Source organism: the organism of the source record quoted next, unplaced genomic scaffold, assembly GCF_019419815.1.
Source record: "Pyrus x bretschneideri cultivar Hongxiangsu unplaced genomic scaffold, Pyrus_bretschneideri_v1 Contig20, whole genome shotgun sequence".
Lineage (NCBI taxonomy): Eukaryota > Viridiplantae > Streptophyta > Magnoliopsida > Rosales > Rosaceae > Pyrus > Pyrus x bretschneideri.
The window spans coordinates 3,149,047-3,220,024 of NW_025999502.1; the positions used below are offsets into that span (position 1 = coordinate 3,149,047).

At 37.2% G+C, this 70,978-nt stretch overlaps 7 protein-coding genes, 1 long non-coding RNA gene and 1 pseudogene across 15 annotated transcripts; 3 read left to right on the plus strand and 6 right to left on the minus strand.

The window, feature by feature from the left end:
- Positions 1 to 15,551: 15,551 nt before the first annotated feature.
- On the plus strand, positions 15,552 to 18,514 carry LOC103952639 (zinc finger CCCH domain-containing protein 28-like). Its single transcript, XM_009364278.3, has 2 exons — positions 15,552 to 16,591; positions 17,948 to 18,514. The coding sequence occupies exons 1-2, from the start codon at positions 16,042 to 16,044 to the stop codon at positions 18,208 to 18,210; spliced, it is 813 nt and encodes a 270-aa protein (XP_009362553.2). The 5' UTR covers positions 15,552 to 16,041; the 3' UTR covers positions 18,211 to 18,514.
- Positions 18,515 to 18,722: 208 nt separating this feature from the next.
- On the minus strand, positions 18,723 to 22,334 carry LOC103940695 (probable disease resistance protein At5g63020). Of its 5 annotated transcripts, none has more exons than XM_048583988.1 (2): positions 19,393 to 22,330; positions 18,723 to 19,135 (listed from the first exon to the last, which is right to left on the minus strand). In XM_048583988.1, exon 1 carries the CDS (start codon positions 22,180 to 22,182, stop codon positions 19,447 to 19,449), a length of 2,736 nt encoding a protein of 911 aa, XP_048439945.1. In that variant the 5' UTR covers positions 22,183 to 22,330; the 3' UTR covers positions 18,723 to 19,135; positions 19,393 to 19,446. The 5 variants fall into 5 exon arrangements, with proteins under 5 accessions (XP_048439945.1, XP_048439946.1, XP_048439944.1 ...); XM_048583989.1 differs by having other exon boundaries at positions 18,723 to 19,141; XM_048583987.1 differs by having other exon boundaries at positions 18,723 to 19,198.
- Positions 22,335 to 25,817: 3,483 nt separating this feature from the next.
- LOC103940281 lies at positions 25,818 to 27,710 on the minus strand. The gene is made up of 2 exons (XM_048583991.1): positions 26,961 to 27,710; positions 25,818 to 26,111 (listed from the first exon to the last, which is right to left on the minus strand). Exons 1-2 carry the CDS (start codon positions 27,672 to 27,674, stop codon positions 25,833 to 25,835), a joined length of 993 nt encoding a protein of 330 aa, XP_048439948.1. The 5' UTR covers positions 27,675 to 27,710; the 3' UTR covers positions 25,818 to 25,832.
- Positions 27,711 to 30,039: 2,329 nt separating this feature from the next.
- Positions 30,040 to 32,229, plus strand: LOC125477118 (annotated as a pseudogene).
- Positions 32,230 to 32,357: 128 nt separating this feature from the next.
- LOC125477121 lies at positions 32,358 to 33,182 on the minus strand. The gene is made up of 2 exons (XR_007258313.1): positions 33,118 to 33,182; positions 32,358 to 32,962 (listed from the first exon to the last, which is right to left on the minus strand). It is a non-coding gene; the product is annotated as an uncharacterized LOC125477121 (long non-coding RNA).
- A 900-nt stretch (positions 33,183 to 34,082) lies between these two features.
- LOC125477119 (probable disease resistance protein At5g63020) lies at positions 34,083 to 35,722 on the minus strand. The gene is given in 2 exon segments (XM_048583992.1): positions 34,083 to 34,513; positions 34,516 to 35,722. Coding segments are annotated over 2 exon segments (1,143 nt in total). The 5' UTR covers positions 35,302 to 35,722; the 3' UTR covers positions 34,083 to 34,156.
- A 514-nt stretch (positions 35,723 to 36,236) lies between these two features.
- Positions 36,237 to 41,659, minus strand: LOC103952637 (broad specificity amino-acid racemase RacX). 3 transcript variants are annotated; one of them, XM_048583923.1, is made up of 9 exons: positions 41,257 to 41,659; positions 41,070 to 41,177; positions 40,899 to 40,968; positions 39,439 to 39,508; positions 38,214 to 39,063; positions 37,766 to 38,036; positions 36,936 to 37,039; positions 36,760 to 36,838; positions 36,237 to 36,660 (listed from the first exon to the last, which is right to left on the minus strand). In XM_048583923.1, the coding sequence occupies exons 5-9, from the start codon at positions 38,925 to 38,927 to the stop codon at positions 36,545 to 36,547; spliced, it is 1,284 nt and encodes a 427-aa protein (XP_048439880.1). In that variant the 5' UTR covers positions 38,928 to 39,063; positions 39,439 to 39,508; positions 40,899 to 40,968; positions 41,070 to 41,177; positions 41,257 to 41,659; the 3' UTR covers positions 36,237 to 36,544. The 3 variants fall into 3 exon arrangements, with proteins under 3 accessions (XP_048439880.1, XP_048439881.1, XP_009362551.2); XM_048583924.1 differs by lacking the exon at positions 40,899 to 40,968; XM_009364276.3 differs by lacking the exons at positions 39,439 to 39,508; positions 40,899 to 40,968; positions 41,070 to 41,177; positions 41,257 to 41,659 and having other exon boundaries at positions 36,931 to 37,039; positions 38,214 to 39,272.
- Positions 41,660 to 42,833: 1,174 nt separating this feature from the next.
- LOC103952692 lies at positions 42,834 to 44,886 on the minus strand. Of its 2 annotated transcripts, none has more exons than XM_009364348.3 (3): positions 44,702 to 44,886; positions 43,758 to 43,986; positions 42,834 to 43,197 (listed from the first exon to the last, which is right to left on the minus strand). In XM_009364348.3, exons 1-3 carry the CDS (start codon positions 44,791 to 44,793, stop codon positions 42,931 to 42,933), a joined length of 588 nt encoding a protein of 195 aa, XP_009362623.3. In that variant the 5' UTR covers positions 44,794 to 44,886; the 3' UTR covers positions 42,834 to 42,930. The 2 variants fall into 2 exon arrangements, with proteins under 2 accessions (XP_009362623.3, XP_048439882.1); XM_048583925.1 differs by lacking the exon at positions 44,702 to 44,886 and adding an exon at positions 44,282 to 44,694.
- Positions 44,887 to 49,291: 4,405 nt separating this feature from the next.
- Positions 49,292 to 50,660, plus strand: LOC103952636. Its single transcript, XM_009364273.3, has one exon. The coding sequence runs from the start codon at positions 49,467 to 49,469 to the stop codon at positions 50,634 to 50,636; it is 1,170 nt and encodes a 389-aa protein (XP_009362548.2). The 5' UTR covers positions 49,292 to 49,466; the 3' UTR covers positions 50,637 to 50,660.
- The last annotated feature ends 20,318 nt before the right edge of the window (positions 50,661 to 70,978 follow it).

A 70,978-nucleotide genomic window follows, 5' to 3' on the forward strand; every position in this document is an offset into this window, starting at 1 on the left:
CTATCCTTTAGCTCGACTGGTTCAGCCCGAAACTTCGTCTAGTGAAAATACTGGGCCGTTGTCTCATTCGGCCAAAAATTCGACGAAGTTTACGCCCGAATTTGGTTGCTTGGAAATAGCATGCCAATAGGCCAACAGTCGTTCCATAGTAGATGAAATCGCGGCCCGGCGTCTCTCCTAGCTATTTTAAAACATCAATGTCTACGATCAGATTGGCCAACCTAAGTCTCGCCGAATCCTGATGAACAGTCTCAGTGCCTACCTCGATTTCTTTCTATACTAAATATCGAGTCGACCGTTATTCCTCGTTCAAACCCTATAAAGTAATATAGTCGACGTGATCATCGTAATACAGTACCTAAATCATATTGGCTTTAAACGGCTGATTATTGGCTAGATGAACCACTACTGATTTGTCGTCCCAAATGATGAGAACTTGATATAATGAAGAAGGAATGTAATTTGTTTGATGGATCCAATCCTAACCATGCAATGCATTATACTCGATCTTGGAGTCAACGATAACAAATACGGTCATGTGATTGTGACCTCCAACGCTTACCTCCAAAAGAAGCACTCCTTTGGTCTGGGACTTGTCGCTAACGAAGCTGCTCATGGTTATTCCTGATGGAATGAGTTCATCGTTAGATCCTCATAGTGCCTTCGTGACGAATACGGGCATGATATTAACCGTAGCTTCACAATCGACAAAGATTTTAGAGATTGGATAACCTTCAATGTAAGCCGTGATATACAACGGCTTCATTGAAGATTAACTAAATAAGAGTGAGAAACAGCATGGCCAGAGTTGCTTTAAGTTTGTCATCTTCACTGGCTTGTCCATCTTCTTCGGTGGCGATGAAATTAACTTGTGTTGCTTCTTCGGCAACCACGTCCCCAAGAAATTTGGTTGGTGTGTGGTTGGTTGAAATTCAGCAGGTAAGACATGGACCATGCTGATTTCCATATTTTCAAGGACTGAAGTGCTCATCGGGTCTTGGTTGTCGTCCTTTGAGTTATCAAGTGAGGTATCATGTTTTGGAGTATCCTTGATATGATCATCTTTCACCTCATCGGGTACCTGTTCCCGCGGTATGTTAACTGAACCTATTTCATTCTGGTGGTCGTCTTAGAGCTTGTTCATTGATGGACTTTGATTTTGTCCCTACAGTGCTTTACGAGTTCGTTCTTCATAAGCGATTCAGGTGTTCCTTGTGTCTAAGTAAGCATCCAAACACACCACACAATCCTTCTCATGCTTGTAAGGCCAAAGAAAGATATGGCTAAAAAGACTTCGAAATGATGTCGTAAATACTGAAGGTCTTCAAGAGAAAAAGGGAGCTCAACGGTGTCTATGTCTATGTACGGGTCAACCTCAAAGCCGAGGACCCGAGCTTCAAGTATGTACTGGAACCTGGCCTTCTTTGTTGGATCAATGGTTTTCTAGATAATCTGTTTAAGATCAAGGCAAGTTAGGGCCAGGTCGAGGGCTTCTTGACACGCTTTAGGTAGGCCGTATAAGTGATTGGCAGAATGTTTCTTGTGCAATTCTTGCATGTACTCCAAGGATTATCCAAGAAATGGAGGATGCAGATTCTGTCGAACTCTTATTAATGGCTCTTGCGGGGGTAGTAAGGGAAGCTTGGTTTCGGCTTCTTTTTTGAAATGCTTGAAACAGGCTTTCATCTCCCCGGGCCAAATGAGGAGTTTGATGCACTTCTCGAACTCTTCAATGGTGGTTTCAAAGTCGCAATCAATTACCTTTTTCCCTTGAAGTGATTCGGCCATGATTCCTGAGGGTTATTGGCCGTCTCCACATCTTGCGGCTTCTTTTTGCCATCATTTGGTAGCCGAAGTAGCCCGTATTGCCTGTCGTCGAGCCATGCAATTTATCCACTGGCGTCGACATTTCTGAGATTTGGATAATGCAATATACATGCCTGTAAGGGAATTGTAACTATACCAACGTTGGTCTCGTGGCTCAGGTGGTTTGAAGGTTTTTTTATTCGCCAATGAACTCGAGCCGCTGGAGTTATGCAATTAATAATCCTCATTATAAAGTGGTGCATCGAAATCAAGATGTCTTATGGCTGAAGTTGGGTAGCCTGTTCGTATTTGAGGGCCGAGCCTATCGAACACCTCCTGGCGCTGGCCTGCGCCGAGTACCTTTGGAGGTGTTTCCGCGGCCGTGGATGGTTATCGTGGTGTTGGAACCTGAGTTAGTTTTTCCTTTGGTTTGGTTAGGAAAACACATGCTTTACAATGGCTGCACAAAACCATCAGTCCATCAGTTTTTTCTGCACTGGAGTTTGACATAAGTTCGACTATGGCTAATCTCGACAACTCTGTAGCTGGTTTGTTTGAAAATAGATTAAGCTTGAGTCGAGGCCTAGAATTCTTTTTTGGGACATGTTGTATTGGAACGAACTCGACTTTCCCCTTTCCTTTGCTCTTGGGCAAATAAGCATCTACCATGCTAACTGTCGCTGAAGGGAAGGGATCAACATCGATAGTCATCTGTTTTTCAGGAAATTTTAGCTTGCCTTTATCAATCCAGCTTTGAATAGCATCACGGAATACAACATAGTTGTTTGTGGTATACTTATTAGAGTTATGGTACTTACAATAGGTTTTGCCTTTCAGCTCTTCGACCTTTGGTATGTTATGTCCTGGCCGAAGTTGGATGATCTTTGCCAGTAATAACTGGTCTAAAATTGCATCAGCCTTGGTGATATCAAAGGTGTAAACTTTTGATGTTTTCATCATCTCTTCAGAGGCCGAGTGGGTTTCGGCCTCCTTAGAATTGATTTGAGCAAAGCCTTACATACTTATGGTTTATCTATCATTATCTCGACCGCGTCCACACTAGCATATTGGGAATCCTTGCCTTCGGCTGATGCGTAGTTAACCGTTGGATTCTTGTAAATCGTTCCCTGGGATGAGGACTTCGAGATCTTTTCTTCTTGAAGCAAATAATCAGATTGCTCGACATGCTGGGCCGTTCAAGGCGATTCTGTCGAATTTAACTTCCGGGAGAGGTACTCGGCACCAATTTTTGGCTGACTTGAACCTTGTTAAGTATTCCATTCGCGACTTGCCAGATGTTTAAGCCATTCTAGCCAGTGATGAAACTGACATTTCTATCCCCGGCCAATATAATTGTTCATGGAATGTTTCGACCAGTAACTCCCAACTTTGGATGGAATTGGGTGGGAGGTTGATGTACCAAGCAAATGTCGAACCTGTTAGCAAGAAGTTGAATAATCACAATTTATGGTACATCTTCGCATTATGCAGTGAACCGAGCCACATGCTTTAATGAAGACAGGGATGATTCGCCAGCAAAAAGATTGAAGTCTGGGATTTTGAAACCCTTAGGATATTCGAACTTCTTTACATAAGCTGGGTATGGACGGATGAACCTTGGGAACTTTGGCCCCTTTTTCAAGGCCGAATCGATCATTCTTTGAACCTCGATCATATTGACGGATGTTGTTTCTTCTCTCTAATCGGATCTGTCTGATCTACTGGTTGATCTTCCTTTTTTTTCCAAATCGATCATTTTAAGCTGAGCAGATCCTGTTTCGGCCTGTAGCATTGATACTGGATTACCCTTAGGTGGAAGTTGCTGGGAACAATCTGTGGTCTGCCATCGTAACTTTACTAACCAATAGTTCGAGCATTTTGTTATGTGCCTAACCATTACTGCATATTACTTCAAGTATGCTTCTTACTTCTCGACTGAAAATCTGAGATTGCACTTCGAGTCTTCTCCGACGAAAAGATCTTGTCAGCAGATCAAAACCTTCACCAACATCCTCATCGTAATCTTCGATTATTCCTTCGACAAAAATTGCTTTTGTCACTCTGGTGGTGATCTCCGCATCACGAGCCTGTCCACCGAGACTAACTTCCTTTTCTCGACATGTCACACTCGTGGCTTCAGGTGTGATGGCAGCAGGAAGATTCTATGCTTATGACAGGCTATCATGATCTGGGTTTTGGACCATAGGTAGAAGGTTAGTCGTTATTTTCTTTTTTACCGACCGTGTCTCAATGGTTATGAACTTCATAGCTTCAGCAATGGGTCCCACTGGGCGTGCCAAAATGTTGACCCTAAAAACTACTAAGCCTACGTGGCGCGCAGGACGAATAATTAATAAGCTAACTACATCCTTTGGTTGATACGGGTCGTGCCAACTCTACGGTCGAGCTCGGCCGGGGAGTAAAATGTGATGATGTTGCGTTGAACGCGCTGCTGACTTCTTGATCTCGCGATTATAGCCGAGGAAGGAACACGTCTCGGCCTTAGGTTCTAGAGCTTGAAGAAAAGGCTGCTAGTCTTGCGAAGTTCATGGATCGTCGATGCCAGGTTCGGTTGTGGTGATTATATTCGTAAGAGTATAAACACGCAGAACCGACACCAAACTGTACGGACACAAGTACTCAAAAAAGATGTATGTCTTGATGGTGAATGTCGTTCGGCTGTCAGAATGCCGAACTCTAAAACTTATGTGTGAATATCCAATCATAAATAACTCGGCATTCAATGTGCCGAGCCTGATAATTTGTAACATCTCACTTCACTGAGAAGGCTAATAAGATGACCTCTGCCAAAAAGAACTCGAAAATCCCTCTTGGCCGAGACTTAGATAGGTAACCAATCGGCCTCGATGCAGTGTTGTTTATCCAAATTGAAGGTGCTCCGGGGTCAGCTGATTCTACGACAACAGTGATGTTTATCCAAACTGAAGATGTCGCCGATTACCTTCATAGTGCTGTTTATCCAAACTGAAGATATGTTGGCAAAAAAGAAAATAAAAATCTCAAGATGTTTGAGAGGTTTCGCGTAGAGCGAGGATTTGCACAGGGCAGTTTGTGTGTTGAATTTGGGGGCTTTGAATGATGTGATCCTTCTTCTATTTATAGTAGTGAACTTGCTCTTGGCCGAGTTAGAACGATACCCAGACTCAAACTCCTTATCCTGATCTAACTAGGACTCGACTAGTCCTAATTCAATTGGGACTATGAACCCACCTCCATAATGAACCAGACTCATTCCTTGATTCTCAGTGCCTTCAGCTTTTAACACCCCTGGTGGTACAAGGATTCAATCTTCGCCCTTATCCGAATCAATTCTTCTCGTAAAAAGACTCGATTGAAAAATCGACTAAACAACTCTTGGAACCTAGCCAGCCCATGATAGCCTCGGAAGACCGTTGGAGCAAGAGTCTCAGCCCATTTTGTTACTTTGGGCCCGAACAGGAGGTCATTAGGATACTACGAGAGGATGGTGGCAAGTTTGTATACACTTCAGTTCTTTTCATGCCGGATTTTGTTGATGCTATTGGTATCACATTATCATGTAATCGTCTCTTTTTCTTCACAGATCCCGTTGGATATGGTGATGCTCTCGTTGCAGTTCTCCCCTCATTTCCTGAGATTAAGAAAATTCAATAGACAGATTGGTTGAATACCAGTGTACTGAAAAATAAAGTAGATTTGTTCTAATTTTCTTTCTTTTTTTTTTGGTAAAATTCTGATTTCTTTTATTGTTCCCTTTTTTACCTTCAATTTTACATCTGGCAGTTAATTTATAGAATGGTTGTTACAGAGTTAGCCTTTTGTAGCTTATTTAACCAAACTATAATGAAACAATCTGCTTAGTATTTTTAACATGCTACTGATTCGTGTCGTACGCCCCAAATAAGGACTTGGGTTTTGGTTAGTTGCTTAGAGGGGAGGAGGTATCAAGGTAATCAATCCACATTCAATTTCAACGACTACTGGGTTGAAGTTCATTTTTATCATGAACGGTCCTGAAATTGGTACAATTTTTTATTTTGTTCCTGAAGTTAAAATCGAACAATTTAAATTAGTTGTCGCAAATCAATTTGGTTATTCTCATTAGTTTTCGTCCATTTTAGCGTTAAAAGTGATCATGTGACCACTCTATTCTTTTCCTACCTTTTAACCACAAGTTAATAACTATTTTTTATATAAAAAAAAAAAGCTAAAAACTTTAAAGAAAAATTGAAAGTGAAAAAATATAAACTAAAAGAGTAATTTTTGTTGCAGTCCTATTAGATTATAAATGTCATTGTGTAAATCCTAGTGTAACTGGGGATATCTTTTATATTCCCTTTAGTAGTCTAATTCCTTTTAAAGTTGTAATCTTAAAAGGGTTAGGATTTTACCTATCCTACTACTATAAATAAAGGCACAATGGGGTGGAATCGAACACACCCACAATTACAATCTCTCTCTTCTCTCTCTATGCCACACCGTCTCTCTCTTTCTGGCCTCCATAATTGTTCAATAAATTATGCCCATAACACGTTATTAGCACGCTCTTGACGCTACGTTAAAAAGAGTTTGATCTTCAATCAGGAGAGTATTATATTTTAATCATTAATTTACTATTTTATTGAATTGATCTACATGTTATTGATCCAATTTAATTTTTCAGTGTTGAACGTGATACAACGCATTGAAGATGCAATTCCGGCTTTCCAAGATAGATCTTTTACAAATTCAAAGGCTTTTGTTGTTTTCTGTCAATCAGGTACGCTTAAAATAAAGTAAGATATTTGAAACGACCATGAAGCATAAAAACATTTCCCATGATGCATGAACCCCCTATATTTATATTTACCTTCCGATATATATATATATATATTGTATATGTTCCATATATTTGTCCATATATATTATATGTGTTTCATGAATTATGCAATTAAATTGATATGTGGAATTTGTGAGTCAAAGTATATACATACATTAGAAGTAATTTAGTGTTTCCTAAACCTTAGGGATGTCGAAAAACTTTAAACAGTGCGGCACAACAGCTGCACCACCACCTTGGACCTTCACGCTAGCCTGAAGTCCAACCGCGTCGTCGAGCCAGATGCCAGGATGATGTGACATCTGCCCATGATTGCAGCCCGTTGGGCAAGCAACGAGCAAGGACAACCCAGCCTCTTCGGCCTGGTTTGGTTAGATTTTGGGCCTGCGATCCCAGACCATCCACCAGCACGGCCCGCAATCGTTTGATAGGCTCTCCCCTCACACCCATAGCCCAATCACCAGCAACCCATATGTTGCTGGGCCTGATTCCCCGCAATTGGCATGCCTACAGCAAGCCGGCGCTGCTTGCTGGGTCATGCCCAAGTATCAGCCCACTTCCTGCTGCAATTGCAGCTTGCCTTCTTGCATGGGCTGCCCCCCGTGCAGCCTAACTCGAGCCCAGAGGCCTGCAATTTTTTCAAGGCCGTGTATTACAGCCAACCAAAGTGTGTTGGACTGTATTCTTTTTCGATCAAATGCTGTTTTTGGCATTTTAAATAATTTTAACCCGAATGTTAGTATTAATTTTGCTTCTAAGATCGACCCCGTTTGGTCTCAGTCTATTGAATTAATTAAAAGTGACTTGTAGTCCATTAATTTGATAATGAATCTAAAATTATTGACCTGAAGATCACTTTTGGACATTAACGATTCAATAATTTATTTTTATACTTTGAACCATTGACGTACTTTCGTAGTAACGAAGCTCCCACACTTGAGTTCCCGAATAACCTTAAATCCACTATACTTAAATCAACATATTGCATTCTGTGTTCTTGCATGAACCCCTTTTTTATGACCTAAACTTTCATAAACTAAATTGAACCTGTAGTTTCAAATTTAGTGCCTTTGAAACTCAAAGTTTTCATAGAACAATACACCCATGAAAACCCGACATTCTTCATGAAAACCATGTCTTAGAACTCGAATGTTCTAACTTTGATGCTTATGGATGATTCATTCCCATAGTACCAATCACAATCTTGTTCCCTCCAATTCAGTGGATTGTCGAACCGTCACAAGTTTGATTTTCCCTGATTTGGATGTTTATAATAAAAACCACTTCATGTAGGGTACAAGACGTGAATCTCCACTTGAGTATCAAGTAGCTGAGAAACCATTAAAGCCAACAATGGCAAAGAAGAGCTGAATAAGCCTCCATCATGATCTTTATTCGAAGACTTATGCCCGAAGCGTTACAGATGGAAATACCTCCCGAACAAGGATTCCATGGCTCTTTAGCTCACTCCTATGGACTATCTAATCATGAAAGACATTGCCTGAAGCACACCATGATTACGTCCATGAATGAGTACAATTCTGAAGTTTATAAATCCAATTGAATTTTGACTGGAGAATACTTTTCTCGTCCTTCCATGTTTCTAACTCGCTCCTAAAGCAGAAACGTAAAAAGTGGAAGTTCACCAAATTCTTGGATCTGACTACTACGACAAACATGAGAGAAAGGTATAAACCCAGTTCGGCTGAAGTTTACCTAATGGCTTAACCCAATTCGGTCAAAGCTTACTGAATAGTGATGCCCTGCTTCGACAGGGATGCACCAAACAGTATTGCTCTGCTTCGGTAGAAGCCTACTGAATAGACCCCTCCAACTTTGGCTAGAGCCTGCCAAACCCAATTCGGGTCTGTCTCTTTCACAATCCAAGTTCGAGTTTCTTATTACAACATATGGTAGAATCAGGGCCTTCCAAGGTGCAGCATCATGCCCGAAGCATGATCCTTGGCACCTAAGACCTAAAACTTTAAGAATAAAGGATAATATTCCTGAACATTAACCCTGTAGAATCTACTTCTGTCTTGAAGGAATAGATCATTAATTATGCACATGTTCGTGCCCCAACCAATGTTAAGGAGTACCATTCTAGTAATCAAAATGTGAGACTAATTTGTTCCACCAAACATCGTTGGAAAAACAGTATTTTGACATGGATGGCTTTGTTGGCCGAATCCACCCTAGTAACTTTGGTTTACTTTGTGAACATTTTTCCATGTTCTTGGATTCACGTTTGGTGTTTGTTGCACTTACGGATAATCTTATTGATATAGTCCTTGAATACGAGTTAATTGAATCATGTTTCTTGTCTACATGTGACCAAATTCAATTAAACACATGATTAGTAGGAATGTGGGAAAGTTAGTTGTCTGGATGAATACGATACTACACACATTAACTTTACACCTAAATCACATCTCTAATAACAACTTCAGGTTTATCCAACCTGATTAAGAGCATTGGCACACTCCTCGTTGTATGAATGGTACTGCATCACCATTTAAGAGACCTTAAATTCTCCTTGTTGTTGAGTTTTTTAAAGGATATTTGAGATGATAATGATCATGAATGAAACCATTGAAGAAAATAGAGTGAAATATATTTGCACCACCTCCAAAAATAAGCCTAAAGCTTTGATTTGGGGCCAATAGGCTATCTCCCAATTGGGGCACATGCCACATGTAGCTGGCCTGGAGCTGGCCTGAAGCTGGATGATTGAGCAGTTTACTTGCTTTGGCATGACCATTTGGGATACTTAGGTCGAACAATGATGCTACGACATATCTCTTTACCCAAAGTAAGGATCTTGTGCCTAAAAGCATACTTTGCCAAGCCTGCTCATTAGGGAAATTGATTTTCTATATCATTTCTCGCAAAGATGCGAAATCACCCTTTTTCATAGTGGATTCAAGGGAATATATGTGGACTAATCTAACCAAAATGCAGATCATATAAATACTTATGGTTTTGGTTGATGAATCGACAAACTAGTCACATGTTTGTCCACTCACATTGCTGCTAAACCTTCTGGCCAATTAAGGGTTCACCACCCTATTATCCCTTAAGGTTCGAGAAACTGGATAATGCCGGAGAGTTTATATCAACAGTTTTCGATAAAGTATTTCATGTATTTTGGGTACAATTTTCGTATTTACACATTTGGGTGTGCATTCCATGTGCCAAGTTGCACCGCTGCAACGTACCAATATTGGTCCACAACGAAGGATGTGAATCTTTGTCGATTATGATTTTCCATCACACTAGCTCTCTTCGAGCCCTTGCACGTGATCTCTTTACCGCTCATTTGTGACTTGTCAATTTAATGAAACAATTTTTCCGCCGTTAGGGAGAGATAAGAACGTCAACGTTCTTGGAGAACAACATAAATTTGCGTGGACGTTGCCCACTATGTCTCAACTCGATCCTCATACCGCACAAGTGTGATAAGCAAGTATGATGAATTATAGCTTTCAGAATGTTGCTTCAGACGTATTCCTTTGATCTAGCTACGAGATCATATATCAGCTGCAAACATGCCTGCAAGGATAGACATACTTAACGGACGTCAAGTCAACATCCCTGGAGGGTGTGCCGCCCTTGTTGAACGGTTTGGACGCCCTTGTTGGACAGTTTGGTACACTGGCGGATAGCCAATCAATCTTTCTTGGCTTGGAGCACGACAGATCACTCGATTCGTAGGATTCACTTCCATAGAAAAAGAAGACACGGCACAACAATGAATCCATACTTGATCGCTGTCTCAAATCATTTCCATCTCATGAATCCGGATTACTCCCGAGACTTGAAGTTCTTGGTCTAGTATACTAGTTTGGACGAGCTAAATGGAATTGAAATAAGATTACCATTAATGATGTTTTCACTTATATGGTAGTTACCGACATAAATAAAAAGTGACGATATTGAACTGTGTTCCATTGATTAAGTGACAACGTATAACTGATTGGACAACTGAAATTACAATCCTCCTTACCAAAGTGTGTATTGGACCTGTTGTTCCTACACTGTCCAAGGCAACCCTGTTGTGTTTCAAGTGGGAGATGAAGCGTTATGAGAGGAATGAAACAATGCGATCTGATGCACCCTTACAGCACAAGGTTTCTCGCAAAACGTCCTGTGATTGATAGCAGCATGATGAAATGTGGTTAGTGTTTTCTCTTTGGCAATATAGATACGAAGCTTTACATGTAAGTTCCCGAAAAATTACATGGTCTAGTTCAAATAGTTCCAAACCACAAAACACCCTCTTAACTTGTTTGAGGCGTTCACTTACAATCTGACGGATGTGGTATACCATTCTAAGTGATTATTTGATCAGTCAGGGATGAATTATGCCCTTGCGTGTTAAACTATGAAGTCTTATTCTGAATTGCTAGAGTTAGAGTTTATGTAGTTGACATGAATCTCACTAAGACTCCAGAAGAGCTTGAGAAAACTACCTCGCACCTGAAGATGAAATTTGAGATGAAGGATCTGAAGAAAACTCGTTTATGCCTTGACCTGAAGTTGAAGCATTGGTTTGACAGTATTTTGGTCTACAGTCGAACTACACCCTAAAGGTGTCACCTTTGAGTATACCCATGATCGTCTATACGTTATATGCAAATGAGACCCTTGAAGAGGTTATGGAATCCGAAATTCCATATCTAAGTTCAACTTTGCACTTCGTTGTACTTAACTCATTGTAATAGACAAGGCATCTCCTTCGCTGTTGATCTATTGATAAAGATGCAACACCACGCCTACACGCAACTGATAGGATTAAAGCACACCACAAAGTAGCACACAAATGTCCTATTGATTTTCCTTATTAACACTAAGATTTGTCAATTGTAGCATATGAAAATAAGGGTATTCCCCGCAGAAGATTGTTTTATCTAACTACTTAAAATGTCACAAACACTGGGCTGTTGTCCCTACTGACCAGCCACTGAAAAATAATTATTAGACCGACTTACACTTATCTAAAGTGTACGAAATTTTATATGAAAATACTAAACACACAGAGCTACATTCACACAAATATTTGGGATTTTTAAAGTTGATTTGCTATTTAAATTCAATCAAACAAAAACAGGACAAAAAAAGATTTTTAAGTAGTTTACAAATTAAGAAAAACGAGTTAGGAGAATTGCTATCCACCACTAAAAAATCATGCAAACATGTTATGTTTCATTCAAATTCCTTCTATTTCCGGATGAAGATGCTTAAGTTGGCTCAATGTTAGAACTCAACCTATTACTCTTTCTTATGTGGTATGTTAAGAGAATGGCGTTTTCAACTTAACTCAGTCCCTAACATGCAATCTAGAATGGCATGTTCATAGATTTAACAAGTAGAAATCATTAAGAACGAAAAGAGTTTGAGTCATCACAAGGCATCTTAAGTACTAGCATTGTCTTACTTATCCTAGAAATTGATTCACATGTTAATCACAAAAAACAAGTACTACTTTAGAACATATGTAGGTCCACACACATATTCATAGCATTAGAATCCTAGATATGCTTACTAAGTATGCATCCGTAAAGAATACATCAATGAGACAAGTAGTGAACCAACTTTCATCCATTCATAAAAGTAATTCAAGCAAAATGTCATAACAAACTTGCAATCATATTCAGGGCTTCAAAACAGCCCCTAACTACTAAAAATTTAGTTACACAATCCTTAAATTAAAACAAAAGATAGACATGAGTTTGAGAAAATAGAACCAAAAGAAATCGACTGAGGCTTTCTCTTTCCTTCCTTCCCCAACGCTACTTTTAAACCAATTCTTGCTGCATCATTTTCTTCTCTTTAACTAACCCACTAATAGCCATTTAGTGATGACAATAAGTGAGAGGAAATGGTAAAACAATTGTAACTCCTTGGGTAGCCTTTATGCCAATAACTCCCTCATAATCCTCATCTTTAATTCCATTTCCTCTGATATTTGAATAGGTGTCAGCTGGTTTGTTCTTGGCTGCATCAGTTTTGGCTGCTAGATTTATTGGGTTTATTGCCTTCAATGCTTTCTTGTCAATTACAAACTGCTCAGCCTCTTGGGAACCTTTTAGTGTTAAAACAGCCATAACTTATTCTAGAAAAAAGATATTAACAATCCGTGAAATACTCCAGAAAATAGACATCCGTAGCTTTCCAAGAATATAAGGCTCGTTCTCTAATTCATTCTGAGTTGTCCGCAACTTGTTTCCAAAGTCAGCTGATCTGCACTGGCAGTTTCGACGAATTTGTTACTTAAAATCCAACTTGTGCTATTTTTCTTTTCTTTGCTTGACAAATCCTACAAAATACAAAAACAAAGTAAATAACTCAGAAATATAAGGAACTAACTAAGAAAAGACAAGTGAATTTTATATAAAGTATATAAAAATATGAGCTTACCAGCAACCACTAAATTGGTATTAAAGACGTACTCTGAAGGTACTACAAGGGCAAATCCCATCGCATCTCGAGCGGATCCAACCCCCTGATCCTCAGAATGATGCTTGCCTTGTTTGTTGTGCTGACGCAGGTTACTTATCAAACTCTCACAAGGCAAAATCCTCAAATGGTTATGTCTTTACCATTTAGGGATATCACAATATCTTGAGGGTCCACGATATGACCTTAGTTGCGAAATTTTCGAATCATTCCAAGACTCACCTCACTTCACTACGCCATAAGTGAGGCATGGTTAGGAGTTCTTATTGAGCATATTTGAAGGACTTGCTGTGTTTTCATCCATCGTTGAGTCCCAAAGACAATCCATGAAGACTATGTTGCATGTATCCACCCAACTAAGACATGATACATCAACAAAGTCAACGCCAAGACATATTGCGTCTACATATACATCATCAAAGCATTAGGATATTGAAGTCATGCAAGCCGACCTCTATATGATGTCAATGTCGAAGTCAACCTTCCAAAAGCTTGTCTAAGGAAATGGTATGCCTAACTATCATATACAATGCTTATAGTTCTCATTCGGAAGTTATGTCAAACTCAGGGGGAGTACCCAGAAGTATACTCACTTGATCTTAATGTACTCTTTTTCCCTAAGATTATGAGCATTTTTCCCACTGGGTTTTTGCTACCTAACTAGGTTTTAACAAGGCAACCATCCTGAACTGATCATAACCTTGTGAGCTCTTCTACTTGCGTCCAAAAGATGTATAGTTTTGACTTGATGCAACTTCTCACTTTTCTCCTTAGTCTATGGGTTTTCTTCCACCTTGGGTTTTACCATAGCTAGGTTTTGTGAGTTTTACTTTTTATGCATTTTTCCGTTGATTTGAGACTCACATTCACTCATTGTGCCGAAAACTTCATCCAATGTACTTACTTCATCGCTAAAGACCTGATGCGCCATTCACTTGAGTATTTACACACTCAAGGGGGTGTGTTGCAGTCCTATTAGATTAAAAATGTGATTGTGTAAATCCTAGTGTATCTAGGGATATCTTTTATATTCCCTTTAGTAGTCTACTTCCTATTAAAGTTGTAATCCTAAAAGGATAAGGATTTTACCTATCCTACTACTATAAATAAAGGCACAATAGGGTGGAATAGAACACACCCACAATTACACATCTCTCTCTTCTCTCTCTATGCTACACCTTCTCTCTCTTTCTAGCCTCATAATTGTTCAGTAAATTATGCCTACAACAATTTTCATTTTACTCATTTTACTATCTTCAAGTTTTGTAGAAATCACACTTTTCTATAGTTACTTTTTTGTCTCACTTTCATAACTGAAGTTTGATTTTTCGATCACTTTCACACTTTTGTTAGTTTTTTTGTCAAGTATTCCACTAATTGATAACATGGTATAGCTTTACCTACCATTTTTTCCACCGTGGCTAATCAGGTTCCCTCTCTGCTAGAATTTTCTCAAGTCACTCGTGTGCCCTTTCTTCTCTTCCTAATGAAGCAGATCACCTACATACAGAGAAAGAGAACTAAAATATCCTCCTGACTTTCTTTCATAACATATTTTTAGTTGGTGTAATTCATTGGTGCTCTTTTCCCATCTCAAAGTCAAGGATATTTTTCTAATGTTTTGAATTCATATTTCTTTGAATTTTAAAGTTATCAAAGACTTATTGTGAATTGCACTTCTTTTCTTCTACTAGATTTTGGCTTAGAATCTCTTGGTAGAGTAATATAAGTGAGTTTATATTACCAGGCTTAGTATGGGTGGACTACTAGGTTAGAGTTTGAGTGACGAACACTTGAAGGAACCAAAATTGCAACAGAATATTTTTTTGGCAATTAGTTGGAATAATCTACATGTGGTTGCAGAAATGATAAAGTTTTAATAACGACGACATATTGATTATCTATCGACAACATAACAATGACATAACAATACCTTTTTATTGCTCTATCCAAATGTCAAAAAATGATTATTAAGAAAACCTAGGCTACGCACGATAACTTTATACATGGCTCTATCTCCTTAATATTACTTACTTGAGCGTCACAATGTCTTTAACTAGGATCGCACTGGTGCCCATCATCCTCAAGACTTGCCCATCTTGCATGTTGTGTTAGTAAATTTCAAAAAGCGGAAAGATCGTGCTTGAACACATTTTTCAAACCATTAAGTCATGAAATGAAACACAACAATCTTATAGTCGTTGAACAAACTTATCAATTATTTCTTATCATATTATCTTATTGGATCTAAATGTCAATATGATAATGCATTAAATACATGTAAATTTTGTAGCTAGTTCTTATTTTATGGAATTTGGCTACAATCATCAGTTTAGCGATATGAACTATTTATTTGCTTAACCATCTTAACCATTCAAAACTCGTACGAAGCCATAACAAAACCACTATAAAGTCTCCAACCTTCTAATCATATCAAGCACCAAATATAAACACTGAAATTAGTGGGAATTAAAAATATTCTCATTCATTACAACAAGTAAAGTAAAGAAGGCTTAATTAATGGTAGCTCACTTGAAGAAAAAAAATCTCTTTAATGCTCACCATAGTAACGTAGAAACTGTAACCAGACCACTCACTCTTCAGAATGTAGAAACTAACCGAGCTGATGAGCATAATGTTTCTCACTGTAATCATAATCCGAGATTTTGCTTAAAATCTTCACTCTGGGACCTCCCCATCTCACTAAATTCTCAAATTTACATCTGGGTTTTCTTGTTCGTCTGGATTCTGATGCATTCATTGCAATTTTTTTTCAATGTTCAAGCACAATGTGTCTCATTCCTTCACTGACACCCACTGATTTCTTCTGATACAGCATCTGGGTTTTTCTTCAGCTTCAGCTCCAACCATTTCCCGGAAATAATTTTCTTCTTCTGGGTTCTTTGGCATTTCGTCAAACAGTTGGAGTGCAACTGGGTCGCAAGTTACATACCAACATGAGTACTCCATTACCTACTCACCAATTTTTTGCTCGATATCTTGAATCCGTTGACAACGGGCGTCAGATAAAACATCAAATTCCTACTGAGGAGAAAGAAATCAAAGCTCAATCTGACATCAAGTCCCAAGCTTTCAAGAAACCCAGAACTTCTGAAGCCGTATCGAACTCGAATGCGGCCTCAGGACAGAACAAAATGTTGCCTAGCTATTACAAGACCAAACTGTGCCGCAAATTCCAAATGGGTTGTTGCTCTTCTGGGCAGAGATGTTCCTTTGCTCATGGCACCAGTGATCTCCGCAGGACTTTGCGTGATGCGCAAGGAATGGAAACTGAGAACGGAAACTTGGCCAGGAGGACTTGGAATGGTGATCATGGAAGTTCTAATGGAGTGAGAATATGCAGGTCGTTCTTTAGATGGGGAACATGCAGTTACGGAGACAAATGCCGCTTTCGTCATGTCAATCCTGAAAATATCAGAGATAGTTTGTTCATAAGCATTTCAACAGCTGGTGGTTCTGCTCAATTTGACTGCAAGAAGTCTCTGGGTATGGATTTTGACACTACTAAGTTTTATATGTTCAGAGGATGATTTTTTTCGGGTTCAATGTAAATTACAATTTTGGATAGGATACCTGCATTGCACAGCTTGGCTAGTTTTTCCTTCTGCGTGTATGTGTGTGTGATGATCGTATGAATGTTTAGATGGTCTACTCTTTGTTAGAATATCGGTTGATTTCTCATGTGCTCTAGATTCGTTTAACTTGCACTACAAGAAAAGTTGTCAAAAGTAAAACCCAATTGGTTCAGTATCAGAAAATTCAGAAACCACACTCGACCTTTGGAGCTTTTTCTGTTAAGAAGGTATTGAATCATGCCAATAGGTTGGACTGGTGAAGGACTTGAACGTTAGAAGAGGCACCCGGGACATTCATCTAATGAACTAGGTATTTAGATTGCATAATGCTGAATCACTGATTGCAATTTCCTCAGTTCTTATTTCGAAAGTGGCCAGGCTTCTCCAAGTATGAAAGAAAGAAAAAAGTCCAGACCTTTCCCAATTTGATTAATTCAAATTGATATTCAATGTGTATGATTTCATAGTGGCATCAGACTTTTTTTTTCGTCTTGCTGCAGACTGGGTATATAGGTTTATATTGAGATTGTTTCTTTCTGTCTCTGGTTGTCTTGGCTTGTAATTAAAATGGTGCAACTTTTTCATATGCTTTTATAAAAGTTGTGCATTAGTCGTTCATACAATTTAACCACCACCTTTTTTTATTTAGAGCTTTTTTCTGTTAAGAAGGTATCAAATCACGCCAATAGGTTGGACTGCTGAAGGACTTGAACTTTAGAAGAGGCACCCGGGACATTCATCTAATGAACTAGGTATTTAGATTGCATAATGCTGAATCACTGATTGCAATTTCCTCAGTTCTTATTTCGAAAGGGGCTAGGCTTCTCCAAGTATGAAAGAAAGCAAAAAAGACCAGACCTTTTCCACTTTGATTAATTCAAATTGATATTCGATGTGTATGACTTAATAGTGGCATCAGACTTTCTTTTTCGTCTTGCTGAAGATTGGGTATATAGGTTTATACTGAGATTGTTTCTTTCTGTGTCTGGTTGTCTTGGCTTGTAATTAAAGTGGGGCACTTTTTCATATGCTTTTATAAAAGTTGTGCATTAGTCGTTCATACAATTTAACCACCACCTTTTTTTATTTAGTTTTACCTGGCATTTCAAAGTGTGGCACAAATTCATCTGTAGCCATCTCCAATGATAAATGAGAGGAGTCGATGACCCTGTAGAACCGATCATGATTCAAGAATTGCTGACTATTGACGGATGTGCAATGATTTTAAAAGAACAAATTTTGAGATGCATTGTTGTTAATTTTGCAGAACTAAGGAAGCTTTGTGGCTCTACTACACCAGAATGTGGAAGTGTGCAGGCCAACAGTTTAATGACTTATACGAGGGGCAACAATGCGTCAAATCGTAGGATGGGGGTTGCGACTGCTTATAAACATGGTCAGAGTACGCAGTGCAACTTAGAGTGGAACGAACTTGAGAAATTGAGTCGCATCTATGCTGATTGGATTGAAGATATGCCTCTTCTACGTGGCTCATCAAGCAAAGTGGAGTGTTACTCGAGTTTAGTGTGACATGTGTAAGGAAGTAGATTAGTTCTCTATAGATATAAGAAGCTTGTTGTAATTTCCTCTAACACCTTCGTTTTGTCGAGTGAGTGGGGATTGACTTCGATTGTGACCCGTAGTCTGGTAAACACAGGAGATGCTTCATACCTAAGAGCCTACAAAGCCAGATTTTAAATATCTTGATTTTCCGTATCTCTGTTGTCTAGGGATTTTAGCCGTTATCTTCCGAATTTTATGCACATTGTTATTGTAAAGACGTATTTTCAGTTTACAAGATATGGTGTGGCACTGTCACATGAATGTAGCCAAGAAAATTCTCCTTTGGCTATTTCTGTTCTTGGTTCTCACATGTGTGCATCTGTTTACGTGCATGAATTTGCAGTCTTCTTGCAAACTAAAACTATGGTGGGACGGCAGGGACTTAAACCCGTCATGTTTGGGATTAGGATGGCCCCTTCTGGATATCTTTGGTTTCAGATATTGTAACAAGAGGTCTTAATCTTCACATGCAGAAACAGTAAAAGAAACACAGACTTTGAGATTTAATGAACACCAGAATATACATCGGTAGGCCAGCAGCCATGTTATTTGTAATAGGTATTCCATGTTCGTCTCTTTGGAACTGGTGCTGGTACAGCTCCAGACGAATTTCTGTCTTTACACTTTTGATGACCTGCACTCGAACTCTACACCACTAGGATGGAAAGAATCACTCAGATGTTGTAGATATATCATCTCTGAAGAATATGAAACATGTTCATATCCTTCACATTGTGGAATATCCTAATTTGGACTACTTGAAATTTATTGTGCAGAACGAGCACATAAGGATCCTCGGATGTCAATGGTGACGAATCACGTGTGCTTCCTTGGCCTTCAGTTTGTACAAGATGCCGAAATCTTGGGAGAAGAATGTCCAGCGCTGAAGAAGCTGCCACTTAAAAGAGGACAGAAGCATTCTACGTCACTTGGCCGACAATGGTGGCTGGAGAGTCTGCTGTTAATTGTATAAAAGTAGTAGAATGCATGATTTTCTTAGAACCCAACGTGAGGTTCAACAATAACAATATACACAAAGCTTAGAATATATATGAGCGTAGATTGAATGAAAAGAATCACAGAATATGGAATTTCGAGGTTTTGAATATCCAAACAACAGCACAATATTGAATATATTATGGTATGCACCTGTATACAAGCAGAATCATCCTCCTTGTTCTTACGTAAGGCCCTCTTGCTGCCTCACTTAGTTGTCGTGTTTTGGAAGCAGGGAAGAAAAACTTTTCGAGTATCTTCGTCCTCCCACTCCAAGAAAGACCACCAGTACTCATGTCCTCTGATTACAATATTGCTCCCCTCAGCACTTGTGGAGTTGAGTGGAAGCTTTCTCAGCGCTGTGCATGCAAGTACCTTGATTTCTTTCAGGTACGGAAAGGGCAGGGCTCTATCATGTATGCTATTCAGCCGTGGAAGCGAACTCAAACTCAGAACGGTAAGTTTTCCAAAAGGGTTCAGTTCTTGTACCACATTTCCAACTCCACCCAGTCTTTCCAGATCGATTATTTTCTCAATATCATTGCAGGCATCTACACGTAAATGGCTGAGATTTGGAGAAAAAATGAGCCAAGTCATGTCTTTGAGATCTGGGCATCGTGATACTTCTATGAACTGAAGGCAAAGGAAGCAATTTTGTTTTATCATCATTAAATCCCGGGGATCATTGGGTGCTCGTCCTGCCCAATAAACTTCCAATTGTTTCCAATTAGGAGTTTCCCGAATATAAAGGGTATCAAGATGTTTCATATCCACCAAAGATGAAATGTCTAGAAAGCTTGCTTGGTTCTTGCCATCCGAGAGCTGTAGAGTCCGAATGCGGGTCACCAATTTGTGGTAGCTGAACAATTTTTGGAAACAAGAGCTACTTCGTACGCTTAACGTCAAGACTTCAAGGTATTCCAAACCCTGAATTTCCTCTATCAGGGCACCCTCACCATCAAAAAAAATTCTATCTGAAGAACCGCATGCTAAAGTTCTCAAAACTTTTAGCACTGGAAAACTTGATATTAGATTCGGTGGAACAAAATCAAGCTTATCCATATGCTCCAAGTCCAAATACTTTAGCCTTACGCATGCCTTTAACTGAACCGGCAACTTTCTTAAACCAGTTCTTGACAAATTGAGATGTTGTAACGAAATCAGTTTGGAAACGCCAGATGGCAATTTGGTTATGTTCAGATTTTCAGACAAATCCAAAACTCGCAGAGTAGGCATATGATCGAAAAAGCCATCAGCAATCATATTCAAAGGACCTCCTCCACCTCTAAGTAATAGGGTCAACAGATTTGGAGATTTTGGTGTTTCAACCAGACTTTTAAAATGACTACCAACCAATGATACCCTTTTTGTGTTCTTCCATTTCTCCACATTTGGCGTTCTCGGGAGACCTGTGTGCACGAGGATACTCTCGTTTTCTTTCCCACAGTCACAAGCCAACCACAATGCCATGTCACGAATTACGTCATGCATTTTTACAAAATTTCCTTCCTCTTCCAACAAACATGCAGAAAGGAGAGTTCCTATGATATGGTAAGTCTCATTTTTTGCTTCATCTACGTTAACATCTTCAAACATCTCCTCACACATCCAAAAATATAATAAATCATCTTTACTTATCAGGAAATCTTCCGGAAATAGAGCACAATATAAGAAGCATGATTTGACTTTCTCACTTCGTAGATTATCGTAACTAAATTTTAAGAGAGGAAATACCTTGTCCCCCATCATGGAAAACTCCGAGGCAGATTCCTTTAGAACACGAATTGCATGCTTCCATTCGTGGGGTGTTTTCTTGCACGCCATGGCTCTTGCAACTGTAATTATTGCAAGTGGCAAACCGTCACACTCATTTGCCACTACTTGCGCAAGTTTGGGGATATCTGGATGACTTTGAAGAGTTTCTTTGCCCACCTTCTCCTGAAACAAGGTCCATGCTTGGTTTGGCATTAGACACCTGACTTTCATCTTTATTTGAGCATCCATACAACTACATATATGCTCCAAGCGAGTTGTGAATATTATCTTCGACTTCTTATTGTTAGCTGGACCAGGAGTCACTGGATTAGGAATCGCTGGATTAGGAATCCCAACTTTAGTCATTTCAATCGGCTCCCATATATCATCCAACAATAGCACAAATTTCTTCTCACTCAAGAACTTGAAGATGTGTTGAGCTTTTTCATGCGGCTCTTTGTGCTTCCATTTGTCATTAAGAATCCCAAGCTTTTCACCAATCTTATCCTGGAGGATGTCAAGTCTGTGGTCTTTTGAGACCACGATCCAAATCACAGGATCAAAATGGTAAGAAGTACTAAAGGCGAACTTGTTATGGATTTTGGTAAGGAGGGTGGTCTTGCCCACCCCTCCCATTCCATATAGCCCGATTGTTCCCACCTGGTCATCTTCAACATGCCTCCAGACCTGATCAAACATCGACTCCATCCCCACTGTTGGTTCAGTAGGCATTTCATAGACTACACCTACCGGTAAGCTTTCTGTTGCCACCTCTTCAAAGCTTCCCTTGTTTTTCAAGGCATCCACTTCCACCAACATTTTAAACACTTTTTTTCCGTACTTGTAGCTGGGAAAGTAGTTCTTGGAGCAGTAAACTCCGCTACATGATTTCTGAATTTCTCGATCTGCACAATTTTCAACTTCTCTGACTTGTGTCTCAATAGTTTCCGCCTTTTTAATCCACAGTTGTACCTGGTCCAAGCGCATCATGGATGTCTGAAGCTCGGCAACCTCAACCCTTCTCACGAGATCATTCTTTAAAGCGGTCAGTTCTTGCAAAGATCGATCCAGAGCTTCAAGGTTTTCTCCGAGCTTGTTGATGTAGTTTGCTTGTTGACTAAGGAAACCCCAGCAGCAGAAGTTAGCCGTGGGATCGCAAGATATGGAGACTGAGAAAATGTTCCCCATGGCTTGCAGGAATACTGAAAAATGAAACGATGTACTTTTGTTTGGGAGAGGAATTAGGTAAGTGTTTGTAAACAGGATGATATGTGGAATTAATCATTGCAATGCCTGTACCTTTACGTTGTGTCGGTCGGGCTCACCAAAAATTTTATGTCACTTTAATCAGAAGACCCAATAATTCACTCTTGACTTCCAGATAGACATTTTAGGATTCATGTAGTGAATTGAGTTCTGGTATCAACAAGGAAATTTGCAAATTGGGTTTCGTTTGAGATTTAATGTTTTATCGTGACAAGTTTCAGGTTATTTGAAATTAAAGGAATTGGCTGTTTTCATTTCTTTTATTTTCGCATCAAGATTATATGAAATCTGTATTTATAAAGTGAGCAACACAATTTGGTGAAAGATTCAATAAACCTAATATTGCTCTTTGTTTCCTTCACATTCAAAAATTAAAAAAAGTTCAGTCACTTAATACTACGGTTTAGTGGTATTTCTCTTTATTTGTAAGTGAGAGATCTTAAGTTCAATTCTTGTCAAAGGTGAATTTGAACTATATTATCGCTAGCCCATTATGAGGCTTAGCCCACCCCCTCCCCTTAGATCATCTCCAACCCAGAAAATTTAGGTTTTAACCAGAAACAACTTTTCTGCTTCAATCCTTATGACCTACAATTTTGCCCAAGATTATTAAGGAATGAATTTAGGTTTTTTTTTTAAATTAACTTTAAAAAAAAATTATGTAGACTATCCTAATTTAATTTTATGAATACTTTAACTTAAAAATATTTAGATTTCAATAAATATTCAAAAATACTAAACCAACACCATGAAACTCATAAAACACTATAGAAGAATATGAAATACATGATCAATGTAAGATCCCACATCGTCCAGGGAAGTGGATCATGTGAGCCTTATGTGTATATTCTCATCTCTACCTAGCACGATACCTTTTGGGAGCTTACTGGTTTTGGGTTCTGTAGGAACTCCGAAGTTAAGCGAGTTCGCGCAAGAGCAATCCCGGGATGGGTGACCCACTGGGAAGTTCTTGTGTGAGTTCCCAAAAACAAAACCATGAGGGTGTGGTAGGGGCCCAAAACGGACAATATCGTACTATGGTGGAGTCGAGCCCGGGATGTGGTGGGGGCCCGGGTCGGGATGTGACAATAGAGATGTATATTAGATCTTATTTTAGTCATTGGATTTAAATTTGGACCGTTAGATCTTTTTTTTATCATTGAATTTAATCGTATTAGATCTCAGCCGTTGGATTCAATAAATTTATAAATATAAAACAATAAAAAAAGAGAAATTTGAGTGGGGCTACAAAAAGAGCCATTGGATCTAATTAATCCAAGCCATAGATGAAGAAAGAGCCCTTGGGCTCAGCGACAAGGCCGACAACACCCACGTGGGTGGGACCTCTGGGCTTTAAAGCTTCTACACGTTTGAGGCGTGAGGTGCGCTAAGCGTCAAGCACTTTTCTTTTTGCTGGCACATCCACACGCAGATGTGGGCCAGCCCACTAACCTAAACTCAAATCTTGGCCAGAATCTGGCTTTTTTTTAGGTTTTAGGTTCTAACTCCAAATTAGAACTAGGCTTGGAATGGATTTTTTTTTTTTTTTTTTTTTTTTTGGGGGGTGGGGGTGGGGGGGGCGCTCGGGCGGTGGGTTGTTGGGAATAGAAGGGAAATTATAGGTTTTAGGCCATGGGTTGGAGTTGGTCTTAGTCTAGATAATATCGGTTGTTCCAAAAATAAAAAAAAAATCAGAAAATCAAAACAATATGGCAAAACCTGCATTCCAAACACATCAGAAGAAGGAGAAGAAAAAAAAAAAAAAAAAAGAGTAATGCTATATTTACCATCTATTTATACCATCTCTCTAATAGAAGTAAGATCCACTAACACAAGTGGGCCACATCTCTATTAGATAGATGATACAATGATGCATGAAACCAAAATTTTGTACCGTTTTTCTTGATTTTCATATCTCTGTTGTCCAGGGATTTTAGCCGTTATCTTCCGAATTTTATGCACATTGCTATTGTAAAGACATGTTTTCAGTTTACAAGATATGGTGTGTCAATGTCACACGACTAAAACTAGCAAAAAATAGTTTGACTAGGGTGAAGTATGTCAAAACCTTATTTCCAATTGCAGATAACCTTAGAAAATTCTCCTTTGGCTATGTTTGTTCTTGGTTCTCACACATGTGCGTCCGTTTGCGTGCATGAATTTGCAGTCTTCTTGTGAATTGATCATCTGGTTCAACAGGAAATTCATCATTGGTGGAGACGAAGAAGATTCATCATCTGGTTCAACAAGAAATTCGTCCAATCTGCACTCCTTGTGATTCTATGTTCATGGGTTAGGGGTTCTTGTAGCCACTAATTTCATCCTTGTAGCGTTCTTTATCTTGACGAGCCTTTGCTTCATATTGCTCGTTTTCCTCTGCTGAAAAATGGAAAACATTATGTTAACAAAGTTATACTTCGCAGAAATTCCTCATGTTGTGGAAGCACACAAGATGTAATATGGTAGAATCACACATACCAGACATTTTTCTCCACTTCTCGCCAAGCACTCTTCCCACATCAGTAAACGCAATTCCAGGGTTCTCTCTCTTGACATTCTGCGGTCAACACAAATAAGGTCAATAATTTCTTCAAAACATAAATAATAACTAGAACCAAAAGTTAGAACCAATAAATAGAAATTAAAAAACTCACATCTCTCTCCATATTTGAGAAGAACATGAAAGCAGACATCGCTCTTTTGGGTGCATTAGGATCCTTTTTCTTTTTCAGTTTTTTCTTCTTTGAACCGTCTTCACCATGAAACACCATGAAAATAATAGAGAAGAATGATTCATGAGATACATTGTTAGGAATTGGCTTGTCAATGGTTACAGGAACCATTCAAGCTTAAAGACATATCACCTCTGGCGCATATGGAACATCTGGATACCCTTCAAAATTTCAAACAAGCAATTTCATCATCGAAGGAGACACAAAGAGGTGGAACGGCTAAGTTTGGGAAGATGAAGTTGCTAAAAATGTTTTTCTTCCTTGTTTCAAACCCTCTATCTCTGGGCTGAGGAGGGATGGTTGGGGACCAGTTTGAATGTGTCCTTTATTCTCTCTTTCTTCCATTTGGTTTGTTTTTTTTTTTTCTTTCATGCATTTCATGCTCGTAGTTTCATTCTGTTGGCACTGCTATAAGTTCAAGGGATAGAGCCAGCCTTGAACTTTGGGGTCAACTATGACCCTGAAGGATGGGGTAGGTTGGGCTGGGGTGGAGAAATTTTACCCAGTATACCACCTATCATAATATAAGTGGAGAGAAGTTTTTTCCAAGTGTCCCTCCACTTGAAAATAGAATTAAGGATATGTTGACTCAAAGTAGAACTGTAGAAATGTAAAAGCTGAAACAAATGCTAGACTAATTTCTGAAGTTTTTAATTTTATAGCGATGCCAAAAAATTCAAACGTATGAGGCACTTCCAATTTGCAAAATGACTACAAAAGAGAAAAAGCAGTATCACGACACATAGGCAACAAAACTATATCGACAGACAAAAATTTTGCATTAATATTAAGATTCAAGCACAAACTGGGATGTAAGGAGGACCTGCATTTTTTATTTTTTCATGTACCTTTTTTAGCAGACTGAGCCCAGCTTATGGTTGACCTAGCCAAGGCATTCATAGGGTCAATGCATTTCTTAAGAAGAGGATCCAGGTGAAGAAGACCTCGCATATCATCGGACGCAAGAATAACAGAGTTCACAACCCTCGCCAGAAGAACCTTGAGTGCGATCCTCAAGAGGTTTTGCGCTCCCTCTATGTCCTCTCTGTTTAAGGCTTCAATAGCAGGGATTACAAAGTGTTCCATTGTCACTTTATCCGGCAGAACAACCTCAAATCCCTGTATTTATAATGCGAATGAATAAATATTGTAACATGACGTAGCAATAAATTTGTTTAGAAGTATAGTTAAGGAATTCATATTTAATGTTGTGCCTCGGCCTGTTTGTTAGTGCGGAAACAAGATTCAAATTACCTCAGCAAGATATAGACCCATAGTTGAACAGAATAAAATACAAGAAATAAAGACACTGAGAAATTTACAAGATTCGACAAAAACCTGCCTACGTCCCCGGAGACATATTACTCTTCACTATGAGAATAACAGTACAAGTATATATGACTTAAATCACAACAATAACCCAATCCCAATCCCTTGCACACCCACTCATAGAATTTTCCCAAGAACCTCACTCTACCCCAAGAGTTCTTTCACCAAAAACCTTTTACTCTAGCTCTCTTGATTTCTCTCACCCGTGCCCATGGTAGAGCCAAATGCTTTCACCATCTCTTTGGATGCTTTCCTGATGCAAGCCTCTTCCTCGGCAAGCATACCTAATGCAAGCATTTCCTTGCATTAAACAAAGGCCAAGCCATCACATTTCTAACATAATGCTCCCAAAGTCAAAAGCAAACCCACTTTTGCTTTTCCTTTGTAGCACTTGTCACTTTCAATGCAGTCCACAAACATGTGATATTTCCATCGAAAGCAAACACACAAAGTCACAAATCATCCACTACCGAAAGCACACGGGTTACTTCCTTGTTGCCAGTTCAAGATATGAGCCAATCACAACATTTAACTGGCACGAGATGAATGCCATTTAATGTCCTGGGGAACTTGTAATCTGTTTAAAACATGGCTACCAAGACTAGACAATCAAAAACAGAAGCAGGAAAATGGAATTACCTCGCTCCGCGGTTTCTCCTGATAGAATCCTGCTGTCAAAGTTGCATGGCTTGCAAGCACTCCAATCCGCAAACGACTTCCGGCTTCAAGCGGCTTCAACTTTGCTTCCTTGAGCTCCTTGACAACACACTCACCAATATGAGGAAAAGGAACAGAACATCCCTTAGAAATTTCATCATGCCAAGAATGTGATATGTGACAAGGCATTACAATGCAACAAGCTCCAGATTTTTCAAGAAAAATCCTCTTACTCAGCAAATTCTCCACAATTGGAGTGGGATCGAATTCAGGAGCTTCACTTTTACTGCTGACAGAAGGAAAAGAACTTCTCTCAAATGATAAAAGCTCCTTATTTGAAACATGGTCAGAACAAAGAACAAAAGGAGGGCAACTTTCTCCATCTCTTGAACTCCAATTGACAAGTTTTCTCATAAATTTAACACTAGAATCAACAGATAGCCCTCCAATTATGCCAACTGTGTTTGGTAGACCCGGAAATGATTTTCTAGGAGCAGTGTTTCTTAAAGCTGTACTTGAACCATAACCCTTCTTAAACTCTGAAAACGGGCCAGTTTCATCTGTGTGCAAGAGAACTGGGGATGGAGTTTTAGCTTGACCTGGATTCAACCTCGTCATATGAAGGGTTCTATGTGTATTTACAAATCCCAAGTTATAGAAAGGATAGTTCGAAGGGTGCAAAAACGTTGCTTCCATTTATCAATCTACAGCAAAAACTCCAGAATCACTACTCAAACCATATAATTCTGCTGCACGGACTTCTGAGTTGCGCAGCCTATGACAACAACCTTCTATACTTTCAACTTTACTTTAGGCTCCACAGAATAAACACCCACCTTCAAAAGTTATGAACTTCAACAGTAAATTAACATTTAACAAGGAAAGTACTGAATGAGTCAATTCAGATACTTCAAAGTATGCATTTCAAAAACAAAAACCATATCCTCCAAGATTGCAATCCTCTAAGCAGATAATGGACTCTCTCTCTCTCTCTCTCTCTCTCTCTCTCTTCACTTTTTCTTCTTTGGTAGCTCAGTGGTAGAGCGGTCAACTGTTAACTAACATGTCGTAAATTTGAATACTACTTGGGGAGGCTTGATTCATTCGGAATTAAAGAACATTGAGATCAAAATCTATACTGGAAATTTAGATAAGTAGAGGAAACTCAGACAAGATACAAAATTTCCAGGATTTGAGGATTATTATCACTATCGCTAGAAGGACCTATATTTTATGGCCCCACAGAGAATGACATGATTCATCAAGGGAATAATAGTAAAGAAAGTGGGGATAAATCATCTGGCATCTGATGACGGTGACAAATTTGGCATTACATCATGTTTCAGCAAACCAACAAAGGGCCATAATAATATATTTGATTTGTTGATTAGTTTAATCACTCTAAACTACAGTAATTAAAAAACAAAAGGTTATATTACTTAGGAGTTAGAGGTTGGTCATCTAGGCCTGTTTGATAGTCATTTCATTTTCAATTTTTAGTTTTTTACTTTTCGTGCTAGAGATATGAATAAAGTATATGAGGAAAAAGGGGATGAAGAAGGCAGAAGGGAGAGGAAACAAAATAAATAAAAGCGAAACAAAACAAAATCTTGAAAAAGAAAGCAACTTAAAATAGAATTTAGTTTTTAGTTTTCCTTTTCTGTCTTTCCTTATATATTTCTTCTACATCTCTCTCATCATTTTTCCTGCATAATGATTTTTATCTCAAACATGAAAATCAAAATCAAAAACAAAAAACAGAAATCGTAACCAGCCCCATGTTTTCTCCATGAATCTCAAATTATAACCATTGACCCTCTATTTCATGAAAAATAATTTCTTGGTGTGAAAAATGTCCAAATGGAAAGCCTTTTTTGGTTCCCTTCGCTGTTTAAAATAGACAGCTAGGATATATAAGTGGTGTACCTAATTTTTATTTTATTGATAGCACCAAAAAACATTTATTAATCAGTAAGTTTCACAGCCAATACCAAATGCTTTTGCAAATATACTTAAATCTTCCATGTGTATATTATTGTCTCTTAAATTTTATAAACTGCCATATGATTCTAACCACAGAAAGCTTGGTATATATAATAAGACATACAATGCAACATTTTCTCTGAAATACTTTCTTCATATCTCAAACACGGAAAGTTAAAAACTAAAAACTAAAAACAAAGTGGTTATCAAACACACTATTCCTTTCATTATGATTAACAAAGAATACAAAGGAGAGGAGTTTAAAAAAAATATATGAGTAACGAAGGCGCACGTCAACTTATATAAGTTTTGTTTTCACAAATCGAGGAGCTTTGCAACAACGGATTATTCTTCTTACATTTGGTTGTAGAAATAATAAGGTTTTAATAACGACGACATATGCGTCATATATCGATAGCTTAACGATGACATAACGATACTTGATCATTTCTCTATCCAAATGCCAAAAGATGATTATTAAGAAAACCCAGGCTCCGCATGATAGCCTTATAAATAGCTCTATCTCCTTGAGCATCATGGATTCTTTAACTAGCATCATACCGGTGCCCACCATTCCGAGATTTGCTCACCTTGTATGTTATGTTAGTAATTCGAAAAATGGGAACGTGCTCAAACACATTTTTCAAATCATTTAAGTCATGAAATGAAACACAACAATATTAAGTCATCACAACAATCTCATAGTCGTAAAATTTATCAATTATTTCTGATAATATTATCATATTATCTTATTGGATCAAAGCGTCAAAATAATAATTATATTAAAAACATATAAATACTATAGCCAATCCTCATTTTATTAAATTTAGCTAAAATATCATTAACTTAACGATTTTAACTATTTAAAGCTCATACGAAATAATAATAAAACCACTATTCTAAGTTTTAAGTCTCCAACATTCTAATCATTCCAAGCACCAAATATAAACACGGAAATTAATGGGAATTAAAAATATTCTCATTCATTACAAGAAGTAAAGTATAGAAGGCTTAATTAATGGTACTCACTTGGAGTTAAAAAATCTATCTCTAATGGTCATCATAGTATAGTAAAAACTGTAACCAACAAACCACTCACTCTTCAGAGTGTAGAAACTAGCTGAGCTGATGCGCGAAATGTTCCTCACTCGAATCATAATCCGAGATTTTGCTTAAAATCTTCAATGTGGCACCTCCCCATCTCACTAAATTCTCAAATTACATCTGGGTTTTCTTGTTCGTCTGGATTCTGATGCATTCATTGCAATTTTTTTCCAATGTTCAAGCACAATGCGTCTCGTTTCTTCACTGACAGTCACAAATTTCTTCTGATACAGCATCTGGGTTTTTCTTCAATTTCAGCTCCAACCTTTTCCCTATCATAATTTTCTTTTGAGTTAAACATGAGTACTCCATTACCTACTCCCCAATTTTTTGCTCAATATCTTGAATCCGGTGACAGCGGGCGTCAGATGAAACGTCAAATTCCTACTGAGGAGAAAGAAATCAAAGCTCAATCTGACATCAAGTCCCAAGCTTTCAAGAAACCCAGAACTTATGAAGCTGTATCGAACTCGAATGCGGCCTCAGGACAGAACAAAATGTTGCCCAGCTATTACAAGACTCAACTGTACCGTAAATTCCAAATGGGTTGTTGCTCTTATGGGCAGAGATGTTCCTTTGCTCATGGCACCAGTGATCTCCGCAGGACTTTGCGTGATGCGCAAGGAATGGAAACTGAGAAGGGAAACTTGGTCAGGAGGACTTGGAATGGTGATCATGGAAGTTCTAATGGAGTGAGAATAAGCAGGTCGTTCTTTAGATGGGGAACATGCAGTTAGGGAGACAAATGCCGCTTTCGTCATGTCAACCCTGAAATTATCAGAGATAGTTCGTTCATAAGCATGTCAACTGCTGGTGGTTCTGCTCAATTTGACAGCAAGAAGTCTCTGGGTATGGATTTTCACACTACTTAGTTTAATATGTTCAAATGATGATTTTTTCGGGTGCTAATTTTTCCTTTTTGCGTTTGTGTGTTGATCGTATGAATGCTCTGATGGTCTACTCTTTGTTAGAGTATCGGTTGATTTCTCATGTGCTCAAGATTCGTTTAACTTGCACTACAAGAAAAGTTGTCATAAGTAAAACCCAATTGGTTCAGTATCAGAAAATTCAGAAACCACACTTGACCTTTGGAGCTTTTTCTGTTAAGAAGGTATTGAATCATGCCAATAGGTTGGCCTGGTGAAGGACTTGAACGTTAGAAGAGGCACCCGGGACATTCATCTAATGAACTAGGTATTTAGAAAGTGGCCAGGCTTCTCCAGGTATGAAAGAAAGAAAAAAGTCCAGACCTTTTCCAAATTGATTAATTCAAATTGATATTCAATGTGTATGATTTCATAGTGGCATCAGACTTTTTTTTTCGTCTTGCTGCAGACTGGGTATATAGGTTTATATTGAGATGTTTCTTTCTGTCTCTGGTTGTCCTGGCTTGTAATAAAAATGGGGCAACTTTTTCATATGCTTTTATACAAGTTGTGCATTAGTCGTTCATACAATTTAACTACCGTCTTTTTCTATTTAGTTTTATCTAACATTTCAAAGTGTGGCACAAATCATCTGTAGCCATCTCCAAGGATAAATGAGAGGAGTTGATGACCATGTAGAACCGATCATGATTCAATAAGTGCTCACTATTGGTTGATGACCATGTAGAACCGATCATGTAGAACAAATTTTGAGATGCATTGTTGTTAATTTTGGAGAACTAAGGAAGCTTTGTGGCTATACTACACCAGAATGTGGAAGTGTGCAGGCAAACAGTTTAACGACTTATATGAGGGATGAACTTGAGAAATTGAGTCGCATCTATGCTAATTGGATTGAAGATATGCCTCTTCTACATGGCTCATCAAACAAAGTGGAGTGCTACTCGAGTTTAGTATGACATGTGTAAGGGAATGGATTAGTTATGTATAGATACAAGAAGCTTCTTGTAATTTCCTCTAACACCTTCCTTTTGTTAACTGAGTGTGGGATTGACTTCGATTGCAACCCGTAGTCTAGTAAAGAGGAGATGTTTCATACCCAAGAGCCTACAACGCCAGATTTTAAATATCTTGATTTTCCGTATCTCTGTTGTGTAGGGATTTTAGCCGTAATCTTCCAAATTTTGTGCACATTGTCATTGTAAAGACATATTTTCAGTTTACAAGATACGGTGTGGCACTCACATAAATGTAACTAGCAAAAATTAGTTTGGCTAGTGTGAACTATGTCAAAATCTTATTTTCAAGTGCTGATAACCGCAGAAAATTCTCCTTTGCCTGTTTGTTTCTCACACGTGTGCGTCTGTTTATGTGCTTGAATTCGCAGTCTTCTAGCAAACTAAAATTGTGGCAACACAACAGGAACTTAAACCCCTGTCGTGTTTGGGCCCAACCCAAGATGGCCCGTTCTGGATATCTTTGGTTTCAGATTTAGCACAATAGGTCTTAATCTTCACATGCAGAAATAGTAAAAGAACAGACTTACTTTAAGATTTCATGAACATCAGAATATACATTCGAAAGACCAGTAGCCATGCTATTTGTAACAGGTATTTCATGTTCGTCTCTTTGGAACTGGCGCTGGTAAAGCTCCAGACGAATTTCTGTCTTTATGCTTTTGATGACCTGCACTCGAACTCTCCACCTCTAGGACGGAAAGAATCACTCAAATGTTGTAGATATATCATCTCTGAAGAATATGAAACATGTTCATATCCTTCACGTTGTGGAATATCCTAATTTGGAGGAATTTGAAATTTATTGTGCAGAACGAGCACGTAAGGATCCTCGGATATCAATGATGACGAATCACGTGGGCTTCCTTGGCCTTCAGTTTGTACAAGATGCCGAAATCTTGGGAGAAGAATGTCCAACGCTGAAGAAGCTGCCACTTAAAAGAGGACAAAGCATTCTACGTCACTTGGCCGACAATGGTGACCGGAAAGTCTGCTGTGAATTGTATAAAAGTAGTAGAATACATGATTTTACACAAAGCTCAAAGTATATAGGAGCGTAAAGTGAATGAAAAGAATCACAGAATATGGAATTTTGAGGTTTTGAATATCCAAACAACATCACAATATTGAATATATCATGGTATGCACCTGTATACAAGCAGAATCGTCCTCCTTGTTCTTACTTAAGGCCCTCTCGCTACCACACTTAATTAACTTCCAATTGTTTCCAATTAGGAGTATCCCGAAGGGTATCAAGATGTTTCATATCCACCAAAGAAGATATGTCTAGAAAGCTTGTTTGGTTCTTGCCATCAGAGAGCTGTAGAGTCCAAATGCGGGTCGCCAATTTGTGATATCCGATCAATTTTTGCAAAAAAGAGCTAATCCGTACGCTCAAAGTCAAAACATCAGGTATTCCAAATCCTGCATTTCTTCCATCAGGGCTCCTTCACCGTCAACAAGAATTCTATCTGACGAACTACATGCTAGCATCCTCAAAACTTTTAGCATTGGAAAACTTGATATTATATTTTGTGGAACAAAATCAAGCTGATCCATATTCTCCAAATCCAAATATTTTAGGCTCACACAAGCCTTTAATTCAATTGGCAGCTCTCTTACACCAGTTCTTGACAAATTTAGATGCTGTAACGAAATCAAGTTGGAAACGCCAGACGGCAATTTGGTTATGTTCAGATTTTTAGACAAATCCAAAACTCGCAGAGTAGGCATATGACCGAAAAAGCCATCAGCAATCATATTCAAAGGACCTTCTCCACCTCTAAGAAATAAGGTCAACAGATTTGGAGATTTGGGTGTTTTAACTAGGCTTTTAAAATGACTACCAACCAATGATACCCTTTTAGTGTTCTTCCATTTCTTCACATGCGGTGTTCCCTGGAGACCTGTATGCACGAGGATACTCTCGTTTTCCTTCCCAGTGACAAGCTAACCACAATGCCATGTCACGAATTACATCATGCATTTTTACAAAATTCCTTCTTTCTTCCAACAAACATGCAGAAAGGAGCGTTCCTATGATATGGTAAGTCTCATTTTTCGCTTCATCTACGTTAACATACTGTTTAAACATCTCCTCACACATCCAAAAATATAATAAATCATCTTTACTTATCAGGAAATCTTCCGGAAATAGAGCACAATATAAGAAGCATGATTTGATTGTCTACCTGGGTAGATTATCGTAACTAAATTTTAAAAGAGGAAATACCTTGTCTCCCATAATGGAAAACTCTGAGGCAGATTGCTTTAGAACCCGAATTGCATGATTCCATTCGTGGGGTGTTTTATTGCACGTCATGGCTCGACCAACTGTAATCAATGCAAGTGGCAAACAGTCACACTCATTTGCCACTACTTGCGCAAGTTTGGGGATATCTGGATGACTTTGAAGAGTTTCTTTGCCCATCTTCTCCTGAAATAAGGTCCATGCTTCGTTCGGCATTAGGCACTTGACTTTAATCTTTATTTGAGCATCCATACAACTACATATATGCTCCAAGCGAGTTGTGAATATTATCTTCAACTTTTATTTTCAGCTGGATTAGGAATCGCTGGATTAGGAATCCCAACTTTAGTCATTTCAATCGGCTCCCATATATCATCCAACAATAGCACAAATTTCTTCTCACTCAAGAACTTGAAGATGTGTTGAGCTTTTTCATGCGGCTCTTTGTGCTTCCATTTTTCATTAAGAATCCCAAGCTTTTCACCAATCTTATCTTGGAGGATTTCAAGTTTGTGGTCTTTTGAGACCACGATCCAAATCACAAGATCAAAATGGTAAGAAGTACTAAAGGCGAACTTGTTATGGATTTTGGTAAGGAGGGTGGTCTTGCCCACCCCTCCCATTCCATATAACCCGATTGTTCCCACCTGTTCATCTTCAACATGTCTCCAGACCTGATCAAACATCGACTCCATCCTCACCGTTGGTTCAGTAGGCATTTCATAGACTACACCTACCGGTAAGCTTTCTGTTGCCACCTCTTCAAAGCTTCCCTTGCCTTTCAAGGAATCCACTTCCACCAACATTTTAAACACTTTTTTTCCTAACTTGTAGCTGGGAAAGTAGTTCTTGGAGCAGTAAACTCTGCTACATGATTTTTGAATTTCTCGATCTGCACAATTTTTAACTTCTCTGACTCGTGTCTCAATAGTTTCCGCCTTTTTAATCCACAGTTGTACCTGGTCCAAGCGCATCATGGATGTCTGAAGCTCGGCAACCTCAACCCTTCTCACGAGATCATTCTTTAAAGCGGTCAGTTCTTGCAAAGATCGATCCAGAGCTTCAAGGTTTTCTCCGAGCATGCTGATGTAGTTTGCTTGTTGACTAAGGAAACCCCAGCAGCAGAAGTTAGCCGTGGGATCGCAAGGTATGGAGACTGAGAAATGTTCCCCATGGCTTGCAGGAATATTGAAAAATGAAAAGATGTACTTTTGTTTGGGAGAAGAAGTAGGTAAGAGTTTTGTAAACAGGATGATATGTGGAATGAATCATTTCAATGCCTTTACGTGTACGTTGTGTCGGTCGGGCTCACCAGAAACTTTAATGTCACTTTAATCAGAAGACCCAATAATTCACACTTGACTTCCAGATAGACTTTTTAGGATTCATGTTGTGAATTGAGTTCTGGTATCAACAAGGAAATTTGCAAATTGGGTTTCGTTTGAGATTTAATGTTTTATCGAGACAAGTTTCAGGTTATTGAAATTAAAGGAATTGGATGTTTTCATTTTTTTTTTTTTGCTTTCACATCATGGTATATGAAATCTGTATTTATAAAGTGAGCAACACAATTTGGCGAAATATTCAATAAACCTAATATTGCCCTTTCCTTCACATTCAAAAATAAAAAAAAGTTCACCCACTTAATACTACGGTCTAGTGATATTCTTTTTTACCTGTAAATGAGAAATCTTAGGTTCGATTCTTACCAAATGTGAATTTGAATTACATTATTGCTAGCCCAGTATGAGGCTTAGCCCACCTTCTCCCCTTAGTGTAAATATCGATTATTCCAAAAATAAAAAAATTTCAGAAAATCAGAACAATATGGCAAAACCTGCATTACAAACACATCAGGAAAAAAAAATGCACAAAATAAGAGTAATGTTATATTTACCATCTATTTGTATCATCTCTCTAATAAAGGTAAGACCCACCAACACATGTAGATCACATCTCTATTAGATAGATGATACAAATGATGCATGAAACTAAAATTTTGTACCATCTTTCTTGATTTTCAGTTTTCAAGACATATTTTATGCACATTGCTATTGTAAAGACATATTTTCAGTTTACAAGATAAATGTCACAAGAATGCTTCGACAAAAAAAAATGTCACATGAAAACCTTATTTCCAATTGCTGGTAACCTCAGAAAATTCTCCTTTGGTTATGTTTGTTCTTGGTTCTCACATGTGTGCGTCTGTGTGTGTGCATGAATTTGCAGTCTTCTTGTGAATTGATCATCTGGTTCAACAGGAAATTCATCATTGGTGGAGACGAAGAAGATTCATCATTTGGTTCAACAAGAAAATCGTCCAATCTACACTCCTTGTGAATCTATGTTCATGGGTTGGGGGTTCTTGTAGCCACTAATTTCATCCTTGTAGCGTTCTTTATCTTGACGAGACCTTGCTTCATATGGCTCCTTCTCCTCAGCTGAAAAATGGAAAACATTATGTTAACAAAGTTATACTTCGCAGAAATTACTCATGTTGTGGAAGCACACAAGATGTAATATAGTAGAATCACACATACCAGACATCTTTTTCCACTTCTCTCCAAGCACTCTCCCCACATCAGCAAACGCAATTCCAGGGTTCTCTCTCTTGACATTCTACGGTCAACACAAATAAGATCACTAATTTCTTTGAAACATCAATAATAACTTGAACCAAAAGTTAGAACCAACAGATAGAAATTAAAAACCTCACATGTCTCTCCATATTTGAGAAGAACATGAAAGCAGACATCGCTCTTTTGGGTGCATTTGGATCCTTTTTCTTCATCTTCTTCAGTTTTTTCTTCTTTGAACCATCTTCACCATGAAACACCATGAAAAAAATAAAGAAAAATGATTCATGAGATACATTGTTAGGAATTGGCTCGTCAATGGTTACAAGAACCATTCAAGCTTAAGGACATATCACTTATGGCGCATATGGAAATCTGGATACCCTTCAAAATTTCAAACAAGCAATTTCATCATCAAAGGAGACACAAAGAGGTGGAATGGCTTGTTTGGGAAGACGAAGTCCCTCGAAATGTTTTTTTTCCTTGTTTCAGACCCTCTATCTGAGGGTTGAGGAGGGATGGTTGCGGACCAGTTTGAATATGCCTTTTATTCTCTCTTTCTTCCATTTGGTTTTTTTTTTCTTTTTTCACGCATTTCGTGCTCAGTAGTTTCATTCTGTTAGCACTACTGTAAGTTCAAGGGATAGAGCCAGCCTTGAACTTTAGGGTTGGCTGTGACCTTGTGGGATGGGATAGGTTGGGCTGGGGTGGAGAGATTTTACCCGGTACATCACGTGTCATAATATAAGTAGAGAGGTTTTTTTCAAGTGTCTTTAATTTTACAGCGATGCCAAAAAATTCAAACGTATGAGGCACTTTCAATTCGCAAAATGACTACAAAAGAGAAAAAGCAGTATCACGACACACAGGCAACAAAATTATATCGACAGACAAAGATATTGCATTAATATTAAGATTCAAGCACAAACTGGGATGTAAGAAGGACCTGCATTTTTATTTTTTCATGTACCTTTTTTAGCAGACTCAGCCCAGCTTATGGTTGACCTAGCCAAGGCATCCATAGGGTCAATGCATTTCTTAAGAAGAGGATCCAGGTGAAGAAGACCTCGCATATCATCGGATGCAAGAATAACAGAGTTCACAACCCTCGCCAGAAGAACCTGGAGTGCAATCCTTAAGAGATTTTGTGCCCCCTCTATGTCCTTTCTATTTAAGGCTTCAATAGCAGGGATTACAGAGTATTCCATGGTCACTTTATCCGGCAAAACAACCTCAAATCCCTGCATTTATAATACGACAAATGAATATCATAACATGATGTAGCAATAAATTTTTTTACAAGTAAAGTTAAGGAATTCATATTTAACTAGCAGGAAATGAATGCTATTTAATGTCCCGAGGAACTTGTAATCATACAAGTCTAGACAATTAAAACAGAAGCTAGAAAATGGAATTACCTCACTCTGCAGTTTCTCCTGATAGAATCCTGCTGTCAAAGTTGCATGGCTTGCAAGCACTCCAATCCGCAAAGGACTTCCGGCTTCAAGCGGCTTCAACTTTGCTTCCTTGAGCTCCTTGACAACACACTCACCAATATGAAGAAAAGGAACAGAACATCCCTTAGAAATTTCATCATGCCAAGAATGTGATATGTGACAAGGCATTACAATGCAACGAGCTCCCGATTTTTCAAGAAAAATCCTCTTACTCAGCAAATTCTCCACAATTGGAGTAGGTTCGAATTCAGGACCATCTCTTTTACTGCTGACAAAAGGAAAAGAACTTCTCTCAAATGATAAAAGCTCCTTATTTGAAACATGGTCAGAACAAAGAACTAAAGGAGGGCAACTTTCTCCATCTTTGGAACTCCAATTGACAAGTTTTCTCATAAATTTAACACTAGAATCGACAGATAGCCCTCCAATTATGCCAACTGTGTTTGGTAGACCCGGAAATGATTTTCCAGGAGCAGTGTTTCTTAAAGCTGTACTTGAACCAGAACCCTTCTTAAACTCTGAAAACGGGCCAGTTTCATCTGTGTGCAAGAGAACTGGGGATGGAGTTTTAGCTTGACCTGGATTCGACCTCGTCATATAAAGGGTTCTATGTGTATTTACAAATCCCAAGTTATAGAAAGGATAGTTCAAAGGGCGCAAAGACGTTGCTTCCATTTATCAATCTAAGCAAAAACACCAGAACCACTACTCAAACCATATAATTCTGCACAGATTTCTGAGTTGCGCAGCCTATGACAACAACCTTCTATACTTTCAACTTTACATTAGGCTCCACAGAATAAACACCCACCTTCAAAAGTTATGAACATCACCAGTAAATTAACATTTAAAAAGGAAAGTACTGAATGAGTCAATTCAGATACTTCAGTATGAAATTCAAAAACAAAAACCAAATCCTCCAAGATTGCAATCCTCTATGCAGATAATGTCACACGGCCCGAACCCGATATTCCCAAATACCAGGATAGGCACGTGCTGGCCGACACCCAAAGGTGACAAAAGCCATTTATTGAGTGCAAATGCTGAAAACAAAGGATAGATAAGACTTATAAATATAAAACAATAATGAATATGCAATTAAAGAACGTGTTTAGAGCACACCTCGAATCTAGAACACTAAAAGAAAATAATATAAAATTGAATGAAACAAAGGAATGGGTCATACACCGAGAGAACTCGAAGATGCTGATATGGAAGTGCCTGGACGCCGAGATTGTATGCCTCGATTCTAAGTCCTGAAGGGGATGTAAAACAAACATGAGTAGACCAAGTTTATATATATATATAGATATAATAAAACAGTTATCAACGTAATAACCCCCAGGTTTTATGAAAACACATATATATCATGATAAACATAGGTTTTCCGAAACCTAGCATGCTGTACAATGTCTCAAATCATAACTTGTATATATAATAATCACTAGTGAATGTCCGATAACCCCCAGGCCCCATGCTGGCTCCCCGTCTCTGAGCAGACAGTCAGAGGAAAATACACTTCAGGCCCCATGCCGGCTCTCCGTCCCTGTGCTAAATAGCCAGAGGAAACACACTCCAGGCCCTATGCCAACACCAAACCATCGCCCGGGACGGAACGGATCTATCCCTACGTCCCGTAGCGGAAAGGACCACTAGGTAAGTACAAAACCAGTGAACATACATATATTGAAAAGCAACTTCGTAGTGTAAAGTCATTCATCATCTATACTATAAAGAGGTGTTCTAAACATGTTCTAAATATCATATCGTCATCCATCGGATATTCTATAAGAACACGGATTATAGGAAAAATAGTATTAATTCAAACTAGCCTCAGTAAACATGTTATCTCATAAAACGTTTCATAAAATATAATCATCAAATCATGATTTTCATGTATGCATTTCTACTATCAAAACATACATTTTTAGAAGGGCTCCACTCACAGTACTTAGCTGTCGAAGAGCCACACAACTAGCGAAGATGGAAATGCCACAATTAATTGTCCCTAAGTACATAAAGGGTACATTCAATCAAGCTCTACTAAAATGATTGAATTTGAGAAAACGGACATCGAAAACGGGTTCAGGATGTCGAAATTAGCCTAAGAGAGTCTAGGACGAAAACCCAAAAAGTCCACATTGACCTTTGACCGGTCAAAGTCAAAGTCATAGTCAACGGGTCCGATCGGTCAACGGGTCAGGTCAACCGGGTATGGGCTTAGGGTTGGACCGGGTTTAGGGCCTGGGTTCTTGGGCTTGGTGCTAAGGCCCAAGGGTTTAGGGTTTTAGGGTGCACGGGCCTAAGCCCTAAAGGAAAATGGCCCAAAGGCCCTTTGGTTTTTTAAAAAGAAATGGGTTTAAGGGGAAATGGGTTTAGGGCTTTGAATTGGTTCCGGGTTGGGCCTAAAGGCCCGTGGGTTTGGGTTCTTAAGGGTTTTGGGATGAGTTCAAAGGGGTAAAGGGTTGGGCTGCCCAAAAGGGCTGGTTTTTTGACCCACCAGTTTCATGGGTCGCCGGACACAACGAAGGAGAGCCCGGAATTCGGCCGGAAAATTCCCGAGCTCCGATGGAGCTCAAAACTCAACCAAAACATGTCATTCAATATATCAAATTGAAGCCCCGAAAGTAAGGAATCGATATATACCCTTGTTTCCCGTCATCGTGGCCGGAGTTGGCCGGAAAATGGCCTGGAAGCCACGGGTGTCCGCCGAAAACTGGGTAAGATTCAAACGAGTATAACTTCTTCAATACTCAATGAAATTGGGTGAAACAAAAAGGAAAGTTGTAGTACTCAGCGAGACGAAGAGATTGATACCTTTCACGCCGGCTAACTCGTCGTGGTTTGACCGTAAATTGGCTTGAAAGCCGTCGGACTCGCCGGTAAAACTAGGAACACACCTCCGATTTGTTTCTCACCACAAACCTTCATCAAAGCACCTAAAATGAGTCCTAACTAGAGTTTGATCGATCTAAGGAAGATTAGAGAGAGTCCCGAAGCTTACCAAGGTTGAGGGTTCACCGGAGGAGGGAGTTGTTCTCCGAGCTTACGGTTTCGAAGGTTGGTATTCGTTCCTTCCTCCGCTGAGATGGTGACTTGGTGCATCCAAGTAAGCGCGTATGTGTGCGTATGTGTGTGCGTTTGTATGTATGGGTGTCGATCGGGAAAGAGCCCGAGAGAGAGGTGAGCTCCAGAGGGAGAGATAAGGGAGAGTGAGGGAGAAGAGAGAATAGAGAGACTCTAGGAAAAATAAAAGAAAAGGGGAAGGGAACGGGGAACAAAACAGGGGCTGGCCCCTGGGCTAATCAATTAAGATCCAAAAATCAATTTTAAAAGAAGAAGATTTAGCCTAAAATGAAATTTCACGAAAATACTTTTTTTGTTCCGATAAATTGGGACGGGTTGTTACATAATGGATTCTCTGTCTCTTCACTTTTTCTTCTTTAGTAGCTCAGTGGTAGAGCGGTCGACTGTTAACTAACATGTCATTCGGAATTAAAGAACACTGAGATCAAAATCTATATTGAAAATTTAGATTAGTAGAGGAAACTTAGACAAGATACAAAATTTCCAGGATTTGAGGATTATTATCACTGTCGCTAGGACCTATATTTTATGGCCCTCCTGAGAGAGACATGATTCATCAAGTAATAGTCAAGAAAGTGGGGACAAATCATTTGGCATCTGATAACAGTGACAAATTTGGCATTACATTATGTTTCAGCAAACCAACAGAGGGTCATAATAATATATTTGACTTGTTAATTTGTGCAACTACTATAAACTGCAGTAATTAAAAACCAAAAATTTTGATTACTTAGGAGTTAGAGGTTGGTCATGTAGCCCTGTTTGATATTCATTTCATTTTAAGTTTTTCATTTTTCATTTTTCGCGCTAGAGATATGAGTAAAGTATATAGGGAAAAAAGGATTGAAGAAGGCAGACAGGAGAGGAAACAAAATAAATAAGAGCGAAGCAAAACAAAATCTTGAAAAAGAAAGCAACTTAAAATAGAATTTAGTTTTTAGTTTTCCTTTTCTGTCTTTCCTTATATATTTCTTCTACATCTCTCTCATCATTTTTCCTCTACAATAATTTTTATCTCAAGCACGAAAATGAAAATCAAAAACAAAAAACAGAAGTGGTAACCAGCCCCATGTTTTCTCAATGATTCCCATCATATAAATTATAACCATCGACCCTCTATTTCATGAAAAAATAATTTCTTGGTGTGAAAAATGTCCAAATGGGAAGCTTTTTTTGGTTCCCTTCTCTGTTTAAAATAGACAGCTAGGATATATAAGTTGTGTACCTAATTCTTATTTTATTGAAACTACAATTGATAGCACCAAAAAACATTTTTTAATCAGTAAGTTTCACAGCCAGTACCAAATACTTTTGCAAATATACTTGACGCTTCCATGTGCATATTATTGTCTCTTAAATTTTATAAATTGCCATATGATTCTAACCACAGAAAGCTTGGTATATATAATAAGGCATACAATGCAACATTTTCCCTGAAATACTTTCTTCATATCTCAAGCACAGAAAGTTAAAAACTAAAAACTAAAAACAAAGTGGTTATCAAACACACTATTTCTTTCATTATGATTAACAAAGAATACAAAGGAGAGGAGTTTAAAAAAATATATGAGTAACGAAGGCGTACGTCAACTTATATAAGTTTTGTTTTCACGAATCGAGGAGCTCTGCAACAACGGATTATCCTCCTTACATCTCTTGTTATAGACAAGAAGGCAGCAAACAAGGGAAATGATATCGCTGGGTACATACATATAAGATCTGTGCTCGTTGATTTTCTCGAAAAGATTTCCCTTACAAGCCCCCATACGATGAGAAGCATACCAAAGAGGCTCGTTCTCCCTGGTCTAATGAGACCAAGAAAAGCTCCTGCCACTGATAAGTAGCTTCCAACAAGAACCTGGTAAACGCCAGGCCAAAAGTGAGAAAATGCATTACATAACTTAAACCTATTATGGTACTTGCTCTCTTTCTTTTCCTTTTTTTTTTTTTTTTTTCTTCTCTACATTCAAAATGCTAGATTATGCTCTCTCTTTCTTTTTTCTTTTTTTTTTTCTTAATATCTAGATTACGCTACGTACATTCAAATTTGAATGGTGTTTAGCTATTTGTTTTAAAGATCATTTTACATTCTCCCCTCACATCTCTCATATTTTTGTATCTAAACCTTCACTCCTCTGCCTTCTCTCGTTGTTTACTCACAAGAAAAACAACTGAAAACAAAACAGAAATAAGTCGCTAAAGAGCTATAAATCTTTGTCCTGCTGCATTTTTTAGCAGTGCATAATTCTAAAGTTTCAACACGCAAGTATTTGGAAGATTGATGAACCTACTTGTTTAGCGCATAGCATCAAATTTATGACACCTTGACACATAAATCCCCCTTAAGATTAACTTAATAAAATTCGAATACAGTAAAGGTTCTGAAGATACGACATATATTTCTATGGATATACTAACCTCTAGACGTTGTAGGTCAGAGATTGCATCAGCTGCCTTTACATTGGTGAAGTTATATAACTTCAAGTTATCATAGCCTGGGATTGCTTTGTTCTTGATGAATGCATTCGCAAAGGCCCCCGGGTAGAGTAGCGCCTTCACTAGAAATAAAGGAAATACTTCAGATGCAATTAACTGTGAGGATGTTACCTCTACTGGTGTTGTACATATTCCGCCGGTACAGGGAATGCTGTGGAGCAAAAGGAACAATGTGTTAATGTTTTAAAAGGAATTTAACAGGCTTAACATAGTTTTATGAAAACTTTGGTGCCATGATGGCTGCAGAAACGAAACTAAGCCCTAAATTTTGGATACCAACTGATGTGATATCGTTACCACTTTACCTCTGTTTGTTTCTAGTAATCAAAAGACTAAGATAAACTGCTGCTGTTGAAATAATCATTTGGATAAATGGGTTGATTTCTTTGCAATCATTTTCCAGTTGCTAGTTGCCTAATTGACCAAATGCAGCATAAACGGCCTACCTGACCATAGCCAAGTAGGCTAGAGCAATGTGCTCCCCATTTGTACTCAAGTTTGAATCTCAGTCCCGATAAATAGAATTTCGCTCGAATAAAAGAAAATACTAATATGTATATGGGGTACCAATAAATAACTTAAATGAGTGCATACAAGATTCCACAAATGAAAAATAAAGCCGCTTTTATAACAGTCTGCTACTGCATATAAATTCAACCCCTCGACAGAAAAGGGTAATGAAATCATAACACCGAGATTATTTGACACATGAACCCTATTTATTAAAAACGAATGCATTTGAAAACTTATTATTTTTTGGGCACTTAATTTTCTAGACAGAAAGCACCTTATGCTTCGTGCATCACCATGATAGTGTAAATTAAAAATTAATAATTAATAAGAAGGCGAAAGGGAAATAGAATTACCTGAAAAGAGGAATTTGAAGAATAATGACAAGGAAATATATAAAAGAAGCAATGGAAGATATGGTGGTTGCCCATTTCTTTGAAGAAGCCATGGTGCGAGGAACCCTACAAGGGGAGGCAGAGATGGAACTTATCACGGTACAAGACACAGCAGTGACACTTGTGCATCGAGTTTTTGTGTTTTTATTTTCCCTCTTTTTGAATAAATTCACTCAGATTTGTTTTAATGACTCATCAAAGAATAAAATTCTTGAGGAAAACTCAACTCTTTCTAATTTAAATTGTTTTCTCAATGAGGCCTGACTAGGCATGCAAGTTGGATAGAAAGTTCAATTCCGACCCGAAAATTTGTTATTTTGGCACACCAAAAATTCAAACTCTTTCTAATTAAAATTGTTTTCTTAATAAGTGGACCTAGGACATTTTCTCTTCTTGTTGTATAACCGAAGCCAACCCGTGAAGAAAGACTCAAATTTCATATAATTGAGGAAATTTTTTGAAATGTTGTAGGACTTAATACACACTTTTCAATTAGTCATATAAACTAATATTTAAGCAATTTTTCATATTAATTTTTTTAAATCATTAATTTGTCATCTCAGTCTATCTCCGTTAAGTTTTTGATTCAAAATAAGTCAGGTGTCTTGCACATGACTTGTTTTCAAGAAGGTGCTTATCCAATGGGTGTTGGTGTTGCACTATTAGTGGCTTTGGATTATAATAATAGGAGACAAAAGTTTGAAGTCGTAGCGGATTCTTGCTTTATTCTAACTACGAATACTGCCCTAAGAAATGGAACAAGGCAGAGCAGAACCACCAAAAGAAAGTGAATCAATAAGAAACCCCAAAGTTTGTTAAGTATAAAAATCCTCCCAATCGGAAACAAGAGCTGTTATACCAAACTACAGTGCAGTTTTCAAATTCAGTTTATTCAAATTCCTCCAGCCACACCACAAAGCCATAATGCTCTCTAAAAACTCTTCATGACACTTGTGAAGAATTATCAAGCACTCCTCTTATGAGCCAATTCTTAACCACCAAAACCAAGAACCACATTCCACAAGAAAAGTTACTGTGACATTCATTTGATCAAGATCAAGCTTCTGTGGTCCTAGATCAAACACTCATGTTTTGGTGTTTTCAGATACTTGTAGATCACATCAGAGGGAATTTACCCCAAAGATTGCTAATCATATTCACTTGTTAAATACAAAAATTATTACTTTGTTCACATGTTAGAAATTTTCGTATTTACAATGTCATCTCTATCATCTATAATAATGGGTATCGTATAACCTATTTGTCTTACATGTGCAATCCATGAATAGAACATGGTTAAATGCACGCATTATCCAAGTGATTAGTCATATGCCTCTCAAATACTTGTGTTAATTAAGATAGTCTACATAACAATATATGCATCTTCGTTCTACTAGCTTTCTCAACAACTCAATTTCTATTTCTAACATTGTAGATTCTCTTCATTGTGGTTTCATTTTTGGTCTCACCAAGATCTTAGACGTATCCACTAACAAGGTATATATTTTCTTTTGTTAAACGCCTTCATACGAATGTCCTTCAAGATGCTTACCAAAAGGATTGAATTGTTATACCTTTACTCTGAACTATTTTTATCTACTAATCTGTATAGGGTAAAATAGTAAAGGTGTGAACTAATTGCACCGATGTTTGCCTAAAAACTGTAGGGAATCATTGGATGCCCAGATGATTCCAAATCCCTATATGTTTTATTCAAAGATATTTCGACATGTTCGCTTTTCTGCATTTCTGTTCTCTTTTGTGTGCATAGGAGGACCACAAGCAAAATCTTCAAGGGAATACAACCAAATTGGCAGATTTAAAACAACTGTCACCTCGCCATCGAATCTTCACCTGCTTCGACTTCCAAAAACCAACAAAGTAAAAATTGAGAAACCTCAAAGCATGTGATGCGGATATTTATTTATGTTTTCCAACACCGATCTCACAAAGAACTTCAGATATATATATATCTCCGAAGAAAATAGATGATAACTAACACTGTTATTTAATAAATGGTCTCTTTCTGTTCAGTTAAAACCTAAAACGTGAATTTTCTACTGAGCTGTTTGTTTGATTGAGATGTTGCCGACAAATCCAGTTGTGAAAAAAATTATATTGAATGAATTGTACATGACTGTCTGTGATGTGACGAACATCAAAAGTTTAAGATTCAGTCTTTTCAATAAACAAACAATAGGGATTCCCCTTGCCAAGGTACGGCTCAATTATATTACAATCCGTTTAAATACTGCAAACAATCGATATAATTTAATTAAGAGTGCTGTGTAGGAATATGAGCATGATAGTAAGTTGATTTTCGACAGCTGTTATGATTCAAACAAATATAAAAAGTCTTACGATAAGAGAATTATAAGAATTACTAAGGAATAAGATTGAAAGTGCAGTGCGATCCTATCGCGTGAGTTAGCATTCAACTAGAATTTGGCTTCCTATGTGGATTATGATAAGTCATTTTTTGTGTTGGAATGATTGTTAGTTAATTGAATTTCTATAAACTGGAACTCAATCTTTTGAATATTGAGTTTGGCCTAGATGAGTGGGAGCACTCTGTAGACATCGAATTTTTTTGTGTTTACACATTTCAATTTTAGATCTTAGATGCAATAGACATTAACTCATACACAGGTTGGAGAATGTTAGAACATGAGTATGAGAATGTATGTTATGGTAATTATTTGGATTCAAATTGGTGCAGAGAAGTCTTATAGAAAGAGGTTTTGAATTGTTCCAGATGATATAGGATTGAAACACAATTTTCATCCTAGTTTTTGCACTCACGGTTGGACACTCGAATTCTAAGACAAGTGGATTGAACATTTACATATAGTAATTCTCTATTCTCACAAAACATACGCTCTATGTTGAATCAAAGGCCTATTGTTGATTAAGCATTGAAGATTTGGTCATAGAGGAGAAGGTTTGCTATAGAAGATTGGTAACTTCATATATCATCTTCGATCTCCTTAAGGAAAGGTGCATTACTTGAAGTCTGATATAGCTTCTTCTTGGACTACTTCTCTAGGTCAATTTGGTTATTATGTTTATCGAATTGTAGTTTTGATAATTGAATGATTTGTGGTTCATAAGCTTGATATGTTAGCTCATGTTTTTTGTAAGTTCAGTCTTACATCCAATTCTTAGGCCCTATAGACTAAGAAAATTGTGGTCATCCATGATTCAATCTTAAATCAACTAAATAACCGTTGATTAAAATCAAACAGTGAAATACCACAATTTTCATAAAAGATATAGTCCTAAAATAGCATAATAAAATTGATTAAACTAATGAAAGCCGCATGTTGCCTGTCTGATTAAGTTGGTTGATGATAAACACCACATCAACATCATACATTCAAGCTTCAACAATTATAAGGAAGCTTAAAAAACCTGTCACTGTAGCGTGCTATAATTATAATTGATGATCTTATCTTCACATTACAATTCATGGACAAGTTTCCAACCAAACTGAGGTAATTTTTAATTTTTATATATAAAAGCAACGATATTGAGTGAACGAAAATCATGGCACACCGCACACCGCACACCACTCACTCTCCATATATATACAAAAAAGAGCAAGTTGGTGCACAACACCGCCAAAGTCATCATCTGCAAATTCAAAAAAATATAAAAAATGAATAAGGGAATCAAAGGAATACATGATAACTTTCTTCCAATGTGAATAATTAATGTCTTCTTATTTCTAAAGACAAACAGCATTTTTTCTTAAATCGAATGTTAATAAACTTTTAGGCATCATGAACTTTCACTACCTTTTATTTTCTAAATTAAAAATAAAAAATAAAAACCAAATTGACACACTCTAACTCAATTAGCTTTCCAATTAAGGGTGAAAATATGTTAGTCATCACTAAATTAACGATAAAATTCATCGTTGAGATGACGAAATATCAACTTAATGATTAAACCATGAATAAAGAAATTGTGATGTGAAATATTTTGAAATCGTCACAAAAGCGGTTGCCAAAATAGAAACGCCAAAAGCGAAGAGATATCATGTCCATTTTCAGTGATGTCACTTGCCCTTTGGCTCAAACCAAGCACCGTTTTCACAATTTCTTACCACAAAACTGCAAAAGTCCAAGAAATACAACCAGGCACTGGAGAAATTTTTTTATTGTGAAAGGAACACATGAGGTATACCCTATGTTTTTATGTAAGTGATGAAAAATTTTACTTTTTAAGTTATTAATTTTTTAACACACATATCACACAATTTATATAATAACACGTAATATACTACCCGTGTTCTAGTTACACTAAAAAAATGTCTGCAGGCACAGGCTCTCACATGCGGATCAGATAACGTACTCATGTGGTCACGCCCCAAGGCCATAATATGCTCCTCAAATAAGAATCTGGTTTCTCGCTGGATTCTTTTTGCGAGGATCTTGAAATTTGAAAATTGTGTTCGTATATCGTACATCGTGTGGTTAAAATTTATTTTAAATATTTTATTTAAAAATAAACATAAACATTATTTGATAAAAATTGACCGTAATACGATTAATGAACATGATTCACTAACCCTTAAAATCCTTACCAAAAGGATCCGGAGAGGATCCAGTTGGCTCAAATAATTCACCACCAATCATTGCACTACGACCACCACCGCCACATCCACCACTATTTGTATGCTCAAACTGCACTCCGCAAAAGTTCTCTCAGTTTACTTCTCACTATGTGGAACAACCTCCCCTGCGACCTCCTCACCAACATCTTCTCCTTCCTCTCCGCCGACTCTTTTGCATGCGCCAAGTCGACATGCAGACACTGGCAAGCCTGCGCCTCCTCCGCAGCCGGTAACTACCCGTTTTTGCTGCAGAATCATCACCCGCCTTGGTTCGTAGCTTTGCCACTGCACGACCATGGTGCTCTATGCTGCTGCTACGCCCTCAATCCAAGTAACAACAACTGGTATGTTCTCTCCATGGATTTCTTACCAGCCCCAGTAAGGTATGTCGGCCCACTGGACAGCTTCATCTTGCTAAGGCCCACAGTTTCGACATTTCTCCAATTGGGTATGTGCAACCCTTTCACAAGGCAATACAAGCCCTTCCCAAAGTTGAACATCAAAAGGACCAACCCAGCTGTTGGTGTTGTCCCAGTCAGGTCAGTCGCGTCGCCAAACAACTCATTACTCTGTGAAACAAATGCTACCTTTCAAATTTCGTGTTTTAGTTCTAGGGTCTACGTGGCGGGTGGGATGTCTGAGGCATCCCGCGGTGGTGCCACGTATGAGCCTACATTGGAAATGTACGATCCGCAGCTTGACATGTGGTGGGTCGTCGGGTCAATGCCGATGGAGTTTGCTGTGAGGCTAACAGTTTGGACCCCAAAGGAGAGTGTGTATTGTGATGGGGTGCTATATTGGATGACCTCGGCCCGGGCGTATAGCCTAATGGGCTACGAGATTGGGTCAAACACTTGGAGGGAGCTGAGTGTCCCAATGGCAGACAAGCTGGAATTTGCTGTGCTGGTGCTGCGCAATGGGAGGTTGACACTTGTCGGCGGTGGAGTGTGCGTTTCGGGTGCTTGTGTATGGGAACTTGGGGAGGGAGATATTTGGGTGTTGGTTGAGAGGGTACCTGGTGAAATGGGTATGAAATTGCTGGGGGCTAGGGGAAGTTGGGCGAGTACAAAATGTGTAGGTGGTGATGGGGCTATTTATTTGTATAGAGATCTTTGGGCAGGAATGGTAGTTTGGAGGGAAGTTGGGGATAAGAGTAGGAGTCAGTGGGAATGGTATTGGATTGAAGGGTGTTCTTCAATTAGAGGAAAACAAGTGAGGAACTTGCAAGTTAAAGGAGTTCTTATATACCCTAATCTTGTACCCTCATTCATGTTCTAATCAAACAAACATCTCTTTTTGTCCTTTTTTTGCTTTACCCATTTTGTTTTTAATCAAGGGAAAAGTAGTGATTCGAATTGAAATATCTCTAACGTTGTAATTTACCTTTTATTAATGATTCGAATTGAAATATCCCTAACGTTGTAATTTACCTTTTATTTTCATTAATCGTTTTCTTGAAAGTAGAGCAAACTTCATGATTGGTACCTCGCGATGAAATGTTATCACCCATAAGTTGTTGGTGTCATGCTAAAAAATAGGGCACGTAACAATACAACACCCTATCCCCTTGATAATAATAAATTTAAAAAATGACAATCAAACGAAGCAAAAATTTAAGAATAAGTAAATTTCCAATTACGTGTTGTTCAGAAGGAATATTGCTGACAAGATACTCAACAAGTTTAGGAAAATATTTATATGACACAATGGGCAAGATATCTTGTAATATGAAAGGATATCGCAAAAAGGGGAAATATTAAGTTAATACTAAAGGGTATTACTCATAGGGCAAGATATCCACTTAGTTGAGCAGACACAAGTTGATAATAATCAATAACGGATATCGCTCACAAGGCAAGATATTCAAATTCAACAGTTAAAACTAATTATGGGTTTGCTCACAGGGCAAGTTATCCACTTAGTTTAGTAGAATGAAATATCGCGAACGAAGATATGCAATAAGATGTCAATAACGTATATCACCCATAGTATCACGCTACAATCTCGAGATTCGTCCAGAATTAACACGTGACGTCATTAGATCATGTCTCGCTCTCGAGACATGATCAAAATAGACTAACGGTCCAATAGCATAGTAACTTTTCCTTTTATTTCATGGTTGCATCTAACCTCTGTTTCAGACAACTTACGTACCCTAGAACGGGATCAAGCCATTCATAATTCACCCACTGATAAATTCTGACATTCCACATGGCACTTCCTAACAAAAACATGGAATTTAAGGATCATTCAATTCCTTAAACTGAAAGAGTATGATTCACATATATCACATTGCTTTCCACCAATAGTTCCATAATTACATCAAATAATAGATTCAAATCAAAGATGCACAATATTAACATCTAACTACTTTAATCAACCAAAGGTCAAATATCATATCACTAACTTTAATAAAACCAACCTGCACAAGGTTTGTCATATTTCTCTACATGCAATCCATATATCTAGTATTATAACGTTAAGTTACAACCACAAGAGTAACCTTAAGAAACTTCTATGCACAATGATATAGGGTTCAACGAAAACAGGGTTATGGACCACTCAACGGAATCCAAATCTAGAATATGCATGGTTCCCCAATGCTGATTAACTAGGCAAAACCATAGACATCCATCTGATAGCGTGATTTCCTTATGTGGATTAACCAGGCAGGATCATTTATGGATCTAATGTAGCCAAGTATGCAGTGATCGTCCTCCCCCAAATGAATGTGTATGATCCCTCAATGTTGATTAACCAAGCAATATCTAATAGAGTGGTCCCCTAATGCGGATTAACCAGGCGATGTGAAATCCCGTTCTCGGATTTCACTGTTATAATCTACGTATTTGCATTATTGAGATTTTATATTATTTTTCGAGAATTTATATTAGTTTATATGAAATTAGATTTCAATTAAACTAGATACGAAGGGTGAAGTTTGGAAAATTATTATTTACTCGTTGACCTTTTGAGGTCACAAGTAACGTTTTTGAATAGGTCTCGAAGCCACGAGTGCATAGGCGAAAGCCGTTTGCAAATCCGAATTATGACGGCATAGTTACGGACATTTGAAGTCGTGAAACTTTAGGTTGTGAAAATTATTTAATTTCCATTAGAGGGTAAAAGGCCCAAATATATATTTGGGTTAAGGGAACCGGTTAAGGGAATTAGAAAAGAACCAATGAGGAGGAGAAAAAAAACAGAGAAAAAAAAAATAGGAAGGAAAAGAGCTGCTGCTAACCCGTTTTGGGGTTGAATTGGATCCGTTAACCCACAAACTTGAACCACTTGTATCTCCTTCATCCGAACTCCGTTTTGAGTGATCTTGGTGTCCATGGAAAGCTCTTGATGAGCCCTAAATCTTTGTAGTGTTAGATTCCCCAATTTCTTTCCCATTTTTCCAGTTCGAAGCCACAAACCCACAGGTGTTTCGGCGGCTTTATCCCTTTTTTCGGTGGCTCCGGTAAGTTTCACCATCCATGACCACCACCAAAAGACTCCTCTCAACCCCAGGAACAAGGCCTAAACGGTGTTGGAGGCGTCAGAGTTCGATTGGAAGCCAATTTCGATGCACACCCACCTTAGGGTACCGGCGGTTCGTGGCCAGTTTGGGGTGTTTTCCGGCCAAATTGGCCTTGGCCGCAAGTATAAAGTTTACTCTACTCATTGAGATCGTCATTTTGTAAATTTTGGTAATTTTTTGAAATAGTTGGATTTTTCCGACGAGTCTGGACTGCCGACCGCCACCCGCAGCAGCGCATGGCCGGGGGCCATCGATGTCACTCTTACGCTAAATTAGATGTCTTGAGCTCAGTTGTGGTAATTGTATGACATAGGTTAATGGAACCTAAATTCTCTATGATACATTAATTGTTAAAAGTGTGAATCGACTATCCAACCGTTGGATCGTCACCAAACTTTAACATATGTGATATGGTTATTACCTTGATTTCTTATATTGGTATGATTTGTGAATATGAATTGGTCTTATAATTATGATTTCTATTGAAATGTGAACTTAATTAACTATGATTTGGCTTGTGTAATGATGATGTTTATGATATATATGTGTTTAATTAACTTTTTAATAATGTGAATGATAATTATGATGAATTTTATGACAATTATGGGATCTAAATATTTTTTGATAATTATTTGGATATGCTTGCCAATTGAATACCCATTTGAACTTGGCACTATAACCTAGCATGAGATGGAGATGGAAGTCAGGAGATAAGTTAGTACTTTATTAGATTTTTATTAGAAATAGTAATTAAGGGAATTTCTTGTGTTGTGCTTCATATGACTAGGTGCTGGTTAATGATAGGAGCATATTTATGCGCCTTAGTTAGCTAGTTCTTATGCATTTTTGTTATGTGTTATTCGTTAAAGTAGTCTTTTAAGCTACTTTCATGTGTTTTCAGGTTTAAAGGACATATTACATGAAATGATGCAATTGGGAGCTTTTGGAGCAAAACTGAGCTGGAATGTGGTGTATGCAAATGGAGCACGAGGAATGAACGAGGTTGAAGGTCAAAGGAGCTTAAGAAATGAAGAAATGAAAGTGAAGAGCAAGGAAGTCGGAATTGGTAACCAAAGTTTCTAAAGTTGGAAGTTTCCATTGTCGTGAGTTTCTATTCTTGGCTTTGGGCTTTTAGATGACCTAAACCCTAACTCTTTGTGGACCCTAAGCCTATGCCGCACCTAAACCCTAACCTTAGCCCATTTTAGAGCCATTGCCGTGGGCTTTAGCCCAAGTCCTTTCCCTTGCCATGCAAGGGGGGCATTTTAGGCCCAAATCCATGCATTAAGCCCTTCACCCTAATTGGCCCAAATCCATGCATTAAGCCCTTCACCCTAATTCTTCCTCCTAATTAGTGCATCCCACCATTCCATTCCATAATTTCCATTAGTGCATCCCACCATTCCATTCACACTAAAATGCCCATTATCCCATTTTTTAGCTTTTAATTCCACACCATCCCATTATCCTTTACATCCACTAAACCATGCATCCACATTCACCTAAATAAACCCTAAATTACATCCACTAAACCATCCATCCACCATAATTCCCACCATCCACACCTTTTCCCATCCACCAAATACCTTAAAAAAACATCCATTAACACCCATTCTCTTCCTATAAATACTCATTCATTCCATTCACCAAATCATCTCATTTTCCATTGTAATACACAAACACTTCCCCTTCTCCATCTTCTCCATTTCCACTCCATTCCACACTTCCATCCCCCCAACCAACCTATCCTTAAACCTTGTGCTACAACAACGAGGAAGAGAAGAGTGCCTAAACGTTCATACAATTCAAGTTTGAGTTGTTGGAATGTTTAGGTGTTTCTTTGATTTCAAAGTTATGAGGAACTAAACCCCCTTTAGCTAGGGGGTGATTCGAAACTATGTTTATATTTGCAATATGAATTGATTAACTTTCGTTGGAATTTCATAAGTTGTGGATTCAATTTGTTTAACCGTTTGATTGATAACTTATTTATGAATGTTTATTAAGAATGCGCGCTTAATTTTCATGCATAAATATGACGCTAGAATATAAGTGATTTTCACCTAATCGTTATGAACTTATATTCACAAGTAGTGGAGGTTGCTTATAAACAATCGCGTTAAATGAATTCTTGGCACGAGTTTCATGCTCATCATAGTAACGAATGCCTCGTCAACACTTATAGTTTTCATAATACTTAATGATCTTTGATTGTATCTTTATTGTGCTGTTCACGTAAAGGACTTTTGGAGAATGTTGTGAATTGCGTTGCGCAAACCCATCCAATTCATTAACTTAAGGAAAACTTGACGGTTAATTTAAGCGGACCTAATTAATCCGGAGTGTTGAGTTTCATAATTTATCGAAAGACCAACTGAAAATCATTTTGTATGCAAGTGTAACATGTGTGGAGAAGAACCTTCTAGCTAGCATTCATTCCATATTTCATCACATTCATATTTAAATTCTGCCTTTAAATTACAATTTTGTGCTTTTAATTTATTTTCGTAAAAATCTCAATCCCCCTTTACTTTAGTGTCCAATTTAGTTAGAAAGTGTCTTAGTTTGTGTTTATAAGTGTTTTGCATTCTTTGAGTCTAGTTTAGTGTTTTTAATGTTTATTTCACGTTTTTGAGTCAATCTCCAAGTGATTTTGCAATCCCTCCTAATCCCCGGTTAAGAACGATCCCTACTTATTCATATACTACAATTGTCACAAGAGGGTTTTAATTTGTGTGCTTACTTAGTTCGCATCAGTTAATATGTGGAATCGATAGCATGTATGCGTATAATTATGTTTAATGTGTGATGATGAGATTGCACCACGTAGTTGTGGTACATGGATGGTCCTACTTGGTATATCCGCGATGGGGGACCATATGTATTTGGAGGTGATCATGCTTGGTATATCCGCGATGGATGATCACTGCATGCACGATAAGTTTATGCCTATGGTCCTGCTTGGTATATCCGCAATGGGGGACCATACGCATTCTAGAGGTGAGATGATTGGTTGTACATGGTACATTTTTAGGCGATCATATTTGGTTTGGTTCCGTTGAGTAGTCTAGAACCTGAGGTTGTTGAATTTCGTGAAGTGGCCAAAAATTCCATTGTTTGGAGAAGTAGGCTTGGTCTAACTGTGTCACTCTAGCCTTAGATATATATATATATATATATATATATATATATATATATATATGTTTGTGTCAATGGCTTCGAGAGTCTTGTGAATTGAATTAGAAAAGATGTTGGACGTTTGAGTGACTCCTTCGGGATTTTCTATGATTCGATTATGATTTCATAAGGTATGAATTTAGAAGATATAAGAATGATTGTTTTACTTTGATCTCATTAATTAATTAATTAATGCGGCTAAAGGATGGTTTTGTGTTAGTCAGCTCTTAAATATGATGTGTGTTATGATTGCGATATCATGATGAGACTTAATGATTTTTATGTTGGCTGGGAGTGAGATCATGTTTTCATGGGGATTGGTTATATAGCCTAAGTCCAGGAATTACATGTTGTCAAGTTATATTGAATGATTGAATAATGCAATGCTTTTCTGCTTGAACTTAGTGGATTAAACGTCTGATTTTGTGTAGTGAACTACGAATGGCTTGATCCCTATTGAAGGTACGTAGGCAGTCTAACGAGGAGGTTAGATGCAGCAATAAGGTGAACGAAAAATTTCTTTACGAATTGATTCTTGAATTGTGATTTGCCATATTCCGGAGACAGGATATGTGAGATATACGAATATTTGGTGACGTCACGTGTCGATCCTGGACGTATGTCGGGATCGGGGCGTGACAACTTTAATGGTATCAAAGCAATTGATCTTACTCTATGATATACAACCTTCTCGAGTCTTGTTGGCGTGAATTACGATAGGCATTGTGGTACATGATTTCACAATTTTTTTATGCATAAAGGTGCATTCATGTGATATATGTTTATATATACGGGAATTATGATTTGCATTGGTATTACTTTGGCCAACGGGTCTTGAACCAATTGAATTACTAAAATTAGTATTACTAGAGACTTAGTGAAGCTTTGCGGACTTACCTCGGTGAGTGACTTTAATTTATGTGATATTGGTGATTACTGATGGGAGCATATTCATGCGACTTAAATGGCTTGTTCTCGTGCATTTACGTTATGTTTCTCTAGTTATTTTAGTCATTTATGCTTCTTTTGTGTGTTTTCAGGTTCTAAGGGCTTAGGGAGCAAGAAAGTGCATTTTGAGGCTATTTGGAGCATTTTTGGGCATGGATTGGATAGCTTATCCATGGAGCCAAAAGGATGGACGAAATTGAAGGCCATTGATGCACTTTAGGACATACAACAAAGGGCCTATCCCATTCTCTCTTATTCTCTCCCTTATAGCCATGCAAAGAACCATCCATTCCATAAAAAACAACCCTATTTTAAGCCCATTCTAAAACCTTGCCATGCATCACATGCATTCCCCTCATAACCTAGTTGTCATTCCACTTCATTAACACATGCATTCCTTTCATAAATCAGCCACATATTCAACCACATGCACTTTAATCATTCAAACATGCACTCCCTTTAATTAAACCATTCAAACCAACACAAAAACACTAACATACATCCTTTGTGCCGTGTACCACATTCTTTGTTCCCACCAATCACATGCATCATCATCATGCAACCAACCTTGCCACATGCTTTCCAAGCTTTCCCCCTTCATCATTAAGCCACATTCACTCCCATTTCTCTCCCCTTAACAGCCCTAAACCGTGCATAATTAAAGGACACCATTCAATACACACATGCACCAAAAGACAACATTGCCATGCATCACATGCATTTCCAACACTTCCCCCTTTGTGCCGTGCCTTCCCTTCCACTTTCCAACCACATTCTTTCACTTCCCACTTCATCATTACACCACCTAAGCCACATGCACTCCCATTCTTTAATTCAGCCACTTAATCATTCAACCACAAAACAATCACACAACACACCAACACACATGCATCCTAAAATTCTTTGCCGTGCAAACACATGCATTTCCCTTGACATTTTCAACCATCACACTTCATCATTACACCACCATTCATTCTTTAATCCACATACATTCATCATTATTCACCCTAAACTTCAATTCACATGCAAACAACACCCATTTCTGCACCAAAGAAGTCTATGCCGTGACCATCCTAGCAATTCCAGCTTTTCCCTTTACATTTCACATGCATTCCATACTTCTCCTAGCTGTTTTACATCATTATTTCAGCCACCATTCACTCTTTAACCCACACACACTTCACACAAACAACATTCACATGCATTCACATGCATTTCCAACACAAAACACACTCAAAACTGTGGCCACCTTTGCATTTCAGCATTCCCATTTGCATTTTTAGATTTCCACTAACCAATCTAGTTGTCATTACACATGCATTCCATTCTTTAATCATTCCTAGCTGCCATTCACATGTTCTCCCATCCATTCTCTCCCTATAAAACCATGCATTGCATTCATACAATTCATTCATTCACTCCCCATTCCATCTCTCCATTTCTCACACCACAACTAACACAAACACTTCCCCTTAGAATCCAAAACCGTGAGTCCCCCTTCCACTTCTCCTCCATTGCTTCCATTTCCACCACTCCCCAAACCATCCACACCAACAACATCCCTTCGACCTTGTGCCACAATAAAGAGGAAGATAAGAGGGCCTAAACGTTCATACAATTCAAGTTTGAGTTGTTGGAATGTTTAGGCGTTTCTTTGATTTCAATGTTTAATTTCAATTCTCTTTGTTTTGTACGTATGAGAAACTAAACCCCCCTTAGCTAGGGGGTGATTCGAAATATATGTTTATGCTTGCAATATGATTTGAGTACTTCTAATTACGTTTCATAAGTTGTGAATTCAATTTGTTTAACTATTTGATTGATAACCTATTTATGTATGTTTATTGAGAGTTCACGCTTAATTTTCATGCATGAATATGACGCTAGAATATAAGTGAGTTTCACGTAATAGTTATGAACTTATATTCACAAGTAGTGGAGGTTGCTTATAAACAATCGCGTTAAACAAATTCTTGGCATAAGTTTCATGCAATCATAGTAACGAATGCCTCGTCAACACTTATAGTTTTCATGATGCTTAATGATTCTTGCTTGTATCTCTATTATGCAATTCATGTAGGGAACTTGTGAGGAATGCTTTGGGTCGTCGTATGCAATCATCCAATTCATTAACTTAAGGAAAACTTGACGGTTAATTTAAGCGGACCTAATTAACCCGGGGCGTTGAGAATTCATGGTTTATTGAAAAGCAATTAGATTCGTTTTATATGCAAGTATAACATGTATGGAGATGAACCCCTTAGCTAGCCATACCATCCATTCATTTCCGTCACATTCATCTTTACAATATATTTTGTTTCCAAGTATCCATTTTAGTTTAAATTCGTCCAAATCCAATTACCCCCTATTTCGTTGAAGTCTTAGTCTTAATCTTTCTTATTTTTAGTTTTGCATTCTTTGAGTCTAGCATAGTGTTTTATATTGTGTTTTTACGTTTTTGAGTCAAATCCAAGTGATTAACAATCCCTCCTAATCCCCGGTCTAGAACGATCCCTACTTATACTTATACTACAATTGACAAAAAGAGGGTTTAATTTGTGTGCGTATAAAACTCGCATCAATTACCCTGTTTTCGTAATTGTTATCCTGTGTGGATATGACTTGATTTTATAAATGTGTTTTCTGTTAAAATGTGATTCTTTTATAATTGGCCCTCGATCTATGATTATTAAATGTGATTTGATTCATGGATTGGTAATATTTGGGAAAAGTGATTCGAATTGCATATTGAAATGTTTTGTAAATTGAGGGCTAGTAGTGGACTATGACCCTGCTTGGTTAAATCCGCATTGGGGGGTCACTAGTGGTCCTGCTTGGTTAATCCACATTGGGGGACCATACTTTATGCATGGATCGCGCTTGGTTAATTCGCGTTGGGTGATCCACATGGCCATGTATGCTTAGGAGTGATCACGCTGGGTTAATCCGCATTGGCCGATCACTTCCTAACAGCTGTGGAGTGACTTTGCTTGGTTAATCCGCATTGAGGGGTCACTGCCTGCTTGGTTACTTTCTTAGGGATGGCTTTGCTTGGTTAATCCGCTTTAGGAGGCCACTTCCTGTTTGGTTACTTATGTAGGTTTCGGTCGAATTGCTACCCTCTAGCCCTACTTTTCATTGTGTTGTATGAGATTATGGTTGTGAGATATTGTGATTTGTTTCAGACGAACTGTTGGATGTCTAGGTGGCTCCTTCAGAGTTTTCAAAGGTTTGGTATTGATTTCTTATGAATGATTTATATTCAAGGTTTATAAATTGTGATTGATGGCTGGTTTTATTAATTGTATTACATACTTAGATTATTGTCTCTCACCCGAGCTTTGCAGTTATTCGAGTTTTGGTTGGTTAGTGCACCATTCTCATGATGTAGGCATGGATTATACATGTGATAGATTTGGGTAGATTATGAGAAACCACTAGATATTTTGGATTTCGTTGAGTTGTTTGAAATCCTTGCTCTTACTTATTTTCTTAAGGTTAGTCTGACCCTAGATTTGAGTGAATGGGGAGTAATCACAGTAGAACTTGTGAATATAAATGAATTCACCATGTTATTACTTATAATCCAAGTGGGGATTTATGTAGAGTTCTTTAATTAAATTCGTGAAATGTAATTAAATTCGTGAAATGATATGTTATTTCATTGATAGATTGATGCAGTTAGACGTTAATGTTGTGCATCTTTGATTCATGGAGATGAGTAATTGGAGTGATTGTGGAATGATGTTGGATGTGATTGTTACTATTATGAATAGATTAGTGGATCACAGTGGCTTGAGAATAAGACTATGCTTCGTTGGTTCTTTGATATGTTACATGCTATGAATTATGGTATTATGTTGAACCATAGTGATTTATTTGATTGATGAAATCGTTGTTTCGCCAATGATGATTATGGTTAGACATTTTCAAATCTTATGGCCATGATAATTATGATTGAAAATTTTAATATTTATGAAAGTCATGATGATTTTATGAGCAGGAATGAAATCATAACCTAAGGCTATGATTGGTTTAATATATAGTGGTGAATAATTGTGATTTGGAATTCCAATGAATGTGGCTGGAATTGTTGATATGTGATTTGCCAATTCTAATGGTTTGGCTTAAAATTCTAATATTTATTTGACCAATGAGGGTTACGGTTGGAATTTATGATGTTTGTTTTGCTAATGATTAGTATGGTGAAAATTTTATGAAGTTGGTATCACCAATGGGTGTGGCTAGAAGTTTTGAGGAAGAATCGTGGTAACGGCTATGTATAGTCAATAATGGTAAGTGGTTTTACCAATGCTTGTGATCATTATGCTAGTATTTATCTAGCCAATGGTAGATGTGGTTTGATAATCTGGTATTTATTTAGCCAATTCAGATTGCGGCTTGATGTTTGATACATATTTTGCCAATGTGTATGGCTAGACTTTCTAATATTTATTCTGCCAATAAATGTTACTGGGAATCTAAGTATATGGGTGAGAATCATGATGATCTATCCGTTGATTTATTTATTTTGAGCTTGAATAAACTCGTAGACTGAGGTTATAATTTTATTCACTATAAATGGAATGATAGGGAAAGTTGTAATTATAAATTTGGTTGGTTTGGTTGCCACAATCATGAGTATATTGATGAATTCTTATTAAATGTGGCATTCTTTGTGCTTGTACCAAGATTTGGTTTTGAGATCGTCTTGAAATGAAGATAATTGAAATTGTGAGTTGCGGTTCGATGTTGTCGAACTTGATGATAGTCAAATTCAAGTATAATGAAAGTGTGAAAGTCATTATGGCATCGTTATCTATTAAATATGTGGCATTGGTGAATATGGAATTGATACTGAAATTTCGAGGACGAATTTTATAAAGGGGAAAGAATGTGAAATGCCATTTTCGGATTTCACTGTTATAATCTACGTATTAGTATTATTGAGATTTTATATTATTTTTCGAGAATTTATATTAGTTTATATGAAATTAGATTTCAATTAAACTAGGTATGAAAGGTGAAGTTTGGAAAATTATTATTTACTCGTTGACCTTTTGAGGTCACAAGTAACTTTTTCGAATAGGTCTCGAAGCCACGAGTGCATAGGCGAATGCCGTTTGCGAGTCCGGATTATGACGGTATAGTTACGGACATTTGAAGTTGTGAAACTTTAGGTTGTGAAAATTATTTAATTTCCACTAGAGGGTAAAAGGCCCAAATATATATTTGGGTTAAGGGAACCGGTTAAGGGAATTTGAAAAGAACCAATGAGGAGGAGAAAAAAAAAAAGAGGGAAAAAAAAAAAAAAAAAAAAAAAAAGGAAGGAAAAGGGCTGCTGCTAACCCGTTTTGGGGTTGAATTGGACCCGCTAACCCACAAACTTGAACCGCTTGTATCTCCTTCATCCGAACTCCGTTTTGAGTGATCTTGTGTGCATGGAAAGCTCTTGATGAGCCCTACATCTTTGTAGTGTTAGATTCCCCAATTTATTTTCTATTTTTCCAGTTCGAAGCCACAAACCCACGGGTGTTCCATCGGCTTTATCCCTTTTTCCGATGGCTCTGGCAAATTTCACTATCCATGACCACCACCAAAAGACTCCCCTCAACCCCAAGAATAAGGCCCAATCGGTGTTGGAGGCGTCGAAGTTCGATTGGAAGCCGAATTCGATCCATACCCACCTTAGGGTTCCGGCAGTTCGTGGCCAATTTGGGGTGTTTTCTGGCCAAATTGGCCTTGGCCGCAGGTATAAAGTTTACTCTACTCATTGAGATCGTCATTCTTGTAAATTTTGGTAATTTTGAAAATAGTTGGATTTTTCTAGCGAATCGAGGCGGCGCGTGGCCAGGGGCCGTCGATGTCACTCTTAGGCTAAATTAGATGTCTTGAGCTCAGTTTTGGTAATTGTATGACATAGGTTGATGGAACCTAAATTCTCTACGATACGTTAATTGTTAAAAGTGTGAATCGCAATCCGACTGTTGGATCATCACCAAACTTTAACATATGTGATATGGTTATTACCTTGATTTCTTATATTGGTAGGCTTGGCCTAACTGTGTCACTCTAGCCTTAGATATATATATATATATATATATATATATATTTGTGTCGATGGTTTCAAGAGTCTTGTGAATTGAGTTAGAAAAGATGTTAGACGTCTGAGTGACTCCTTCGGGATTTTCTATGATTCGATTATGATTTCATAAGGTATGAATTTAGAAGATACGAGAATGATTGTTTTACTTTGATCTCATTAATTAATTAATTAAAGCGGCTAGGGGATGGTTTTGTGTTAGTCGGCTCTTAAATATGATGTGTGTTGTGAATTGCGTTATCATGATGAGACTTAATGATTTTTATGTTGGCTGGGAGTGAGATCATGTTTTCATGGGGATTGGTTATGTAGCCTGAGTCCAGGAATTACATGTTGTCAAGTTATATTGAATGATTGAGGAATGCAACGCTTTTCTGCTTGAACTTAGTGGATTAAACGTCTGATTTTGTGTAGTGAACTACAAATGGCTTGATCCCTATTGAGGGTACGTAGACAATCTAACGAGGAGGTTAGATGCAGCCATAAGGTGAACGAAAAATTCCTTTGCAAATTGATTCTTGAATTGTGATTTGCCATATTCCGAAGACGGGATATGTGAGATATACGAATATTTGGTGACGTCACGTGTCGATCCTGGACGTATGTCGGGATCGGGGCGTGATAGGCGAAGTCAACTCTAGGGGGCACATGGTCCTCCAATGCAGATTAACCAATGTGGGACCATGGACATGACTCCAATAGTGTGGTTCCCTAATGTGAATTAACCAAGCAAAACCACCTATAGTAATAATGTAAACATGTAGGCACTGACTCTCTAATATGGGTTAACCAGGCAGAGTCACCCCTAGAATGCATATAGTCCCCTTCAATGCGGACTAACCAGGCAAGACCATCCATGTACCACTGATACATGGTGTAGTCACATCATCACACATCACACATCAACGAATATCTAATCACACATACATACAAGTACTACGGCATAATTCTAACATGGTTCTAGCTCATATTTTCTTACTAGCAATCATACATCATTTATATCTTCTAGTAGTTCAATAATCACGTAAATTTCAATGAAGTGTCATCCTTATCATTTATCATTTATCACGTAAATTACCAGCAATCACATAAATTATTTATCATTTTAACTATAATTTTTCAAAAATTTATTTAATTATGGAATTAAAATTAAAAAATAAAAAACTTAAAAAAAAATATTCCTCAACCTTGCGCAACTTCGTCGCATAATATTAAAAGCAACAACGATTCCTAAATGATTAAACTCTCGTAATTAAATAACATTAAAATTGCTTAGCTTCTCTTGGATAAGGTTCTCAACGAAGGCTTCGTTGTATGTCGTAATACCTAACGGCGTACAGCCGTCGCCATAAAGTTTGTGCAACAGGTCTTTGTCTATATTTTATGCGACGAATCTATTATTCATCGCGTAGCCATCTTTGCATGACAAACTTTATTTCTTTCGTTGTGCAAATGTTTTTTTCACGAGCTTTGCGTGACAATATTTTTGTGGCTAAGCATTCGTCGTTTTAATATTTAAGGGACAAATATTGTCCTTGAGAGACAAACTTTGCTTCATCGTAAAAAATGTTAAATGTAGTAATGCCTAGAAGGGTACTTAATTAAAATCTTTGCAGCACATGAACTATTATACATAATTTTGTTGGATTTAAATTCTTATCTAAGCTAATTTGGTTGCATAGTTGTATAAGAATACAAAGTAGGTTAGAGTTCTTTATGTTAGCTATTCCTTGTACCAAAAGAAAAGTGAAATTATTTCTACTGAAAATATGACTTTAGCTCTTAGAATTCAATTTTACACATAAAAAACCCAACATGACTTTTTTACTCCAGAATAACCCGGTGACTAGGATCCATATAAGCAAATTCATTAATTACATTCTACTTGACACATTTTACATAGTTTCGAAGGAAATACCCCTATTGTATGTTTGATTTATAAATATTAATTACATGCAAATTATATGGGGAGAGTTAATGAATTTGAGAAATAAAATAAATAAATCAAAAGACATTAATGTACGAAATTATGGAGATGAATACACAAAGAGGTGAAATTAATGTGTACATAAATATAGCCGAATCAATGGTGCATTCAAACTAATTACATATTAATATGAAATATGAGAATTAATGTCCTAAAAAACTATACGAATTAAATTGTTTTATATATTGAATGACTTTATTAATTTAAATGACTATATTAAATCTTAAATATTTATGACATATTTTTCTCAATTTAAATATTAAAGAAATTAAAGAATCAAATATATTAAATTTTGAATATTTTTCTCATAATATTAAATCTTGAATGTTTATGCATATTTTTCTCATAATATATCATGTTGGAAACTAACATAATAATTGGAATACAATTTATTTACCGTTACCAACCTCCATATAAGGAGTGTTTTGACATAAATGTAGGACTTGAATATTCATGCATATGTCTGAATGCATTGTCAATGTTTCTAAATTTGCATAAAATTTGGCATTTTGTTTCAATTTTTTATCTTCTTAGCAAATTTGAAATATGAAAAGGCACTAATTTTGGTTGGTTTTTTGCTTTTAGTGCATGTGTTTCTCCTAAAATTAGTGTATTTCTAGTTCTATATAAATTTGGAAGTTTACCAGGTTTGTCTCACATTGGGTTTTTTTTTCCATATTATTATCATTTATACTTGAGTCCAGTGCGGTTTTTTTCAGTGGTTGTGTTATCAAAATAACATTAGGCAGAAAAAAGAAACAAGGTATTTGTACCCTTTCTTTTTTTCTATGTTCATTTTGTTGTTTGTTCATATTGTTTGTTAATTAACCTACCATGATTCCTTAAACATTTGTTGTCACCAACTGACATATATTTCATTGTTGGTTTTACTATTAGGTGTCAAATGGAGGGTGCCATTATTATGTGTTTTCAAAAACACATCATCGACATTCCAATATATGCCGACACCTCTTTCATGGGATTGTGCTCTGAAGTGTGTTCACGGTTTGATGAACTCATAGTTGGGGCATTCCTAATGACTTATGTTGTCCTGACCATCATCCATGCTTGTTAAAATCTGATTTGGATGTGCGTGTGTTACATTTGTCATATGACAACCAAAATTTTGTGACTATTATTGTTAAGGATCCATTAGATTTTAACCCTTGCAATTCACAATCCTTAGACCAAAACCCATGTATCTATAAACATCTAATAAAAACTCAAATTTAAAATGTTTAGCCATATTAAAAAAACTATTGACCTAATAATACAATAGTATTACGCCTTGGCCACTCATCCTTAGCCACCATTTCAGAATATAACCATAGGCGTTTCAGAAAATCCACGGTCATGGGATGATATTCTGAAACTCCTGGGGTTATATTCTGAAACGGTTGCTAAGGATGAGTGACATAGGCATAATACTATTATATTATTAGGTCAATAGTTTTTTAATATAGCTAAACATTTTAAATTTGGATTTTTATTAGATGTTTATAGATACATGGGTTTTGGTCTAAGGATTGTGAATTGCAAGGAAAATCTTATGGACCCTTAACAATAATAGTCACAGAATTTTGCTTATCATTATAACATGACAAATGTAACACACGCACATCCAAATCAGATTTTAACAAGCATGGAAGATGGTCAGGGACAACATAAGTCATTTGGAATGCCCCAACTATGAGTTCATCAAACCGCGAACACACTTCATAGCACAATCCCATGAAAGAGGTGTCGGCATATATTGGAATTGCCGCTGATGTGTTTTTGAAAACACATCTTCCAATAATGGCACCCACCATTTGACACTTAATGGTAAAACAACAATGAAATATATGTCAGTTGATGACAACAAATGTTGAAGGAATCATGGTAGGTTAATTAACAAACAATATGAAGAAACAACAATATGAACATAGATAAAAACATAGGGTGCAAGTACCTTGTTTCTTTTTTCTGCCCAATGTGTATTTTGACAACACAACCATTGAAGAAAAAAGACCACACTGAACTCAAGTATAAATGATAAAAATATGGAAAAACCCCAATGTAAGACAAACCTGATAAACTTCCAAATTTATATAGAACTAGAACTACACTAATTTCAGGAGAAACACATGTACTAAAAGCAAAAAAAAACCCAAAATTAGTGCCTTTTCATATTTTAAATTTGGTAAGAAGATTAAAAATTGAAATAAAATGCCAAATTTTATGCAAATTTAAAAACATAGACAATGCATTCAGACATATGCTTAAATATTCAACTCCTACATTTATGTCAAAACACTCCTTATATGGAGGTTGGTAACGTTAAATAAAATGTATTCCAATTATTATGTTAGTTTCCAACATGATATATTATGAGAAAAATATGCATAAACATTCAAGATTTAATATAATGAAAAAAAATTCAAGATTTCATATATCTGATTCTTTAATTTCTTTATTATTTAAATTGAGAAAAATATGCATAAATATTCAAGATTTAATATAGTCATTTAAATTAAAGTCATTCAATATATAAAACAATTTAAATTCGTACAGTTTTTTAGGACATTGATTCTCATATTTCATATTAATATGTAATTAGTTTAAATGCACTATTGATTCGGCTATATTTATATAGACATTAATTTCGCCTTTGCATTCATCTCCGTAATTTCGTACATTGATGTCTTTTGATTTTTTTTTTTTTTTAATTTCTCAAATTCATTAACTCTCCCCATATAATTTGCATGTAATTAATTTTTATAAATCAAACATACAATAGGGGTATTTTCGGCATCCGAAATATGTAAAATGTGTCAAGTATAATATAATTAATGAATTCGCTTATGTGGATCCTAGTTACTGAGTTTTTTTGGAGTAAAAAAGTCATGTTGGGTTTTTTATCAGTTGTCCAACAGTATATAATGTACCTATGAAACAAACGAAATTAAATACTATGAAATACATCCAGATTTTCATAAAATAAATATGAAAAAACGTATCATAATCACCTGTTTAAATGCACAGATTATGATCGGATTCATTGAAGACCCATTATACACCATGTTGTTTGAAAGTATCTCCATTGAAGTTGAATAGTGCGATTCAAATCTCAAAAACGGTTGGATTTTCTGATTGTCAATCTCTCCCCATAAACGTGGTAATTATTGAAATCAATAATGTGGTTATGGATGGTTTTCTGCAAAACAGGTGGATTTGAAACGGTATGGATATTCTAAAACGGCTGCTAAGGATGAGTGGCATAAGCGTAATACTATTGTATTATTAGGTCAATAGTTTTTCAATATGGCTACACATTTTAAATTTGAGTTTTTATTAGATGTTTATAGATACATGGATTTTGCTCTAAGGATTGTGAATTTTAAGGGCTAAAATCTAATGGATCATATTCCTCTAGTTTGTTCATTCAACCATTTGTCATATCCTCTACTCTAGATTTGTAGGCCTTTGGAAAAAGTTGGTCGCAAATGACCATTTTTTTTTGTAGTGTAGACTAGGAAATTCACCTCTTCCTAGTAAATGCCCTATCAAGAATAATGAATCAATTATAACAAGGAAACAAGTACAAAGCAGCGTACTCAAGGCAACCAACTAACAAACCTTCAAATTTTAGAAGAAAACAATTTACCTTTGTGTGATCTTAGAGGAGCAGGCGAGGAGATGTCAGTAACACAAGCGACTTTCTAAAAAATAAAAAATAAAAACATTTTGACTCGCAAGCTAATATTCAGAAACATTTTTTTTTCGAACTAAAGGAAAGAAAATTGAAAAACCTGAAATAGTTGTAGAAGGACCAGATGAAGAAGGAAGGAGAAAGATGTTGGCTGTAAATTTGAGAAGGATTGCTTTGGAGGAAGACTGTAAATCTTATTTGCTATCTCACCAGGTTTCGTAGGTGCCGATCGCGATCTTGCAAACATCATCAACGAAACTGATTTACTTGTCGCCCATAGGGGTATGTTAAAGTATACAATACAGCCAAATTATCACTAATTTTTTTCTATCCGAGTGCACATTGCTGTTAACTTTCATATTACGCTGTGGTTTATTGCAGGTGGTGAAACTGTGGCCAGAGAAGATGTAATGGAAGCAATTGAAAAGGAGAAGTTCAGAAACAACGATAAGCAAGGCGGGGTACAATAAGCAAGGAGCTTGGGAAAATGTTTGATCCCATGGATGCCTTCTCTGATGGGAAATAACACAAGACGAGATTGAGTGCAACGATCAGTAGGATATCAAACTTTGAGCTGAGCAATATGTACATACGTTCTAGTGGTAGTTATAAATTTAGATTTATATATATGTTATCATCAGCTGAAATGAATATCTTGTTAAATAATAGGAAATTGTTAATATTAATAGCCTATAAGAATGCTGAGATTAACATTTAGATATATGCTCCAAACTTGCCAGTGTATCACATCATGGTATATAAGGATAGACTGACATGAATAGAGTAAGGAAAAGAACAAACAAAAAGGTAACTGGCTTTTAGCTTTATCAATATCCATAAAATAGTGAATGTTCACAGCTATACTCCTGTCTTGTTTATAGAACCTCAAGTTTGTCGAAATTTGAGTAGTTAAGCTGCTACAATTTGTGTTTATCTTTTTTATGGGAAATTTTATTTCAACCCACATAACCTTTTTTTACACCCAACTTAAATTTTAAATGTTAATTGTTTTTTTTATCATATTGTATAATTACCATAACATACAATATAAAATTAATAATAAAACTTAAATTTATTAATAAACCCACACCCTATAATTAAACCCACCATTACTCCTTGTTTATTCTACGTTCAATCCGGCTAAAACCCTAATAGCTTTTTTTTTATCTTATAGAGAAAAACAAGTTTTTTTTTTAATCGATAGATGGTGATTTTGAAGTTTTGAATACGGTATAAATCAATTTGTGAAAAAAAATATATTGTTTAATTTCAATTTTTTAGAGTTTAGAAGATGAGTATTTAGGTTTCATTTTTTTTTTTTTCGTCAATCCAGGTTGCACATAGTTTGTTAAACTTTCTATGGGAAATAGTGCAAATATTACAAAAGATGTTGCAGACACCAAATTTACTTGATACAAAATCCTGTTTGCAACAACCGCAGTGAAAGTATTAATAATTTGTTGCAGACATCAAATTTCTTGGATACTAAACCCTTTATATGGAAAGTAGAAGTATTAATAATTTGTTTGGCATATTAGAAAGAAAAAACTGTTTCTTTGGCATTACAATTTGTTGCCGTACTAGTTTGTCCTCCCATATTAGGCATGCATTAGTTACCATGCTATCACTGACCTTTCATGAATAAGTTGATAGACCATGAAAATTGAGGGGCCTTTGTTTTACTAGGAAGATTATACAAAAAAGATCAAATAAGATGCACACATAGGAGATGCCATAGTGTTGTAAAAAAACACCAGTTGGAAATTTGAAACTTAACGAAAAAATCAAATAAGATGCAGTGAAGCAATTGATAGAAAAATTCAGAGAGAAATTTCAAAAAGCTCAGTCACTAGCTAAAAGCTTAAGAGGAGACAAAGGGCTAAAAGCTCTGTTTCAAAGAGCTCAAGTGGGAGGGGAGTCAAGGGACCCAAAATATTTTTTATTTTGAGTTTCTTTGAATACACAATTTTTAAAGCATCTTATTCTGCTCAAGGAAATCTATTATTCCTACATGCAAATAAAATTACGGGTACATGAATATCAAGAAAACAAGAAATTGAAAGTGTTAGGTATATGGAAGATTCATAAACAAGTAGAAACTTCACCAAATTATTTAATTTTGGATTTTATTTTCTAAATGGGTGTAAAGATAAATTTACATTTTTAATTGGGTTTGGGAGGGTAATTT

Bases quoted from the DNA above. Each gene is read 5' to 3' on its own strand.
- LOC103952639 (XM_009364278.3), top strand. From the start codon at position 16,042: ATGAGTACTCCATTACCTACTCACCAATTTTTTGCTCGATATCTTGAA. The intron at 16,592-17,947 runs GTATGGATTTTG...TTAATTTTGCAG, and splicing joins TGACTGCAAGAAGTCTCTGG to AACTAAGGAAGCTTTGTGGC.
- LOC103940281 (XM_048583991.1), bottom strand. From the start codon at position 27,674: ATGGAAGCAACGTTTTTGCACCCTTCGAACTATCCTTTCTATAACTTG. The intron at 26,112-26,960 runs GTAATTCCATTT...TTATAAATACAG, and splicing joins AGGAGAAACCGCGGAGCGAG to GGATTTGAGGTTGTTCTGCC.
- LOC103952637 (XM_048583924.1), bottom strand. From the start codon at position 38,927: ATGGAAGCAACGTCTTTGCGCCCTTTGAACTATCCTTTCTATAACTTG. The intron at 38,037-38,213 runs GTAATTCCATTT...TTATAAATGCAG, and splicing joins AGGAGAAACTGCAGAGTGAG to GGATTTGAGGTTGTTTTGCC. The intron at 36,839-36,935 runs GTGAGGTTTTTA...TGTTGACCGTAG, and splicing joins TCTCAAATATGGAGAGACAT to AATGTCAAGAGAGAGAACCC.
- LOC103940695 (XM_048583988.1), bottom strand. From the start codon at position 22,182: ATGGGGAACATTTTCTCAGTCTCCATATCTTGCGATCCCACGGCTAAC.
- LOC103952692 (XM_009364348.3), bottom strand. From the start codon at position 44,793: ATGGCTTCTTCAAAGAAATGGGCAACCACCATATCTTCCATTGCTTCT. The intron at 43,987-44,701 runs GTAATTCTATTT...TTTGCTCCACAG, and splicing joins CTTCAAATTCCTCTTTTCAG to CATTCCCTGTACCGGCGGAA. The intron at 43,198-43,757 runs GTTAGTATATCC...GGCGTTTACCAG, and splicing joins CTGACCTACAACGTCTAGAG to GTTCTTGTTGGAAGCTACTT.
- LOC103952636 (XM_009364273.3), top strand. From the start codon at position 49,467: ATGTGGAACAACCTCCCCTGCGACCTCCTCACCAACATCTTCTCCTTC.